We start from the raw sequence: 69023 nt of genomic DNA, 5'->3' as shown, positions 1-69023 counted from the left end.
CTTCTGCAGTCCTGGGATTCTGTGCTGAAGTTGTCCTCCCTGGGGGTGTTCAAAAAGTGTGTGGCCCATGGCAGTCTGGGACTTGGTTTAATGATCTTGGTGGTGTTGGCTCGATGGTTGGACTCAATGACCTTCCATCCATCCATCCACCCATCCATCCATCCATCCACCCATCCATCCATCCACCCATCCATCCATCCCTCCCTCCCTCCTTCCATCCATCCATCCATCCATCCCTTACTCTCTCCTTCCCTCCCTCCTTCCCTCCATCCATCCCTTCCTCCCTCCCTCCATCCCTCCTTCCCTCTCTCCCTCCCTCCATCCATCCATCCTTCCATCCATCCATCCCTTACTCTCTCCTTCCCTCCCTCCCTCCTCCCTCCCTCCCTCTTTCCTTCCATCCATCCCCTCCTTCCTTCCATCCATCCCTTCCTCCCTCCCTCTCTCCCTCCCTCTCTCCATCCACCCCTCCTTCCCTCCCTCCTTCCCTTCCTTCCTCCCTCCCTCTCTCCCTGCCTCCATCCCAGCATGGATTCCAGCCTCACCTCCCCACCACACCGTGGTTCTCAGGCCTCTCACTCCGAGCTGGACCGCGGCCACTGGTGGGGTGGTGTGGGAGCAGTAGCTGAGCTGTGTGTCTCCAGCCACTCTTGGCAGGAGACACAAAGAGTAAGATCATCATCCTTGAGTGAAACTGGGGAGTTTCTGCTGAGTCACAGCCACCAGGGAACGGGGAGAGCAATTACAGAGGAAAACTGGGAAGGCATCCCAAACAAATTGGTTATAATTAACGAGTACAAGAATGACACCAGCAACACCATTAGCAGCCCCCAAAGCCATAATTAGACAGCAGAGAGCAAGAGCCTGGGCTGAGCTGCTTGCCCTGGGCATGCTGAGCAGTGTCCATGGGCCAGCCTCTGGAGGTGGTGAGCACCTGAGAGCTTCCAGGAGCAACCTCGCCCTGGCTCTGATGCCCAGGGGAGGCTGATGAAGGGCCTGGCACAGATCCAGTGCCTAAGGAGGCTGATGAAGGGCTGGCCTCAGCTCTGGTGCCCAGGGAAGGCTGGCAAAGAGCTGGCCTCAGGGTCAGTGCCCAGGCAGGCTGCTGAGAGCTTGGCCTCAACTCTGATGCCCAGGGGAGGCTGCTGAGGGTCTGGCCTCAGCTGCGGTGCCCGGTGGGAGGCTGGTGAAGGGCTGAATTCAGCTCCTGTGCTGGAAGGATCAGGGGTGTGGGCAGGGACTGGGGGATGCAGGAAGGGAACAGGTTGCCCAGGGAGGTTGTGGATGCCCTCTCCCTGGAGGTGTTCAAAGCTAGGCAGGATGAGGCCTTGAGCAGCCTGCTCTAGGGGAAGGCGTCCCTGCCCGTGGCAGAGGGCGTGTAAGGAGATGATCTTTAAGGTCCCTTCCAACCCAAACCATTCTGTGACTCTAACTTGGAAAAGCTCCACCCCAGGGCACGATGGAGCACGGGACCCAAACCCATTCTATGATTCCATGATCCATGGTGCAGGAATTCTCTCCCCCTGCTGCTCAGAGCCCATCCCTCACGGGATGCTCAAAGTCGCTCGGAGCCGCTTTGGGTGTCCCAAACCATACAAGGGGATATTGGATTGGGGGGTTGGGGTGGGGGATATGGAGGCAGGACTGAACTTTTTCCTTACTGTGGGAGGGCTGGAAAAAAAACTCCCTGCCAAGAGGAGATAAAGCCAAGAAAGCAAAATAAACTTGCTGATAGCTCCTCGGGTTCTCGCTGGTGGGTCATTAGAATGCGTCTCGTTGCCTTCCCAGCTCTGAAACCTGTGTTTAGATAAACTTGAAAAGCTGAAGGAAATTTGGCAGGCAAGGTCCTCCTGCCCTGCTCAGAGGGCAGATAGTGTCACCTCAAGTGTAAACACAGGCTATTGACTGGGGCCGGGACCGGCTTGTCAGCGATAAAAGTCACCTCGTGGGCTGGTTGCCGTCACCGGGAGCACTGCCGGGGTGCTGGGTGAGTTCAGCTGGTCACAGAGGTGGGGATGGAGGTGTGTGAGCGTGGGCATGTGTGTGTGTGTGTGCGCACAGAACCAGGGAAGCCTTCAGGGTGGAAAAGATCTCCAAGATCGTGTCCAACCATCCCCCCAGTGCTGCCAGGTCACCACCAAACCGTGGCCCTCAGCAACACCAAACTGTGGCCCTCAGCAACACCAAACTGTGGCCCTCAGCAACAGCAAACTGTGGCCCTCAGCAGCACCAAACTGTGGCCTCAGCAACACCAAACTGTGGCCTCAGCAACACCAAACTGTGGCCCTCAGCACCACATCTCCACAGCTTTGGACCTCCAAGATCGTTGAGTCCAACCATTAACTCAGCACTGCCAGGTCACCACCAAACCAGGGCCCTCAGCACCACATCTCCACAGCTTTGGACCTCCAAGATCACAGAGTCCAACCATCACCTCAGCATTGCCAGGTCACCACCAAACCATGGCCCTCAGCACCACATCTCCACAGCTTTGGACCTCCAAGATCACAGAGTCCAACCATTCCCCCAGCACTGCCAGGTCACCACCAAACCATGGCCCTCAGCACCACATCCCCACAGCTTTGGACCTCCAAGATCGTTGAGTCCAACCATTCCCCCAGCACTGCCAGGTCACCACCAAACCATGGCCCTCAGCACCACATCTCCACAGCTTTGAAACCCCTCCTGGGATGGGGGACTCCACCTTGCTCCAACCTCTTTCCTGTGCCCTGGATGAGGCTGGTTATGGCTTCAAGGGGTCATCAGACCATGTGGACTTGCTCTTAGAGTGCAGAGAAAACGGTGAGGGAAAGAGAAGAAAACTTCTTGCTCATACACAGATGTTGGCCAGCAGGATCGGGGCAGGGATTGCCTCCCCCACCCTGGACTGGCCACACCTTGAATCCCAGGTTCAGTTTTGGGCCCCTCACTCCAAGAAGGGCAGTGAGGTGCTGGAAGAGGTCCAGAGAAAGGCAATGCAGCTGGTGGAGGGTCTGGAGAAGATGTTTGGTCCCATCCGGCTGCAACAAACCTTATCCTGCAGGGTTTTTCTCTCCCCTATATCTTACAGTTGCACCACAGCCCTCAAGGACAGCTGGGACCAGTGGTGTGGGTCTGGTGGCCATGGGAGGATGAAGCTCCTCAGCTCTGCAGAGGCCATTTGGGAAGGGGAAGGGCAGCTCAGATGGTTTCCCCGAAGGGTGGCATCATGGTGGGGACAGGATGGTGTCACAACACCCTGTGCCCAGAAGCTGAGACTGAGATTTCTCCCCAGACAGGATGGATGAGGACATCTCCTGTTTCCTTTCCCCTGGTCATGAGACCTCACAAGGGGCCAGATCTGCCAGCCCACAGCACCCTGGCACCGGGCACACCGTGGCCAAGACCACTCTTGGGACCGATGGCCCCCAGAAGGAGCGACGACCACATCACCCTGAAAGACCCCAATGTGCTCTGCTCACTCTGGGGTGCTCCACTGTCATGTCCCCGTGGGGAGGTGCCCTTTGCATGGGGTTGCTTTACCCTCATCCTCATCCACCTTCGTTGTCAGCTTCATCCTCATCTTCACCTTATGGAATCATAGAATGCTTTGGGTTGGAAGGGACCTCTAGAGGTCATCAAGCCCAACTCTGCTGCAGTAAGCAGGAGCATCCCTAACTGGATCAGGTTGTTCAGAGTGATCTTCATCCTCATCTTCATCCTTATGCACCTTGATCTTCATCCTCATCTTCATCCTTATGCACCTGGTGGGCTCAGCCTGGGCAGCAATGCCTTGGGGAGAAGACAAAGTGACTTCTTCTTCTTCTTCTTCTCTGCCTCCCTCCCACCTCACATCACCCCTGGAGGGATGTGATGCCCCCCAGCCTGCAGTGACAATGACATCTCATGGCTGGCTGGGAGAGAAGCTGGTGGCTTCTCCTGCTGAGGCTTTTTCTGAGATCATTAAGACTTGGGGGGGGGAGGAAAAAACCCAAACCAAAGCAAACCAAAGTAATCCTCAGAAGGAGAAGAAAAAGACCTTCTGGGAAAAGCTGAGAGCTTCTCCTTGGGATGTGCAAAGAGCAAATGGAGAAGATTTCAAATCACAGAGTCAAAGAATTGTCAGGGTTGGAAGGGACCTCAAGGATCAGCCAGTGCCAACCCACCCTGCCATGGGCAGGGACACCTCACACTGCAGCAGCTTGCTCAGAGCCACCTCCAGCCTGGCCTTAAGAACTTCCAGGGATGAGGCTTCCACCACCTCCCTGGGCAACCTGTGCCAGTGTCTCACCACCCTCATGGGGAAGAGCTTCTTCCTAACATCCAAACAGAATCTACCCACTTCTACCATCAAGTCCAACCTTCATTCAACCCAACCCCACCACAACAGCCATTAAACCACGTCCCCAGAGCACCCTGGCCACAGGCTTGTTGAACACCCCCCAGGGCTGGTGAACCACAAGGTTGCTTTTCACCCTTAAAAGTGCTGGGTTTGGGGATTTTGGCCTTTTTTTATCTCCCCTCCCCCCCTTAAACCAGGTGAGTTTGAATAAGGTAAAAATAAACCATCTGCTCTTTCCAGGCAGTCCTGGTGTGAGGAGCATCAGGTAACCAGAAGCGTTGTGAGTTCAGCACAACAGAGAGAGGAATGAGGAGAAAAGTTTCCAACCTCTTTTTTCTTTTAGGGGGGAAACCATTAAAAATCAGAAGCTGTCTCACTGGGAGAGAGAGGTAGCTCCTCTGAGGTGGTCTGCTTGGAGCCATGAAAGGAATTTTCAGTGCAAAACAAACTAGGTTGGGTGTTTTTTTGTTCATCTCAACACATAGAGTCAGAGAGTTGTTAGGGTTGGAAGGGACCTCAAGGATCAGCCAGTTCCAAACCCCCCCCCTGCCATGGGCAGGGACACCTCACACTACAGTAGGTTGCTCACAGCCACCTCCAGCCTGGCTGCAAACACCTCCAGGGATGAGGCTTCCACCACCTCCCTGGGCAACCTGTGCCAGGCTCTCATCACCCTCATGGGGAAGAACTTCTTCCTAACATTCAACCTGAACCTACCCATTTCCATTCTTGTTCCATTCCCCCCAGTCCTATCACTCCCTGACACCCTAAACACATCTCTGCCCATTGGATTAGGTCCTAGAAAGCAGGATTTGGCTCAGTCCCCCTCTGCTGGGATCATCCCAGTTTCCCCCACTTTTCCAGCTCAGGGCAACCCCCAAGCACAAACCCAGGCTGGGTGATGAGTGGATTGAGAGCAGCCTTGCAGAGAAGGACTTGGGGGTGCTGGTTGGTGAGGTGCTAGACATGAGCAGGCAGTGGTCACTGGCAGCCCAAAAAAGCCAAGCATGGCCTGGGCTACATCAAAAGCAGCACAGCCAGGAGGTCAAGGGAAGCGATTCTGCCCCTCTGCTCTGCTCTGCTGAGACTCCATCTGGAGCACTGTGCCCATTTCTGCCACCCCTCCAGCACAATGAACTGAGGGAGCAGGTCCAGAGGAGGCCACAAAGATGATCAGGGCTGGAGCAACCTCTCCTAACGGGGGCAGGATGGGGAAGTTGAGGCTGTTCAGCCTGGAGAGGAAAGGGCTCCAGAGAGCAGCCTTCCAGAACTAGAAGAGGAGAGCTGGAGAGGGACATTTTATGAGGGCTTGTGGTGATAAGATGAGGGGCAAGGGGTTGAAACCAGGGCAGAGGAGATTTGGGTTGGACATTAGGAAGAAATTCTTTACTCTGAGGGTGGTGAGAAGCTGGAACAGGCTGTCCTGAGAATCTGTGGACACCTCATCCCTGGAAATGTTTAAGACAAGGTTGGATGAGCAACCTGCTCTAGGGGAAGGTGTCCCTGCCCATGGCAGGGAGGTGGAACCAAGGGATCTGTAGGGTCCCTTCCAACCCAAACCATGCCACAACTCTCTGATTCTCAGTTATGTGCAAAGTGAGTGCACAGGGTGGGGGTTGCAGGGACTCAGCACCCCGAGGGAGGTGCAGCAGGGTGAGGAAGAGCAGTGCCATGAGAAGGAGCATGATCCACAGAGTGGTTTGGATTGGAAGGGTCCTCAAACATCATCTCATTCCACCCTCCCACTAGAGCAGGGTGCTCAGGGCCTCATCCAGCCTGGCCTTGAGCACCTCCAGGGAGAGGGGGATGATGAGCAAGGTAGTGAGGGAAGGTAGTGTAATGAGAAGCAGTAGTATGGTGAGGAAGAGCAGGATGGTGAGAAGGGGTGAGATGGTGAGGAAGGCTAAAGTGGTGGGGGAGCAGCAGTGTAGTGAAGAAGTGTAGTATGGACTTTGTGATCCTGGGCAAGCTGCTGTGAGTGCCCCTGCTTTAGCAGGGAGGTTGGACTGGATGATTCCCAGGGGTCCCTTCCAATCCTGCCCCATGATGGGATTCTGGGATCATTCAAGTGGGCCCATGAGGAAGATGGGGACAGGCACTCTGAGAAGGGCCTGTTGTGACAGGGCAAGGGCCAATGGGTGGAAACTCAAAGAGGGAGATTCAGACTGGAGAGAAGGGAGAAACGTTTGATAGTGAGGGTGCTGAGAGCCTGACCCAGGCTGCCCAAAGAGGTGGGAGCTGCCCCACCTCTGGAACCATTGCCGGTCCGGTTGCTTGGGGCTCCGAGCACCCTGCTCGGGTTGCAGCTGTCCCTGCTTGCTGCAGGGGGCTGGACGGACCTTTAGAGGTCCCTCCGTGAGAAGCAGCCTCAAAGCTCTAGGCTAGGCTTCCCGCAGACTCCAGCGCAGCGATCTGTGCGGATCCGCTCCACGTTTCCCCTCTCGCCGCGCTCTTAAGCCCGGGCCCCACGTGGGGGACAAGGCGGGGCCGGCGGCGGGGACCAATGAGGGGCACCGAGCCCTTGACACTTCTTATGACGTCATCCTCGGGAACGCGCCCAATTAGTGGCGGTGACGGGGGGAGTTGGGGGGGACGGAGACCGAGATTAAGGCGGTGGTGGTGGGGGGGGGTGTCCCAAAAATTGGATGGCGACCCCCAGGAGCTGCTGTAGGGGGTTACATCGCCCCCGTCAGAAGCAGCTTGGGGGGGATGGAGCGGGGGGGGAGCTGTAATTTGACCATTAAAGGATGAAAAAGCCGAGAGGGGGTTGGGATCCAAAAGCTGGAAGGGGGGGGGGGGTCCTAAAAGCTGGATGGAGCCCCCCAGGAGCAGTTGCAGGGGGGCACATCATTCCCCTCAGAGGTGGCTTGTTTTTTATGGGGGGTGGGGGGACAGAATTGCGTTGTAATTTTGCCTCTGAAGGATGAAAAAGGGATGGGAAGGGGGGGTCCTAAAAGCTCGGTGGGGACCCCCAAGAGCTGGTGTATGGGGTCACATCACCCCCCCTTCAGAGGTGGCTTTTTGTGAGCGGGGGGGGTGGGGGGGTGGGTGTGATGCAATTTTACCACTAAGGGATAAAACAGGGGAGGGGGGTTTAGGACACCCCCCCCCCACCCCCCTCAAATCTCCCTGGGCTGCAGCCGCCCCCGCAGCGGCAGTGACAGATTGTTTGAGCTGGGAGGAAAAAAGCCATTCCGAGCTAATTAAGCCGCCATAGCGGGGCGGGCTGGGCCGGGGAACCGGGGGTTTGTGGCGGGGGGGGTAAAGAGGAACCGGGGAGGGGAAGAGGGGGGGCTCCGCCGCGCCGCCATTTGTCAGCAGCAGTGGCCCCGCGTGGGTTTGATGGACAGCGCCCGCCCCCGCGCCACAAGTCGGCCAATGGGCTGTGAGCAAGCCACAGCGACGTTGGCTGTGATTGGTGGAAGGGCGGGGCTTCGTTAGCCGCGGCCCCACGTGGGGTGGGGAGGCTCCGTGTGACGTCAGAGGGAAGGAGCCATTTTGTGTCGCGGAGACGCGCTCCGTAGGGCCTGGCCCGGCTCGGGAGCGTTCACCGGTGTCTTCTGTCGCCCTATCACCTATCCCGGTGTCCTCCGGTCCCGGGCCTTCCGTATCTCCTGCCAGATGTTCTCCTTGGCCCCCGCATGGCTTCATCACCGGCTGTCCCCCCCGGCGGGGTCCCCTCCTGGTCCCAGCACAGTTCCATCCCCATTGTCCCCCTTCCCACTCCACCACCCCAGGTCCCCGCATGTCTCTTTCCTGGGTGCCGTGTGCGTGTCCTGATTCGCCCACCCCGAACCCTGCATGGCACCATCGCTGGTGTCCCCAGTGTATCCCTGCTCGTCTCCTTCCTGGATGTGTCGTCCCCCCCTCCCATCTTGGACCCCACAGGCTTCATTTCCAGATGTCTCCCATGGTGCCTCTATGGCTTCATCCCGGGCATCCCCGCGTCTGTCCCTGCACATCCCCTTCCTGGATGGTCCCCCATGGCTCTTTCCTGGGCCTCCCCACCCTTGCCCGTCCATGGCTCCTTCCTTGGTGTGTCCCCCAGTCCGGTGTCTGTTCCGTCTCCATCCCCGCCATAGCCAGGCCACCGGACAGCTCGGCGGGAGCGTGTTACGTTAATGACATTACTCGTGTTCCTCATTAAAGCCGCTCAGACTTGAAAGGAGGCGCCGGGAAGGGAAAGGGCCGGTGGGAAGCGCCGATTCCCCCCTCCCCATTCTCGTCCTCGCCGCCAGCACCGGAGCTGCGGCCTCCACTGGGCCCGGCACATCAAAGGGCCCGTTGTGGCTGGGTTGGGAGCCGGGGAAGGGATAGCAGAGGGAGGGCAGTTACGGTGCGGGGCCTCTCCGTTCCCACTCCTCGCCACACCGAGCGTTTAATCGGTACGGCGAAGCGCCAACACCCGGTGTTGCCGGTTGGCTGTGCTTTACAGCCCCTAATTGGGCTGTTGCACCCATTTAACGAGCCGCCGGGCTGGGGCCATCCTTCAGCAGAGACGGCGGAATGAGGCCTTCAACGATGATGGCTTGGAGCTGAAGAGGCTGGGGACAAGCCCCGGAGGCAGCGGCGGGGCGAGGGGGGTTAACCGGGAGGCCGCGGCGGCGGGGACGGGGCGGGCGGGGACTGAGAGGAGGGGGGCGTGGTTTGGCGGCTACACGGGCGTGGTCTAGTGCCATTGAGGGCGTGGTTTGGGGAGGAGGGAGTGGCTTGGTGACAACATGGGCGTGGTTTAGTGTGGAGGGGCGTAGTCTGATTGTGTCTGGGTGTGGTTTATTGGCTGGTGGGTGCGGTATGCAAATTAAGGGGCGTGCCTCCCCACCGCCCCTCTTTCCCCTCCCTTCCACCACACACAAGCTGCCATTGTGACGTCTCCACCGCCAACTCGCCAATCACCGCTCTCTTTTCCTGTCCCCCACGTGGGCTCTTCACGTTCCTATTGGTCAGCGAAGCAAAAAGATCCGCCCTGGGTTTTGTTCGCTCGGTTTCCCCCTCCCCGTCCGTGTCCCACCCCCCCTCCTCCAACCCCGGGCTCCCGAACGCTTCGGCGACGGCAGCAGCAGCGGCGGCGGCGGCGGCAGCAGCAGCGGTGGAGGCAGCGGAGAGCGAACCGATCTTCACCGCGTGTTCCGGGCTCTGCCTCACCCCTGGGGTGGGGGGCTCCGTTTAGAGCCCCCCCTTATTTTTGATACGGGATTGGACCCCCCACGCACCTTAAACCGGAGCACCCAGCACCCATCATGGCTTGTGGAGTTACGGCGAGATCGGTGGAACGGAGCTGAACCGGGGGCAGCAGAGAGAAGAAGAAGAAGAAGCAGCAGCAGGAGGCTTTGGGGGGGGGGTGGGGGGTGGGAAACGGCGGCGGCGGCGGCAGCGAGCAGCAGCAAAGGCGGAGGAACCGTTCGCACTTCGCATGTCCGCGGCGCTCCCGGGAAGTCGGATGTGTACGGCCTTCTCCCCCCCTCCTCCTCTCCTCCATGGCCGTCGTGCTCCGGCGTTAGTTCCTGCCTTTGCTACCCCCCCCCACCCCCAGCCCCCCCCCCACCCCTTTTTTTTTTTTTTCGGTTGTTTTTCTAATTGTTTTTTTTTTTTCCTCCTTTTTTTGTTTTTTTTCCCCCCGCTGCTTCTTCTTCCTGGCAGCAGGAATTACCGCGGGATCCTCCTTCCTTCTCCCCCTCCCATCCCCCTCCCCCCACCCCTCAACCCCCTTATCCCCACTATGGCCCCCCCCGCCCAAACCCCGCCATCCCTCCCCCGAAACCCCTATACCCCTCCTATTCCCCCAAACCTTTCTATACCCTCCTACAACCCCCCCCCAACCTTCCCCCCGCCCCCCCCCCCATCCCCTGTCTGTTTTGGTTGCGTTTTGTTAGTGCTTTTCATTTTATTTTTTTTTTTTTAATGCTCGGTAATTTTTTTTTTCAATTGTTGTTTTGGGGTTTTATTAATTTTTACATTTATTTATAAAATTATTTTTTTGCGTTATTTTCGATTTTATTTTTTTTTTAATTTCACTTTAAAAATCATTTCGCTTTTATTTTTTTTTTCCGAGGCTATTTACATTTTTAAATCTTTTTTTAATTAATTTTTCCCCCCCCCCCCCCCGCCTTTCTCTGAGAACGGAAGAAGCCGGGGGGGGGGGTGTTGGGTATTGGGGGGGTGTGTGTGTGGGGGGGGTGGGGTGTGAGGAAAAAGGAAGCTCAGCAACCGCGCAGCACCGCGGAGCCCCCCATGGAACCCCCATGGAACCGGGGAATCTTGGGGAAGGGGAAGCGGGTGAGGGGTGTGTGTGTGTCGGGGGGGTCCATCTCTTGGCCCCAGCGGTTTTATTTTGCAAGTGGGGACCCTCAGCGCCCTTCCCCGATGGTGGCCGGGTCCGTTTCTCCCCCTCACCTCTCCCCCCCCCCCCCCAACCTTCCCCCCCCCCCCAAAGCCTCCCTTTCTTCCCCGCCACCCCCGCTCCTCCGCCCCCCGCACGGACTTTCCTCTCCTCTCTTTGTTCCAGTTCTCGGTCTCTCCGGGAACGCTCCGTGGCCGGCGGGCACCACCAGCACCACCAGCGATCCCAGTAACGAGGAACGGCGCCACTGGTTCCAGTGACCGCGCCCCACAGCCCTGCCATGTACCCCCAGGGCCGGCACCCGGTGAGTCCCGGTGTCCCGTCCTTCCCCACCCCGCTACCCAACCTTACATCCACAACCCCTTTCATCCGCTTTGCTCCGGTCTCCCCCTCCCCACCCCAACATCCCTCCGTCCCAGTATATCCCAGCTAGTTCCAGTAACCGCACCCCCAGCCCTGCCACCTCCAGGAGTGGCACCCGGTGAACCCCGACACCCTCTTCCCAGTTCATCCCCCGCTGCTGAGCACGGGGAGTCCCAGTAACTGCACCCCCCCGTCCTTGCATGACCCCCCTGGCACCGGTACCTGGTGTTCTCCATCCCCACTGCAACCCCCCCCCTCTGTCCCACTATATCCCAGTGAGCCCATTAACCACACCCCAGCCCTGCAATGACCCCCGCCAGGACCAGCACCCACTTTCCCCTGGTGTCCCCTGACACCCCCTTCCCAGTACATTCCCCGGTGCTGTTGAGCACAGGGAGTCCCAGTAGCTGCACCCCCAGCCCTGCCATGACCCTGGGGGACCAGTCAGTATCCCATGTCCCCCCCCCCCCACCCCAACACCCTGCTGTCCCACTCCATCCCAGCGAGTCCCAGTAACCATACCCCAGTCCTGTCCCGGCCCACCACCCGGTGTCCTCCCTACCCACCCCAGCACCCCTCTGTCCCAGTACATCCCAGTGAGTCCCATTAACTGCCCCCCAGTCCTTCCATGACCCCCTGGGGGCAGGCTGGCACCTGGTGTCCACCCTATGCACCTTCAACGCTCCTCTCTCCCAGTGTATCCCAGTGAGTCCCATTAACCATACCCCTAGCCCTGCCACAGACCCCCTCCCCAGGCCCAGTATTTAGTGGCCCCCCCACCACCACCTCCCTACCCACCCCAGCACCCCTCTCTCCCCCGGTACGTCCCGGTGAGTCCCATTAACCGCACCCCAGCCCCGCTATGACGCCCTGGGGTTGGCACCCAGTGTATCCCAGTGTCCCCCCACCCCCCCCCACCCCGAACCCCCCCCTCCCCCCCCCCAGTGCTAAGCACTTTTCCTCCCCCCCACCCCCCCCCAGGCTCCTCACCAGCCGGGCCAACCGGGCTTCAAATTCACTGTAGCCGAATCCTGCGACCGCATCAAGGACGAGTTCCAGTTCCTACAAGCCCAGTACCACAGGTGAGCCCTGGGGCTGGGGTGGGGAGGGGACAGCGTTGAGGTGTGGCTCACAGGGTCTCACCCCTCTTTTTTCATATATCCTCTTTCCCCCCCCCATTTCCCCTCCCAGTTTGAAAGTGGAGTATGATAAACTGGCCAACGAGAAGACGGAGATGCAGCGCCATTATGTTATGGTGAGAGACTTTAATCAGATTGCAGATCAAGCTCTGAATGTCCTTAACCCAGCTGGAGTAGGGGGGAGGACACACACACACACACAAAGGGACACCCCCATGGAACATCTGGCTGCTAGCCCAAGGACCTTGGCACCCCCATTTTAGGGGTAGAGAGAAGGTTCCCTGCTTGCTCTCTCCTCCCCTGGCTGCCAAGTTTGATCTTAGCCCTTTTGTGTTTTGCTGGTGACTCTGGGATGGGGGGGGTGGGGGTGGGTGATGCATGACAGGGGCAGCATGCAGGGGGGGTGACCCTAGGGGTAGCAGAAGGTGACCCTGGGAGTCCCCTGGAGCGTTTGGTTGGGTCCCCAGAATGTCTTCCTGGAGCATCCCCTCCCATCCTGGGCTCTTTGTTGCCCCAACCTCCCTTTCTTCTGTGCCCAGATTTGGTCCCCAAAGTGGGGTGATTGGTGTTTGTGGTGGCTTAAGGGCTCCCACCACCCCATTTTCCCAGTGGGAAGGAAGGAGCTGGGTTGAAACCCCTCTTTCTTTGTGGCCCAAAGTGGGGTGATTTGTGTTTGTGGTGGGTTAAGGGCTCCCACCACCCAGTTCTTCCAGGGTGAAGGGAGGAACTGAAGGTGATTCCCCGAGCCCTGCTGGACTGGGAAGCAAGGTGTGTGGGGGGTTGTAAATAAATCCACACACCACCCCCTTCCTCCTCCTCCCCTCCCAGTGAGAAACTGGGTTTTTGGCCAGACTTACTGGGCTGTACCTGTTCTGCCAGGGCTGTGCAGACGCCTGTCACCCAGATCTGCACCTCTTTTGTTTTTCTAAGTAGCTTAGGAGGAGAAAAGGGGAGGAAAAAAAAGGAGTGTCCCTCCTGTGTGCACACCAGTTCATCCCCACAGAACATCTGCTTATTAGGAAGGAACCTGATTAGCCTTGTCTGCTCAGTTACTGGAAGCCCAGTTGAGGCCAGGGGGTTGCTTTTTGAGGATGGTTTTACAGTAGAAGGAAAAAAAAAAAACAAACCCCAACAAAAAACCCCAAACCCAACAAATCTGCTGTGAAATGAATTCTGAGCTTTGGTTGATTTGAGGGTTTTGGCTCTCTTTTTTTTTTTCTTCTCTCCCCCACCTCCCAGTACTACGAGATGTCCTATGGGTTGAATATTGAAATGCACAAACAGGTGAGTGAGTTCAAGGAGGGAGCAACTGGGCTGGAATGGATTGGAGTGGATTGATTGATTTAATGTGATTAATTGATTGGTGGGTGGGTGGATGGATGGATGACCTGTTGCCCCTTTTCCCAACCTGGACTAAACCAGACTCTGGCTGCACTAAATGTAAGGAGGAGTGAAGGCAGTGATGTGGCTCCCAGGCTTGTGGCTCAGTGTTGGTATTAGGGGATGGGTTTAATTGCCTTTTTTTTGCCTGTATTTAGGGAAGTTTTGGGGCCCTCACTCCAGGAAGGACGTTGAGGTGCTGGAGCAGGCCCAAAGAAAGGCAGTGAAGCTGGTGAAGGGTCTGGAGGACTTGTGAGGAGCAGCTGAGGCACCTGGGAGTATTCAGGAAGGCTGAGGGGAGACCTTCTGGCTCTCTACAACTCCCTAAAAGCAGCTTGGACCTGGGTGTGGGGCCCATTGGTCTCCTCTCCCAAGGAACAAGTGACAGGAAAAGAGGAAATGTCCTCAAGCTTCACCAAGGGAGGTTTAGGTTGGACATTAGACATTCCTGCACTGCAAGAGTGGTCAGGCATTGGGGACAGGCTGCCCAGGGAGGTGGTGGAGTCACCATCCCTGGAGGTGTTCAAAAAACCTGTGGCCATGGCACTTGGGGAGATGGTTTAGTAGCCAGGGTGGCTTTAGATTGACAGGTGGACTTTTGCCACGTGGTTTAATGGTCATGGTGGTCTTAGGTTGATGCTTGGACTTGGGATTTTAGAGGTCTCTTCCAACCCTAACAATTGTATGGTTCTGTGGTCTAAGAGCTGTGTACAGAGAGAGAGAGAAAGCTTAGGCTATGGTTGGACTGGGTGAGCTTAGAGGTCTTGCTCAACCCAAACCAGTTTGGGATTCCATAGAACACAGACTTTTGAGCAGTGTTGATGAACAGCAAGAGGTGGAAACAACTTTTATCTTCCAGCCTGGAAGCTGGATACCTGGAATAGCCCATTCCCACCACTGGCAGAATGCTTTCTATCTCCTGCTTTTCCTGTTGTTGTTGCTGCTGCTGCTGCTGTTCCTTTGTGGTTTTATTGTTGGTACAAGGAGGCTGTTTCTGAGGTCACAACCCTGCTGTAGCATGAGACCTGGGGAGGGCATTATCTTCAGGGATGCTGCTACCTCGCCGCTGTGTTGCTCAATTTGCCTTTGCATCTGGAAAGAATGAAGCAACGTTCAGTGCTTTTCATTTTGGTTGTGGCTTTGGTTTGGGTTTGTTTTGCTGTTGGTTTGTTTTTGGTTGTGTTTTGTTGTGTGTTGGGTTGGTTTGTTTTTTTTTTTCATGGAGTCTTCTCTTAAGATGTAACTTTGCCTGAAGGGGAAAAATCTAGGAGAGGCCAGAGCAGAATGTGGTGTGCTACCTTGATAAGATTATCGTTAAAGAGCCTAAAGGCTGGGCACATGATGGTAAAACTTAAAGGAATAAAGTTATTATTTGAGATTAGACCTGATTATTTGGGCTGCTGCTGCTGCTTACTGGTTTTAGAAGGAGTTCTCATTAAGAACTTCAGGCAGATGGGAATTGACATCAACTTTGCCAGCTGCAAATCAGCTTCCTTCAGCTCCAAAAGGTTGCTTTGGGGGGGTTAGGTTTTCAGGTTTTGGGGGGTTTAGTTGTCTAGTTACTTTATTTCTTTGGGTCTTAAGAGCAGCATCACTCTTTGTGCCCCTCCTGGATTTGAGCCCCTCCACATTCCAGGGCTCTTTCCCCCTCCTGGATTTGAGCCCCTCCACATTCCAGGGCTCTTTCCCCCTCCTGGATTTGAGCCCCTCCACATCCCAGGGCTCTTTCCCCCTCCTGGATTTGAGCCCCTCCACATCCCAGGGCTCTTTCCCCCTCCTGGATTTGAGCCCCTCCACATCCCAGGGCTCTTTCCCCTTCCAGATTTGAGCCCCTCCACATCCCAGGTCCCCCTTCCAGATCTGCACCCCACCAGGTACCTCTCCCACTTTGTTAGCAGTGTGGCTGTGAGTTTGCTCTTCTCCTCCCTCCTCCCTTCTAGTTTTTGGCTTGGTAATCACAGGGCCACAAAAATAATTCCTGATTAGTCTTCAGTTCTGTGAAAATATCTCCTTCCATGCGGATAATCCCAACTTCTTTCTCTTCAATTGCTCCAGCCTGGACAAAAGAGTCCTTGTGGGAAGCTCCAGGGGTGGCTGTGCAGTAGCTCCAGTCCCTCATGCAAAGGAGGGACCCATGGGGCTAGGCTGTGGCTCCTGGAGACCTCGGCCGTGGTTTGGTGAGGGCAGAAGTGTCCCTGCGTGTAAGATTGGTGCTTGGGACCCTGGTGGCTTCGTGTTGGGGAAGCCCATCACCTCCTGTTTGACCTGCATCCAGAGGAACAAGGAGCCTGCAGAAGAGCCCAAGGGATTTGGAGTAACTGGCTGCCCTTGGGAGAGGGGAACGCTTCTCGCCGCCCACCTGCTCGAACGTCCTTCGCTCTGGGGAGGTGCTGCAAGGATCCAGCAGAAGGTGTGGAGCTTACCCTCTCAGTTGAAGCTTTGGAAGCAGTTGCTTTTGGACCAAGATGTGCAGTGTGTTTGCCACCAGTGCAACCAAACAAAAGTGACCTGAGGGAGGCTTTTGCATCGCGGGATGGTCGGTTGGCTGCGCGCCGCGGGACGGTTCTGCGCCGCGGGACGGTCGGCTGCGCCCCGCGGGATGGTTCTCCGCCACGGGCTGAAGGCTTTGGCACTGCAGGATGGTTTGGCACCACAGGAGGAGCGTTGGGGCTGGAGGGGGGGGGGGGGCGGGGGCCGAGACCCCCATCCCAGGCTTTGTCTTCATCGAGGCGCAAAGGGAGCCTTCCACCATCTGCTCTTTCCCCGGGACCGCGCGAGGTCCCGTCCCCTGCGGCGCCCGACCCTCGGTGACGGTTTTGAGGGTGACCGAGGGAGGAAGCTCGGGGCGATTTGTTTTGCCCGTGGGGCTGGGCCCGGGCTGAGCCATCTCGGCCCTTTCTTTGACCCGGGATTTGGCAGGGTTGCTCGTTTCCCACGGGGTGGCGTGGTCGGTGTGACTCGCCTGGGGACCATCCCCGCCGGCACCGCCTCGCACATCGGTCAAAACCTTCTCCAGTTGATTCCAACCCCCCCGCCTCGCCTGGGCTTGGAAGTTGTTCCTGGGGACGTAACGCTGCGTGTCTGCTGCTGGGAGGTGGTGTGGAGAGAGGGAAGGGTGGTGGTGGGAGGGGACGGAGGAGAGGGGGGAGGGTTGAAGTTTGAGGAGGTGAAGCTGTCTGGCGGTTTAATTGCCGCGGTGGGATGCTGGAGGAGCATCCTTCAGGAGGAGCCTTGAAAGGGGGGGATGAGGGCTGGGCTTAAATGGATGCTTGGGAGGGTTTTCTCCTTTTTTTGAGGAGGGGGGGGAGGGCTGAAAATGACGAGCCTTTTACAGAAGGAAGGTGGTGGGGGGGGGAAGAGGAGGGGAGGGGGAAAAAAAAACCCCAACAAACCCACAACCAGGCATCTGGGTGGTAATTGCAGCTGGTTGAGGGTGGCTGGTCCTGAACAAACAAGTTTTCTCAGCTGACCTGTTTAGCGGTTGACTTGTGTTTATCTGCACACAATCGAGGGAGAGACTGAAGTGCTTGAATTATTCATGCGGTGTCCTGCCCTCCAGACTTGACTGCTTGTGATTACATCTGCTTGAGACAAACATTGATGGATACTTCATCTCAGAAGCTCAGAAGAGGAGGGAGGGAGGGAAGGGAAGGGGGGGGGGGGGGAAACAGAGAGAGAGAGAGAAAGAAAAGGGATTGTCTGGCTCTGGGCTTATATAACAGATTATCTCCTCCACGCTGCATATTAAGCATCTGCATATGTTTGGGGTGGGTTTGGTTGGTGGGGGCTTGGTGGTTGGGTTGGCTTTTTTTTTTTCCCCTTACCCTCCTTCCTCTTTCTCTCTCTCTCTCTCTTCTTTTTTTTTTCCTCACTTGGTTTCTTTTTTTCCCCCCTCTCCTTTGAGGGGGGAAAGAAATATAAATAAGGAGTCTCATAAACAATTCCATATGCAAGGAAATATTTAGGAAGTGACTACCCAGCTTGGTTGGATATATGAAGGCAACAAATAGCTCCTTGCATCAGCACACTCTGCATCCTGGGAGCAGCTTTCCCAAATCTTCAGGAATTTTTCTTTTCTTTTCTTTTCTTTTTTAACCTGGATAATTCAGTTCTTTTTGTAAAGGTCAGTTTGATTCTTAACCTCCAGGATTTTGCCTTTTCCTGGTGTGGGTGTGTTGGGTTTTTTTTTTGGTTTGCACTGGTTTTGCTTGGATCTTTAGATCATAGCTGGATGTGGTCAAAGGAAGGGTCTCGGGATCATCACTGGATGTGACCAGGGGAAGGAAAGACCTCTGGATCATCACTGGGTGTGACAAGAGGAAGGAAGGCCCTCTGGACCATCACTGGATGTGACAAGAGGAAGGAAGGCCCTCTGGACCATCACTGGGTGTGACAAGAGGAAGGAAGGCCCTCTGGACCATCACTGGATGTGACAAGAGGAAGGAAGGACCTCTGGACCATCACTGGCTGTGACCAGGGGCAGGAAGGCTCTCTGGACCATCACTGGATGTGACCAGGGGCAGGAAGGCTCTCTGGACCATCACTGGATGTGACCAGGGGCAGGAAGGCTCTCTGGACCATCACTGGGTGTGACCAGGGGCAGGAAGGCTCTCTGGACCATCACTGGGTGTGACCAGGGGCAGGAAGGCTCTCTGGACCATCACTGGGTGTGACCAGGGGCAGGAAGGCTCTCTGGACCAGCACTGGCTGTGACCAGGGGCAGGAAGGCTCTCTGGACCAGCACTGGCTGTGACCAGGGGCAGGAAGGCTCTCTGGACCAGCACTGGCTGTGACCAGGGGCAGGAAGGCTCTCTGGACCATCACTGGCTGTGACCAGGGGCAGGAAGGCTCTCTGGACCATCACTGGGTGTGACCAGGGGAAGGAAGGCTCTCTGGACCAGCACTGGCTGTGACCAGGGGCAGGAAGGCTCTCTGGACCAGCACTGGCTGTGACCAGGGGCAGGAAGGCTCTCTGGACCAGCACTGGCTGTGACCAGGGGCAGGAAGGCTCTCTGGACCAGCACTGGCTGTGACCAGGGGCAGGAAGGAAAGAATCCAAAAGGAAATCTTCATTATTTCATGGTTTTATTTGGTGGTTTGGTTTTGTTTGGGTGTATTTTGGGGAGGGCTTTTGTGTTCTTTTATCTCCACGAGGAAATGGACACTTGGAGAGGACAACCTTGGTGTCAGATGGTGGTGGTGGTTTTTTTTTCTCACTGAGAGCTCTCCACATCTTGGTTTGGTGCTCAAACATTTAAAGCTTGGAGTGGCTTTTTGGGGCTCCTGGTTGGAGTTTGAGGGGTCCTGTGTGGATTCTTGGAGGCCCTGGCTGGAGTTTGGGGTGTCCTGTGTGGGTTTTGGTGGTCCTCTGTGGTGTTTGAAGGATCCTTTGTGGATTGTTGGGGTTTGAGGGAGGGGTGTGTGTGTGTCTGTGGATTTTGGGGATGCCTGTGTGGGGTTTGAGGGCTCCTGGCTGGGGTTTTGATTGTCCTTTGTGGAGTTTGAAGGATCCTGGCCGGGTTTGGAGGGGTTGTGTGTGGCTTTTTGGAGGTCTTGTGCTGGCTTTTGAGGGCTCCTGGGTCGATTGTAGGGTGTCCTGTGGATTGCAGTGTTCCTGGGTCGATTTTGAGGGCCCCCTGTGTGAAGCTGTAGGCAGTCCTGGGTGGGTTTTGGAGGACTCCTGCTTGGGTTCTGGCTTGTGAGGGCTCCCAGCTGGCTTTTGAGAGCCCTGTGTGCTTTCTGAGAACCTTGGTTGGGTTTGGGGGGGAGGAGGGGTGGGGGTGGTTCTGAGTGGGCTCTGCACCCCCTCAACCTTGGTTCTGGTGCTAATTCTGTAATGAGGGGTTGTGACCCAGCCCTCCAGCAGCCTCCCCCCCACCCCCCCTTCCCGAATTGAATTCTCATCAGTGAAGCTCTCCACTTTGCTAATAACGATAGCAGCCACAAATAGCTTTCAACATGCCATTGACAGCCTGGTTGGAGAGAGCACTTGAAATGGTGGTAGACAGCTGAAAGTACCCATAATTGTGTGCTGGGAGTGAGAACCACACTGCTCAAGGGCCTTATTTTCATGTCCTTAAAGAGACAATATCCTGGTTTCAACAAATGCTTCTGGTGCTTCACTGCTGGTGTGATTTACTCCTCCTCCTCCTCCTTCCTCCTCTGCCACCAAACCTCTCTTCCAAGGGGTGAGGAGGTGGGGGAAGGGGGAGAGGGGGCACTAGGACGCCTGAGGTGGGTTGTGGTGGTCTGGATCCATCTCAATTATTGGTGGGGGTGGGGGTGGTGGAAGGAGTTGTGCTATTGGGGGTCAGGTGCTTCTTCCCTGGACTCTTCTGTGCCTGGTTGCTTCTCCTTGGGAGCCTGAAGTGAACCCTGGGAGGATGCTGATGCCACATTCCTGCATCCCAAGGACCATCACCTTTGGCAGCTTTTGCAGTTGCATTGCTCCAGGGCTGGTGGGGGAAGATCTTGATAAGGCTTTGGTGTGTTTTCAAGAGGAGAAAGGGCTGAATGGGCCATGCTGTGTGCTCAACACCTTGTCTCCACCGTTTAAAATCAATGAGCAAGAGGAGGTGGGAGCTGGAATCTGCTGGGGCCCAAAATCTCTTCTGGGATGTGCTTTGAAACCAATTTGCTTTCCTCCCTGGGGGGAGGGGGTGTTCAAGAACTGTGTGGAGGTGGCACTTCAGGCCATGGTGGCCTTAGGTGGGTGGTTGGACTCCATGATCTTAGAGGTCTTTTCCAACTGAAACAATTCTGTGATTCCATGAAACCATCTAGGTTCCATGCACGTGGTTGAGCTGCTTTCTGCAGCTTGCTCTGGAAGAAACTGCCATGGGGCTGGGTCCTACAAACTGCTCCAGCCTCAGAATGTGGCTGAGTGCTGGTTCCAAAGCCTCCCACGTGTTGAAGGGGTTTGGGTCTGGTCCTCTGTCATGGGGTCCTGCCCGAGGGTGGTGGGAAAAACCCAGGGATGGGCAGGGTCAGGAGCAGGGAGGTCATTCTGCCCCTGTGCTCAGCACTGCTCAGGCCACACCTGGAGTCCTGTGTCCAGTTCTGGGCCCCTCAGTTTAGGAAAGATGTTGAGGTGCTGGAAGGTGTCCAGAGAAGGGCAACAAAGCTGGGGAGGGGTCTGGAGCACAGCCCTGTGAGGAGAGGCTGAGGGAGCTGGGGTTGCTTAGCCTGGAGAAGAGGAGGCTCAGGGGAGACCTCACTGCTGTCTACAGCTACCTGAAGGGAGGCTGCAGCCAAGTGGGGGTTGGTCTCTTCTCCCAGGCAAGCAGCACCAGAACAAGAGGACACAGTCTCAAGCTGTGCCAGGGGAGGTTTAGGCTGGATGTTGGGAAGAAGTTCTTCATCGAGAGAGATTGCCCATTGGAATGTGCTGCCCAGGGAGGTGGTGCAGTCACCATCCCTGGAGGTGTTTAGGAGGAGACTTGATAGGGTGCTTGGTGCCATGGTTTAGCTGATTAGATGGTGTTGGGTGATAGGTTGGACTTGATGATCTTGAAGGTCTCTCCTAACCTGGTTTATTCTATCCTATTCTATCCCTTGCAGCTCTCTTTCCCTTGTGACCAAGGTTCATGTCTGTCATAACAAACCTCTCCATTGCCCAGAGCATCCTCTGCAGGGTGTCACATGGGGGTGCAGGCTCCCCCCACCCCCCATCCCCTCACCCTGCTTCATAGAATCACAGAATGGTTTGGGCTGGAAGGGAATTGGAAGATAATCCAGTTCCACCCCCCCTGCCCCAGGAGGCAGGGACACCTCCCACCGGAGCAGGTCGCTGGGGGCCTCATCCAACCTGGCCTTGAGCACCTCCGGGGAGAGAGTGGGGGGCAGCAGGTTGCCCAGGAAGGTCGTGGCAGCTCGGGGGGGGTCGCTCCTTTCAGCCCTGCTCTTCGTCTCCCGTCGCTGCCAGGAGTTATTTTGGAGCTTCCCTCCGCCACGGCCAGGTGTAAAGACCAGAGGGGCGCGGAGCCGGAGCCGCCGGGGAGAGCCAGCCCGCGGGGGTTTAGCACCATGCCAGCGCTCTGCAGCTCCTGCCCAGCTCTTGACTCGGCTCCAGCAGCTGCTCTTCGTGCCCTGAAGTGCTTTTGGGTGCTGGTGGCAGCCCTGGGCCGCTTTAAGAGCGGGTGCCGGGGACAGCCAGCCCCGTGGCCAAGCGCTCTGCCGCTGGTGATTTATCGCCGCTGCAGATGTTTCCTCTGCTGTGTGGGGGTTTTTTTTTCCCTTCCCCGAAACACCACCCTAGAAGTGCTTCTTGTCCAGCAGCAGGTCAGATTCTTGGCAGGGATGGGGAGGGCTGGAGGAGGGGGGGGATTAATTGGGATTTCAGGTTGTCCTGACTGGTTGCCCTTTTTAACGAGCCACCGTCAGCATCCCGGCGTGGCTGGGGTTGGAAGGGGCCTCTGGAGATCATCCGGTGCAGCCCTCCTGCTCCAGCAGGGGCACCCACAGCAGCTTGCCCAGCATCACAAGGGCCAGGGGGTGGTTAGAGGTTCTCCAGGGGAGACTCCACAACCTCTCTGGGCAGCCTGCTCCAGGGCTCCAGCACCCTCACGCCAAACAAGCTTCTCCTGCTGTTCAGGTGGAAACTCCTGGGTTCCAGTTTGTGCTCATTGCTCCTTGTCCTGTCCCTGGGCACCACTGACAAGAGTCTGGCCCCATTCTCTTGCCCCCCACCCTTTGGCTCTTGCTGAGCACTGAGCAGACCCCCTCTCAGGCTGCTCTCCTCCAGGCTCAGCAGCCCCAGGGCTCTCAGCCTTTCCTCCTCACAGAGATGCTCCTGGCCCCTCAGCACCTTCCCAGCCTCTGCTGGACTCTCTCCAGTAGCTCCTTGTTTTTTCTCTTGACCTGGGAAGCTCAGAGCTGGACCCAATCCCCAACCCCCCTGACTGAACAAACACCAGCAGTACCCCAAGGATGCAGCTGCTCTTTTCCAGCAGGACCATCCAGGACATCAGGATGGTGTTCTTGTGTCAAGAAGGGGCCAGACTCTTGTCAGTGGTGCCCAGGGACAGGACAAGTGGCAGTGAGCACAAACTGGAACCCAGGAGGCTCCATCTGAAGAGGAGGAGAAATTTCTTTGGTGTGAGGGTGCTGGAGCCCAGGAGCAGGCTGCCCAGAGAGGTTGTGGAGTCTCCTCTGGAGACTTTCTGTGGTGTCCTGTGAATAGGACAAGGGGCAATGGACACAAACTGAATCCCAGGAAGTTCCACCTCAACATGAGGGGGAACTTCCAGGGCTGCTGGATCCCTGGAGCAGGCTTCCCAGAGAGGTGGTGGAGTCTCCTTCTCTGGAAGTGTTTCACAACCCCTCTGGCTGTGTGTTCCTGTGTGACCTGCCCTAGGTGATCCTGCTTTGGTGGTGGGGGTTGGCCTCAACAATCTCCAGAGGTCCCTCCAGTCACCTACCATTCTATGGTGGTAGGGACTGGAAAGAGAGATCAGGATGGGAGCAAGGAGGTCACTGCAGAAGCTCTTCTCACACCTGAGAATGCTGCTTTTTTTCTCCCCCTTTCTTTGTATTTTGCTTTTCTTTTTCAATATCCTCAAGGGGAGCATCCCAGGAGGTGTTCCCATCAGGGGGTGCCTCCCTTGGGGTGCCCTTTGCAGCTCTCCCACCCCTACCCCCACCCCTCCCCACGCCAGGTCGTTTCTCTGTGGCTGGTTTTGCAGCCCCCATCTCGGGTCCAGCTGGGATGTGGAGGAGGCTGGGATTGCCATGGCAACCTGCAGTGGAAAGGAGGTTTTCCTTGGCAGGAGCAGCTCATGGGGGCTCTGTTGCTCTGGGGCTTGGTGATGAATGAGCCCTTTTTTTTTATGGGGAAGGTGTTGGGCATGAAACCCTCCTCTGTTCCTGTCGGGCTGGAGTGATCCTGTTTTGCCCCTCATTAAACTTTTAATGGGGACAACTGGAGTTTAAGAAGCTGGGGACTGGGAGAAGTGGAAGCCAAGAAATAGTTGAGGGTTCTTGAATCCTGTATTAACAGGAAGCCTTGTGGTTGTCACCTTAATATGTTGGACATCTTAACATCTCCTTGCTCAGAGTCCACCCCGTGGGAAGGTCTCTCTTTGCAGAGCAAGGAGTTTTCCTTTGGACCCATGGAAGCTGGAGCAGGATTGGACTGAAGCATGGAAGCCATGCAGGGAAAGCTCAACACTGTGCTTGGAAAAGACCTTTTAAGATCATCAAGTCCAGCCACTTGATGCCATCAACCTGGCACTGCCCATCCCTCTTCCACCAAGGTGGCCTCTGGATGCTGCTTTTATTTCCTCCTAAAGGACCTCTGTGACACACAGCTGGAGGGACCCCTCGTGCTGGCACCACTGTCTCCACCTCCAGAAAGGATTGAATCTGAGCTAGAATTTATGGGGACTGACAAGGAGCATCCATGCTGGAGGAACAATGTGTCCAGTGCTTTTTGCATCCCAAATCCACAGAACCACAGAATGGCTTTGATGGGAGAAGACCCTTTGAGATCAGCCAGTCCAAACATTGCCTCACTCTGCCAAGGCTGGTGCTACACCATGTCCCTCAGCACCACATCTCTGCCTCTTTCAAACACCACCAGGAATGGGGATTCAACCACCTCCCTGGGCAGCCTGTTCCAGTCTTGGAGAGAGCCCTTTCAGTCAAGAAGTACCTTCTAATCTCCAACCAAATCCATCTGAAGGAATAAATCTTTAATGGAGCTGCTGCTTATCTAGAGCCCAGTCAGTGCTTCCGTGCCTGGAATCCCCACTGCTGGGCCTGGGATGCTCCATCTCCCGTCCTCCTCCTTTGGTCTAGGATGATCCAGCCCTGCACCCTTGCCCTTGGCTTGGTGATGATCCAGCTCCCTCATCCTCACTGCTGGATCTGTGGTGATCCTTTCTGCATCCTCTCTTTTGGGGTCTCTGATGACCTGGCTTCTCACCCTTGCTTTTGGATCCATCACGATCCAGCCTCCCACCACTGCTGTCAGGTTGGTGATGACCCAGCCTGGCATCCTCACTTTTGGATCCAGGATGATCCATTCCACAGCCTTGCTGTCAGATCTGTGAGGATCCATTTTTCACCTTTTCACCATGGGTCCAGGATGATCCAACCCTGCATCCTCACCATCAGGTTCAGGATGATCCAACCCTGCATCCTCACCATCAGGTCCAGGATGATCCAACCCTGCATCTGAACCATCGGGTCCAGGATGATCCATCCTTCATCCTTGCTTTTTAGGTCCATGATGATCCAATCCTGCATCCTAACCATCAGGTCTAGGATGATCCATCCTTCATCCTTGCTTTTTAGGTCCCTGATGATCCAATCTCTCACCTGCTCTGTCCAGTCCAGGATGATCCAGCTCCACAACCTCGCTTGCAGGTCCATGATGATCCAACCCTGCATCCTCACTGTTGGATCCATGATGATCCAGCCTCCCATCCTGACTTTCATGTCCATGATGATCCAGGCCTGCACCCTTGGAGATGTGGGTGATCCATCCCACACCTTTACTTTGGGTCCATGATGGTCTGGCCCTGCCTGTTGGGTCCATGATGATCCTGGTGGCCACAGCACTCATCTAGCTGTAGCTGAGGAGCCTGAGTCCAAACTGTTCATCACTTCCAGATGCCTCTGTCTGGACTCAGCACCACCCCCCCTGCTCAGCATGTCTTCTGTCTCCTGGAAGAGAGAAGTTTTGGGATACTGGGATCACTGGGATGCTTTCTGTAAAGATGATGGCCAGGAATGTCCCTCTTGCTGTGTAATGTCCCCATCACTTTGGTGATGCTCCTGTGAAGGTGCTGCAGGAGCAGCAAGTGGGTGGCTTGCAGGACCCCTTGCAGCAGGTCCCTGAGTGTTGGGGGATTTGGGCTTTCTGGAGGGTGGTTGCCTTTGTGGGGGTGAGTCTAGACTGGGGGGTGATTGAGCTTCTCCAAGCATCATCTTGCTTGTGGTCATCTTGGAGCATGTTGGTTGTGCTTGTTGAGCTTGTCTTGTAGTAACACCAGTGTGCCCCAGCCCCACTGTCCAGCTCCTCAGAGTCTCTTGGGTGCTTTTCCCCCCCCCTCCAAACTGTGATATTTAGGTATTTCTTCTTGGAGTATATAAGAGCAGATGGAGCTGAGAGCTTCTTGTGGAGTCTCTCTACCTGCACTGGGGCTGGGATCCAACATCAGAGCTGCTGCAGGGCTGCTTTGGGCTGAGCAGCGAGGATCCTTGGGCTGGGGTTGGGGATTCCTTGAGCAGTGAATCCTTGGGGTTGAGTGGATGGATGCTGAGAGGAACATAAGGAAGGCTCTGAGTGGGAAACCATCTGCTGGCCATCAGGGGAGGAGGCACCTAGCTGATGGAGAAGCTGGAGCAGGACCTGGTTAATCGCTTGTGTTATTGATAAGGAGCCGCTGGGGCTGGCGGAAGGAATTTGCTGGGTGTTTGATTCCCTGCCAGGGCTCAGCTCTGGCCATTGTTGTGGCTCTGAATCCTCATGGCTGTGTTTGAGTTGGACCAAAGAGATGTTTTCACAGCTGTCCAGGCTGGGAGCAGCTGAACTTAACTCCTGGGATCCCAGCGGCTCCACTTGTGCCGTCTGGGGGTCGGGGTGTGGGGTAGGATGGAACCTCCTGGTACCAGGCTGTTGGCTCATCCCATGCCAGGAGGTTTGCTCTTTGCATGGCTCAGGCAAGCTCCTGGTATCAACACAGGCTGTGGGTGAAGGGATGGAGAGAAGAAGGACTTGGGGGTGCAGAGCTGGAGATGAGTTGTCACTGAGTGCTCCCAGCCATGTCCTGGGCTGATCCCCAGCAGTGTGGGCAGCAGAGGGAGGGAGGAAGGGAATTCTACCCCTCTGCTGAGACCCCACCTGCAGGGCTGGGGCCAGCTCTGGAGTCCTCAGCACACAGGGACCTGTTGGAGCAGGGCCAGAGGAGGCCACAGCAATGCTGGGAGGGCTGGAAGCCCTCTGCTGTGAGGCCAGGCTGAGAGAGTTGGGGCTGTTCAGCCTGGAGAAGAGAAGGCTCCAGGGAGAGCACCTGGTGACACTTCAGTGGCGGGGAAGAGACTTCTCATCAGGGAGTTTGGTGACAAGATGAGCAGTGATGGCTTTAAAAGAGGGAGATTCAGGTTAGAAGACACTTGTGACCCTGAGGGTGGTGAGACCCTCAGGTTGCTCAGAGGTGGGACATGTCCCATCCTTGGAACCACTGCGGGTCGGGTTTGGGGCTCCGAGCAACCTGCTCCGGTTGCAGCTGTCCCAGCTGACTGCAGGGGGTTGGAGTGGATGAGCTTGCAAGGTCCCTTCCCACCCAAAGCACTTTGGGGTTCCATGTGCTGGGGTTGTCACTGGAGGAAGCTGCTCTTCCCAGCTCATGGAGATGCTGTGGAAACCACAGCTTGCCGTTGGTGGTTTGTGGCTGAGCTGCTGGGGCTTGCTGGGGGTGGCTGCCACATGAAGACACTAAACTGGTCTGACATGATCCAGCCTCTGTCAGGGAGCAGCAGCAGCTGATGGGATAGGGATGGAGGTGGGGGGGATGGATGGATGGATGGGGATATGGTGCTGCTGCTGCTGGGAAGCCCCCTGCAGACCCTGGGAGGTTGCTGGGTGCTGACTGTTGCTTTTTCTTCTTCCTCTTTTCTTTCAGACAGAAATTGCTAAAAGACTGAATACCATTTTAGCCCAGATCATGCCTTTTCTGTCACAAGAGGTAAGGATGGAAGATGCTGCTTCTCCTGGGGGGCTCCCAGAGGTTCCCTGCTCCTGCCAAGCCAACCTTTGGGGGATGTGAGGTTGCTTTGGGATGCCCTATGATAGATGAGGCTCAGATCTCATGAGTGTGTTTTGCAACACCCTTGGAGTGGGGAGAACTGGACCCCACAAGGGTTTTGGCCATGGTTGGGTGAGGCTTTGAGCAACCTGCTCTAGCAGCAAATGCTGGGGAGCTGTTCAAGGCTGGGTTGGACAGGGCCTTGAGCAACCTGGTCCAGTGGAAGCTGACCCTGCCCATGGCAGATGGACTGGAACTAGATGATCTTTAAGGTCCTTTCCAACCCAAACCATTCTATGGTTCTATATCTCTGCTGACTGCAGGGGGAGTGGATTGGATGACCTCTCAAGGTTCCTTCCCACCCAAACCAGTCTGGGATGCTATAAGGGGCTGTGCTGGAAGCTGGGGAGCAAAAAGGGCTGCTGGAGCTCCAAGGAGCAGGGAGATGCAGCTGGGTTTGTAGTCCCGAGGGCAAAAGATAGATCACAACTAAGGGACCACCAGCTCTGGAGGGGGGTGAGGAGGGGGAGTTAGGGCTCAGCTTGATATCCCCATGCCCACCTCTGAGCTGCCTGTTGCCCCTCTGTCCCCACAGCACCAACAGCAAGTGGCACAAGCTGTTGAGCGTGCCAAGCAAGTGACAATGACGGAGTTGAATGCTATCATCGGGGTACGTGGACTTCCCAATCTGCCTCTCACCGTGTGTATACCCCTTTTATTCCTATCATTTACCATGACCAGAGACAATCTTGGGCTCAGGAGGGGTTGAGGGGATGGCTCACAACTCCCTCCCCCACACCAAAAGCCCACCAGAACCACCCTCACCGCCCAAATACTTCCCCCTACGCCAGCAGTGAAGGAGGCGATGGGTGGCAGCCCCCCCAGCAGCTTCCCCCAGTTAAATTGGTTGGTGGCCCCCTCCCTGGAGGTGTTCAAGGCCAGGCTGGATGAGGCTTTGAGCACCCCTGCTCTAGTGGAAGGTGTTCCTGCCCGTGGCAAGGCAGGGGTGGGGGGAGGTTGGAATTAGATGATCTTCAGGTTCCCTTCCAGCCCAACCCATTCAATGAATGTGCAGATCTCGTGCTCTCTGTCTGCAAACCTCTGCTCTCCATCACACTGAGGAGTGGTTGGGGGAGGGAGAGGAGGGGAGGGGAGGGGTGATCCACATGCCCACCAGCTCCCCACCTTCCCCCACCCCCCAACCAGAGCCCCCTGAGCCCAGGCATGTCTCTGTGTGTGCTGTTGATGTGAAATGTGCTGTAGACTTGCCAGAGTTGTTGTTCCATGCATTGACTTTACCCACTCCTGTCTTACTGGGTTCTTCCTCTTCCTCTTTCACAGGTCTTGGGAGGGTAGGGGGGGGTTTGGTTGTTAAGGTTGCACCATTTCTTTTGGGGGTTTTCTTTTATTTTGGGGTGGGGGGGGAAGGATTTCTTTGTGTTTTTTGACTTGCTGTACTGACCTCACTCCTGCAACATCCCTCCTCTGTGGTGAGGCTGCCTCAGCCCTGGGCTATCAGCATCCCCGAACAGTGTCCTGAAGGAGGTGGCCCTGGAGCTCCTCTGGGGTTTGGTGTTTCCCATGCTGATGTTTGGGGTGGTTTTTTTAGTGGGTTTTGAGTAACTCTTTGCACTTCTTCCTCAAGGATCTTTGTGATTCTCTGCTCTTCACTTGCTTTTAGCTTCCCTCTCCTGGTTGTAGGGGTGGCACTAAGTGGAAGTGGAGGGGCTGAGGAAATCCACGGAGCCAGCTGCATCCCCTCATAGAATCACAGAACTGTTGGGGTTGGAAAAGACCTCTTAAGATCATTGAGCCCAACCCTCAGGCCTCCTGGTGGGATTTGTGTGGTGGTGGCTTTAGAGGAGGAGTCATAGAACTGTTGAGGCTGGAAGAGACCTCTTGAGATCATCAAGTCCAGCCTCTCACCTAGAGCTCACCACCTCACCACACACCTCAGCACCACAGCCATGTGGCTTTTAAACATCTCCAGGGATGCTGACTCTACCACCTCCCTGGGCATCCTGTCTCAGGTCTTGACAATGCACTTGGGGAAGAAATTGCTCCTCCTGTGCAGCCTCAGGCTCTCCTGGGGTAACTTGAAGCAGTTTCCTCTTGTGCCATTGCTTGTTCCTGGGGAGAAGAGACCAACCCCCACCTGGCTCCAAGCCCATTTGAGGGAGCTGTAGAGACCAGTGAGGAGTCTCTCCTCAAATGCAGCCATGGGTCTGTCCTAGGGGTGGCAGGTAGTGAAGTGTCTGCAGCTCTGCTGCCTGCAGCTCAAATGCAGCCATGGGAGCATGTCTTGGTGGGTCTGTCCTGGGGGTAGTGAAGTGTCTCCCAGCTCTGCTGCCTGCAGCTGAAATGCAGCCATGGGAGCATGTCTTGGTGGGTCTGTCCTGGGGGTGGTGAAGTGTCTGCAGCTCTGCTGCCTGCACCTCAAATGCAGCCATGGGAGCATGTCTTGGTGGGTCTGTCCTGGGGGTAGTGAAGTGTCTCCCAGCTCTGCTGCCTGCAGCTGAAATGCAGCCATGGGAGCATGTCTTGGTGGGTCTGTCCTGGGGGTAGTGAAGTGTCTGCAGCTCTGCTGCCTGCAGCTGAAATGCAGCCATGGGAGCATGTCTTGGTGGGTCTGTCCTGGGGGTAGTGAAGTGTCTCCCAGCTCTGCTGCCTGCCCCTCAGCCCTTCCCAGCAGCCTCGGGAGGCAGACTTTGTGGCGGAGCCCAACGAGGTGCTTGGCTTTGATGAGCAGCTTGAAGTGGCAGGCAGGAGCAGCTGGAGGCAGATATTGGAATTCAATTAAGGTAACGAGCAGGGCCCATGACCCCCATTTTCAAGGTAATTGCTTCCTGGGCTCAGAGTGAGCCCGGTCCCATCATCAAGCAGCCAGGCGTTTAATCGCTCTGCCTGCCGAGCTTCCAGGAGATGGGAGCTGAGCTGGGGGAGCTCTGGGGTGGGGTTGGCAGCAGGGAGCAGCTTGGCACGGCGTCAAGGGATGGGCCCAAGAGGGTGGCAAGTGGGGCCCTGGGCTCTGCTGGGAGATGAGGATGGGTAGAGCTTGCCTCTGGGATGCGCTGATGCCTTTGAGGTGCTGTGCCGAGGATGCTGAGCTGGGCGGTGGGGCCGTGCCCTTGGGTGCCTGGTGCGCCCCCAAGACGTGAAACCATGGGGGATTTGGGGTGGGTTTTTTGTTCCATCAAGGCAGGACTTCTCCTGTTTGTGTTTGGGGGTTGCTCAGGTAGGGCTGATCAGCTCCTATCTTCTGCAAGCCCATCAGACAGCATGAGCTGGGGGAGCTCTGGGGTGGGGTTGGCAGCAGGGGAGCATTTTGGCATCGCATCCAAGGATGGACCCAGAGTGGCAGGAGGGTGGCAAGCCCTGCTCTTTGATGGGTGGAGCTTGTCTCTGGGATGTGTTGATGTCCTTGGGATGCACTGATGCCTTTGAGATGCTCTGCTGAGGATGCTGAGCTGGTGTGGGCAGTGGGGCCATGCTCTTGGGTGCCTGGTGCACCCCCAAGACACAAACCCAAGAGAGATTTGGGGGTCTTTTTCAGGTTCCATCAGGCAGGACTTCTCCTGTTTGTGTTTGGGGGTTACTCAGCTAGGGCTGATCATGCTATCTGGTGGGCTTCCAGGAGGGCAGGGGATAGGAGCTGAGCTGGGGGAACCCTGGGGTGGGGCTGGCAGCAGGGGAGCATTTTGGCATCGCATCCAAGGATGGACCCAGAGTGGCAGGAGGGTGGCAAGTGATGCCCTGCTCTTCAGTGGGTGGAGCTTGTCTTTGGGATGCACTGATGCCTTTGAGATGCTCTGCTGAGGATTCTGAGCTGGTGTGGGCAGTGGGTCCATGCCCTTGGGTGCCTGGTGCACCCCCAAGACACAAAACCAAGGGAGATTTGGGGTTGGTTTGTTCCACCAGGCAAACTTCTCCTGTTTGGGGGTTTGCTCACGTAGGGCTGATGGTTTTGCTTCCTCTCAAGTGGACTCAACCAGCACTCTGAGACCCCTACCTGTCCCACAGTGACAAGCCACCAACAGGGGTGTTCTGAGTGGCTTTGCTGTCCCCTGCCATCCCTCCCAAGCCAGGCAAGGCCACTGTTTGTCCACCACACCGTGCCTCCACGTGCAGGTGCTGCCAACCCAACCCAACCCATGGCCCCTAAGCCCCACACTGATTCTTTAAACCCTTCCATGGGGTTGGGTTTTTTTTTGGGGTGGTTTTTCTGGGTGGGTTTTTTTTGTTGTTGGTTCCTTGCCTCTTTTTGAGGTCAAGAAGTGTTAATTTTATGCATCTAGGTCATTGTCTCCTCAGGCTTGTGTGAAATTGAGCCCTTGATTTGGTCAGAGCTCTGGAAATGATTAGACTACTTTACTAAATTTAACGCCAGTGGTGAACTTAAGTGGTGAACCATTAAATCTGTGAACAAAGGCATGAAGCATGATGGACATAATCCAATTAAAACCACTCTGCATACCAGATATCTCCTTGCCAGCCTTCCCCCCACTCCCTTGGAACCTCCTTCGTATCCTCCTTCATCTCCTCTCCCTCCCCATCCGTATTTGCCTGGCACGTAACGGAGGCATCCCCAGAGGAAAACATCTCCCATGTCTGCTCAGAGAGCATGGAAGGGCCTGGTTGGAAGAGATCCTTAAGATCATTAAGACCTTTAGGTCATTAAGGTCTTTCCAGTGAGGGTGGTGAGGCACTGGGACACAGAATCACCGAGGTTGGAAGATACGTCAGAGATCATTGAGTCCAACCTGTCACCCAACACCTCGTGACTGCTAAACCATGGCACCAAGGGCCACATCCACTCCCCTCTTGAACACCTCCAGGGATGGGGAGACTCCACCACCTTCCTGGGCAGCACATCCCAATGGCTAACAACTCTCTCTGTGAAGAAGAGGGAGAGGAGAGGGAGATGCCTCCTCCCTGGGAGTGTTCAAGGCCAGGTTGGATGAAGCCTTAAGCAACCTGGGGCCTGGGGGTTGGGACTGGATGGTCTTTCAAGTCCCTTCCAACCCAAACCATTCTATGAATCTGTGATTTATTGAGTTCAGCCATAACCTAACAGCTCCCTGTACACAAGTCACAGACCTTCTCCCTAAGCTCCTCACCAAACATCTTTTAAACACCTCCAGGGATAGTGACTCCACCACCTGCCTGGGCAGCCTGGGCTCTTGCCCAGTGACCCTTTTGGTGAAGAAATGTTTCCTACTATCTATCCTAAACCTCCCCTGGTGCAGCTTGAGGCCATCTCCAACCAGGCATGGAGGCTGGGTGATGCTGATGGCCCCACTGCACCTTGGAATCATAGAATGATGGAGATTGAGTCCAACCCCCCTGCCAAAGCAGGGCAGCCACAGCAGCCTGCCCAGCATCACAAGGGCCAGGGGGGGTTGGAGGCTCTCCAGAGGAGACTCCACAACCTCTCTGGGCAGCCTGCTCCAGGGCTCCAGCACCCTCACACCAAACAAGCTTCTCCTGCTGTTCAGGTGGAACCTCCTGAATGCCAGTTTGTGCCCATTGCCCCTTGTCCTGTCACTGGGCACCACTGACAAGACCCCAGCCCCATCCTCTTCCCCCTCACCCTTTAGCTCTTGCTGAGCACTGAGCAGATCCCCTCTGGGGCTGCTCTTCTCCAGGCTCAACAGCCCCAGGGCTCTCAGCCTTTCCCCCTCACAGAGATGCTCCTGGCCCCTCAGCACCTTCCCAGCCTCTGCTGGACTCTCTCCAGTAGCACCTTGTTTTTTTTCTCTTGACCTGGGGAGCTCAGAACTGGACCCAATCCCCAACCCCCCTGACTGAACAGACACCAGCAGTACCCCAAGGCTGCAGCTGCTCTGCTCCAGCAGGACCATCCAGCTCCGGGCTGATGTTTTGGGCTGTGCAGGGAACTCGGTCCAGTTTGGGGTCCTGCCAGCACAAGAGAAGCCCCAGTGCAGCATCCTGAGCAGCTCTGAGCTTGTCCTTCAGCTCAGGCATGCTGGGGAGATGGTGGGAGAGCCTCTGATCCTGGTAGACCAGTCCAAGTCTTCCCAAGGACCACCAACCTGCTTCAACTCGAGCACCCCATCTTGTCCCTGCCATCAGCTGAGGTTGGGGGGGTGGGGGGGATTGCAGGGGTGGATTTTTTGAGTGGTGCAGGTGGCCATAGAGGTCCTGCAGCCTCTTCTCCCCCAACATGATGTTTGTTTCTTTTTGAATCCCCCCTTTTTGGGGGTAGGGCTCAAGGGTTGTGGGGGGGGAGGTGGGTTTGCCAGCGGAGAAGATACCAAGCCAGCAGCATCGCTGCGTCCACGGAGTCCCAGCTGGATTTTTATCCCCTTCCATGGAGCTTCCAGGATGTGATTCCTGAGCTCTGTGCAGGATGGGTGAGCATCAACCCCCCGACACACACACCCCTCCTTGGATTGCTGCAGCTGGGAAGGATGGTGGAGATGTCTACAGGGAGCCAAGAGTGGAGCCTGGGAACCTTCCAGCGCTGTTGCCCACAGCGGCGATGTGCGATGGGACCGTCGGCTTGTCATCTCCTTCTCCTGGCAATGTCCTGACTGGGACATGGGGCTCCTCTCAGCAGTGTCTGGATAGAGTTCTGCAGCCCTGAGGTTGGATCTTCACTACCCCATGGAGCTGTGGGCAGCTGGGCAAGGAGGGGTGAGGCTTCAGCTCAGAGTTACGCGGCGAGGAGACGTTCCGAACGGATTCTGCTCCTGGGTTCCTGCCTGCCAAAGAGGAGACAACCACCTGGAAACCTTGCCACAGTGGAATGTTGTGTCTGGATGTTGCTTTCCAAGCCCTGCCCTGGAGCTGAGGGGGGTGCTGCAGGGGCAGGGGATCAGCCCCTGTGGGACCAGCCCCCTTGGGTGGATGTATTTACTGGCAGCTTCGAAGGAAAGAGGAAGCCAACAATTTTCTGCTCCGGTGGGGACCTTTCCTGTCTCCTGCAGCTGCTTGTGGTGGAGCTATGTTGTCTTCTGGGGTCATGGCCAAGGCTGTGACCTCCCCCATTAACATCAGCAGGCTGGAGTGTTGCTGCCTGGACCAGGGGTGCCTGTGAGACCACGTCCTCCTTTGGAGGCTGCTGCTGCTGCGGGTTCGTCGCCTCGGGGAGGAGCATTTCGGTGGAGATGTTTCTGCCCACCACGGAAGTTGGAGCTTATTGAGGGTAAAATGTTGGATCTTGGCCTATTCCAGCCCTGTGGAGATGGGCACTGCTGGAAAGCTTGCAGGAAAAGGAGTGCACCACGCTTGGGAAGAGCCGTCAGGGGATGTTCTCCAGGGAGCTGTGGTGGTGGTCAGTCCTCCTCCTCGCTTAAATGGGTGGAAGTCTCGTGAGGTTGGGGCCTGTGAGGAGCCTCCTGGATTTCTGCAAGAGCCAAGGCTTCATTCCTGCTGCTTTGCTGTTGGAGGGATTGAGTTTTGTGGGGGTTTTGTTTTGATGCCTGGGGAGGAAGCAGAGGCCACGCTCAGCGTTCTGGAGGGATGCATCAGCACCATGCTGGCACCGCCTGGCAGAGCCCTTTGCCGCTTGGGAGCAGCCCCTGGCTCTTGAGGCCACCTCATGGACCTTGGGACCACTCCATGGGGCTGAGAACTGCCCTCCTGGAGCTCTCAGCAAGCTCTCCTTCTCCTGCTGCCTTACGTCTCATGATTTGAAGACATCTCCTCCGCAGCTGGAGGTGCTGAGGATGCTTCCTTCCCTCTGCCCTGTGGATGGGACAATCCAGCAGAAACCAAGGAGCTCTTCCTTCTGAGGACAGGGTGATTTCTGCACTGCAGAAGCTCTAATTGTCTTCTCCAGGTGGCTTCTGCCAGTGCTGCCCAGAAGAGCCTGCAGCTCCACACCATGGAGCCTTGCATCTGCAGCTCCTGCCTCCCAGCCCTGAGCTTGGTGGGGGTGGAATTTCCCTCTTCCCCTGAACCCAAAGCTGGGTTTGGGACACCAACCCAAGAGGCTGCTGGGTCCTGCTGTGCTTGGCAGCATGTGGCAGCAAGGCATCCCTTCCTGTCACCCCCTAAAAATAGGTCCTGGAAGTGGGGGGGAACTTGGGCTTCACCTGAAGAAGTGACCTGAGTGTGGGGGTGTCCCCAGAAGCTGCCTCCTGGCTCCTGCAGCTGGCTTCTGGGGGTTATTTGTAGGGTGCTAGGGGGGTGCAGAGTGCACCAAGGGCTGTGTAGGGTGTCAGGGGTGCTTGCAAGGTGGCAGAGGGGTGCAGGATGCACCAGAGGGGATGTGAAGGCTGCAAGGGATGTGTAGGGTGCCAGGGGTGTTTGCAAGGTGGCAGAGGGGTGCAGGATGCACCAGAGGGGATGTGAAGGCTGCAAGGGATGTGTAGGGTGCCAGGGGTGCTTGCAAGGTGGCAGAGGGGTGCAGGATGCACCAGAGGGGATGTGAAGGCTGCAAGGGATGTGTAGGGTGCCAGGGGTGCTTGCAAGGTGGCAGAGGGGTGCAGGATGCACCAGAGGGGATGTGAAGGCTGCAAGGGATGTGTAGGGTGCCCCAAGGGTTGTTCTCAAGGTGCCCTCAGCCTTGCTGGAGCTGTGGGTCTGCCTGCAGAGCCTTGCAGCAGAGCTGATGGCTGCACCATGGGGCATGTGGAGGTCTGGTGGCACATGGTGGGCACTGGTCTCGCTGGGAGGTGGGGAGAAAACTCTTTAGTGCTGCTTGATGGGGTTGAGATGTGCCCTGTGTGAAGCTGAAGGCAGGACCCCTCTGTTGGGCCCCATTTATTATCTCCTGCTTTCCCGGTGTGTTTTGGGAGCTGTGGAGCAGCAACTGGTGCTGCCTGGTTGGGCTGTGCTGGGCTGTCCACCCCCTCACCTCTCTTGGGGGTGAGCTGGGGTCTCCCCAAGTGCTGTGCCTTGGGGATATCCAGGTGGTTCTCCTTGCAGAGCTGGGGGAGATGTGCTGGGTAGTTCTTTGGGAGTGCTGGAAGTTTTGGATCCCTCATACTGGCAGGTGGCACTGGTGCCCTGGTGGCCTAGCAGCAGCTCTGCCCCTCTGAACCTGGCAGGAAAGGACCCTTGGTGGCTTTGGGGATGCATGGATGGCATGGGGATGCAGGGGTGTGGGTTGGTGGTGGTGTCCCATCACCATGCCACAGGAGCCTGGCTGGTGGTCATCTTTCTGGTGACCACTTGTGCCGTGTTGGTGGCATCAGGGTGGAGGAAGACCTGGTCCAAGCTGAGCTGGAGGTGGTGTGGGGAGCTCTGCTGCAGCTCAGATGTCCCCCTCCAGCACAAATCCCTGCTGGAGGAGGCCAGTTGGCCAAGAGCAGCTAATTGGGTGCTGCTGGAGGTGGCTGTGGGTGCAGGTAGGAGGATTGGGAAGGTGAGCACCAATCTCTGAGACCCTTCTGGCTGCATTGTTGGTGTCCTTGGCACGAAGGAGCCTCAGGAACAGTGGGCTGGGGCTCTTGGAAGTGCCACCACCCAGGACAGACCAAAAGGAACTGGGAATTCAGCTTCTTTGCCAGTTTGTGTCTGAAATGGAAACACAGGGAGGTGTTTGGGCTTTCCTTTCTCCACCCCCAAGCTGTAGTTCAGCTTTTCCAGTCTCAAAACAAGCTGGCAGTGCCCTGGGAGGGCTGTAGCTCCCACTTCCCCAAAGCCACGGAGAGCTGGAGACCAGCCATGGGTCCCTGCACCCTCCTACCCAGCCTGCAGCCACCCATGTGGGGGCTGGGGGCTGTTGGTGGTGATGCCCAGCACCCATGGCTCCTCCCCTGGAGATGTTCAAGGCCAGGTTGGATGAGGCTTCTGAGCAAGCTGGTCTGGTGGAAGGTGTCCCTGCCCGTGGCAGGGGGGTTGGAGCTGGATGATCTCTAAGGTTCTTGCAAGCCCAAACCATTCTGTGACTCTGATGCTGGAGGGGACAGGGTGACAGGATGGGAGTGAGGTGGGGTGGCTTTCTTCTCCCCATGGAGCTCCTCAGAGCTGGTCTGGGGCAAAGAAGTCAAGTTTTCCCTAACTGAGGTGGCCTGAGGAGGTCCTGGATGCTCTGTGGTCTTGTGCAGCAGCTGGTGCTCCAGCCCAGAGCCGCTTTGCAGTGTCCTGGGTGGGTTTCCTTCTGGGTGTGTTTTTGACTTACTCTCTCCTGAAAAGCCAAGTCTGCAGTGATGATGTTGAATTGCTTTGGGTGAAGGATAACCTCAAAAGCCTCCAATGATGCTGTTGACCTGTTCAGAATGGCCTTCTGCTCTGGTGGGGGGCTCTGTGTGTGCCATGCCCGCCCTCGTGCCACCAGGCCAGGGTGGGCATCATCTGATGGGTGCATGGAGCACCTTCTAGCCCTCCTGCTGATGGGGCTTCTGCTAATGGGGCTTCTCCTTCCAGGCAGCAGAGCAGGGCATCTCCTTGCTGGTGGTGGCACTAGCTGTGTGACCCTTGCTGTCACTGCTCTTGATGACTTGCTGTGCGCTCCTTCTTGGCTTATTGGTCCTTTTATTGCAGCAGCAGCAGCTCCAGGCCCAGCACCTCTCCCATGCTGCTCATGGGCCCCCAGTCCAGCTGCCACCACATCCCTCTGGTCTCCAGCCACCAGGCATCCCACCAGTCACTGGCAGCAGCTCAGGGCTGCTGGCTCTGGGAGCCCTGGGGAGCCAGGCACACCTCGCTGTCAAGGACGAGAAGAACCATCACGACCTGGACCACAGAGGTGAGAGAGAGAGGTTGGGTTGGTGGTGCCTCCAGGGACTACTCATTGCTGGAAGCCCTGATGCTAGAAATGCCCTGGCCCAGTTGTTTTTACTGCTCCCACCCCCCCATCCTTTGGGAGAGTGCTTGGGTTGGTGCTTTTAGGCTCGCAGCTTTCCCGTGTATGATGCTCAAGCTCCTAAATCCATCCTCGGTGGCCAGGGCAGATGATGTCACTGTTGCAGGATAGTCACAGAATCAGTTTGGTTGATCACTGAGTCCAACCATTGGCTTCCCCAGTGAGAGCTTCCAAAGCTTTCCCTGCTTTGCTTGTTCCCTGAGGAGCCTGGGAGAAGCTCAGGAGGATGGAGGTGGGGAAGCTCTGGGAGGTGGCAGGAGGAAGCTTGCCTTCAGACTGCTCCTTCCTGTGCTCATTTAGGGCAGGGAGTGAAAATTGCCCCAGGAAAGGAGGTGGCCAGATTGCCCTTGGGTGAATTGTTTGTGTGCCCCTTGAGCTCTCAGAGGGGTTTGAGTACTCACAGGCTTTGCTTCAGCCATGTCTTCATGGCAAAGCATCCTTCCATCCTTCTCTGGAAGGCAGCTGGATCATCCAGCTGTGAGCCAAGCTTGACATGACCCCCTGGGTGATTTTTGGAATCATTTTGGTTGGAAGAGGCCTTTAAGGTCATTGGGGGTCCAACCATTAACCCAGCACTGCCAGGTCACCACATATCCATGGCTCTGAAACCCCTCCTTGCCTTGGGCAGCGTGGGCCAAGCCTTGACACCCCTCAGTGGGGGAGAAACTGTTCTAAACCTCCCCTTAGGGCATGAGTTGGTTGCAGACTCACTGGTTTTGGTGTTGGTTGTTGTTCATGAGCCCATGAAGATCTTTCCCCTCAACACACCCCATTTCCAGGGCACTTTTCCAACAGCTCCATGAAGCTCTTGGGGCTCTTCAGGTAGTTTTTGGGGTGGTTTTCCCTTCCCCATGAAAACCAGTGAGGGGGGAAAAAGAAAACCTTGGTGGCAATTAATCCAATTACCTTCATTTTCCTGTGTGTTGGAAGACCCTGGGGGTAAAAGGAGGCTGCTGTGGGGGCAATGTGATGGCTAAAGCCACATCCTGCTGATGAGGCCTTGGAAAGGAGCACTTGGGATCTTCTCATTGGGTACAAGGGCCTCAGGATGAGGCCATCCAGGGCAGTTCCATCTTTCCTCTGCTTCACCTAATTGTGTTGACACACAGAACTGGGCAGGAGAAGACAGGAGATGGCAGGATGGAGATGGGGGTTGTGCAGCAAAGCCAAAGGGGTTGTGGGTTAAAGCAGGAGCTCTTGCTTAGGAGGAGCTTCTAGGTTTGTCTGTCTGCTCTAGGCCTGACTCTAACTTGTTGTATTTTTCTGCCTTCTCTTTGTTTTGGCTGTGACCTCACCTCTGGTGCTGCTGGCTGCCTCTCCCAGAGCGAGACTCCAGTGCAGTAAGTCCTATTAACCTCCCCCTTTTGCACTGCTGGCTTCATGGGTTTTGGTTCCTCTCTTGTCTCTCTTTAAAACCAAGGGCTCCTGGATCTGAGCTCCAGGGATGCCTTTTGCCGCAGGTCTCGTTTAATCCTTGACTTGTTTGGGTTGGAAAAGACCTTCAAGATCAAGTCCAACCCACTCTCTTAACTCTGCCAAGGCTGGTGCTAAACCCTGGCCCTCAGCACCACATCTCTGTGGTCTTTGAAAGCCCTCCAGGGATGGGGATCCAACCACCTCCTTGGGGAGCCTGTTCCAGGCTTTGAGAACCTTTCCAGTGAAGAAAAAGCAATAGAAATGCAGCAATCAAGGGGGGAAAACAGCAGCAGCAGCAAAACAACCTGCACCTTGGCTGGGGCAAGGAGATTGGGTTCAAACCTGTCTGATAGCCCCAGACCTTGGAGCATTGGTTCTGAGTGACTGAGCCTCATGAAGGAGCAGAGTCAGGTCCACCCAGCTCCTAACCTCATTGGTGATTAGCAAAGCTATTTCATTCCTGATCACTCCTCTGTTCTCTTGGGTCATCTAATCTGGGGGGATGGGGTTGGAGGGAGGGGGGAGGGGTTGCTTCTTAACGCTGCATTAAGTGAGAGCTGGAAGGTCAAGCAATTAACCAACCAGCTAAATAACTCTGGTGGAGGGCAACCATCACCTCCCACCACGGGCTGGGTCTTGGTTTTGGCTGCCTGAACATGGATGGAGAGGGCTGTGGATAGTATTTTGGGGGGGGTTGGAGGAGAAGGGGTTAGGAGACCCAGTGTGGCTGCTTTGTATCTGTGGTCCTGCCACCGTGGGCTGGGTCTTGGTTTTGGCTGCCTGAGCATGGATGGAGAGGGCTGTGGATAGTATTTTGGGGGGGTTGGAGGAGAAGGGGTTAGGAGACCCAGTGTGGCTGCTTTGTATCTGTGGTCCTGCCACCGTGGGCTGGGTCTTGGTTTTGGCTGCCTGAGCATGGATGGAGAGGGCTGTGGATAGTATTTTGGGGGGGGTTGGAGGAGAAGGGGTTAGGAGACCCAGTGTGGCTGCTTTGTATCTGTGGTCCTGCCACCGTGGGCTGGGTCTTGGTTTTGGCTGGCTGAGCATGGATGGAGAGGGCTGTGGATAATATTTTGGGGGTGGGGAGGAGAAGGGGTTAGGAGACCCAGTGTGGCTGCTTTGTATCTGTGGTCCTGCCACCGTGGGCTGGGTCTTGGTTTTGGCTGGCTGAGCATGGATGGAGAAGGCTATTCTGGGAAGGGGAAAAGAAAAAAAAGGAGGTGGTAGAAGCTTCATGGGGGGGCTCAGCTCACACAATGCTGCTGTCTGAGGACAAACTGGCAGGACAAAGCTTGGCTGATCCATGGGGATGGCAGGAAATTGCTGCAGAGCTGAGCCCACAAATGGCCCTTTTGAGAGCTGGGGTGGGGGGGAGGATGGGGAAGGAAAAATGCTATTTAATGAGGGGGGGGTGGGGTGGTGGTGGTGTGTAGAGAGAGGAGAATTGGGCATCATTAACCTGCCTCTTCAGCAAGGGAGGGGAGGGGGGTGGGGGTCGGAGATGGGAAGGCTCCTGATGGATGAACTAAAGCCCAGGGGTGTTCCCTGGGGGTGGTTTTAATGCTGTAGGATAATCAGGGTTAGTCATTCATTATTTTTTTTTTCCTTTTCCATGCCTTTTTGTATTTTTTTTTTCCTTCCCCCTTCTTTTGCCTGGGTAATAAAAAAAAAAACCCCAGAAAAGCCCCAGCCTCATCATGTTGAGTTGCTTGGCTGTGGGCCAGCCGGCGGGGTGGGGATGGATCGATGCCTCTAAATGCTTGACATGATTCTTGGGTAGCTGCGAGGGGTTTTCAGCTTCACTGGCTGAGAAGAAAGACCCCGGTGTTAGCCAAAGCTGCTTATTTGGGGAGAGAGGAGAAACATGAACTGCTTTAGTTCTCCCTTTCAGCCGGGGGAGAAGAAAAGCCGGGGGAAGAAGGGGAGCTGAAGGGGAAGGGTTTGGGCTTAGCCGAAGGGGTGGGAGGGCCTGGCTGTGTGGGATGGGACTTGGAGAATCCCAGCCTGCTGGGGGTTGGAAGGGAGGGACCTCTGGGAATTACTCAGTCCAAAACCTCCCCTTGCTACAGCAGGGGCACCCACAGCAGCTTGCCCAGCATCACAGTGGCCAGGCGGGGGTTGGAAGCTCTCCAGAGAAAGGAGACTCCACGACCTCTCTGGGCAGCCTGCTCCAGGGATCCAGCACCCTCACACCAAAGAACTTTCTCCTCCTCTTCAGATGGAGCCTCCTGGGTTCCAGTTTGTGCTCACTGCCACTTGTTCTGTCCCTGGGCACCACTGACAAGAGTCTGGCCCCAGCCTCTTGCCTTCCACCCTTCAGCTCTTGCTGAGCCTTGAGCAGCAGATCCCCTCTGGGGCTGCTCTTCTCCAGGCTCAACAGCCCCAGGGCTCTCAGCCTTTCTTCTTCTCACAGAGATGCTCCAGGCCCTTCAGCATCTTTGTAGCCTCCACTGGACTCTCTCCAGTAGTTCCTTGTCTGTCTGGAACTAGGGAGCCCAGAACTGGATCCAGTCCTCCAGCTGTGGCCTCATTAGGGGAGAGTAGAGGGGGAGGAGAACTTCCCTTGACCTGCTGGCCACACTCTTCATACACCCCAGGAGACCATTTGCCCTCTTGGCCACAAGGGCAGATTACTGGCTCATGGTGACTGTTGTTCACCAGCACTTCCAGGATGCTGCCCAGCAGCTCAACTCCTCACCTGTGCTGGTGCTGGGGGTTGTTCTTCCCCAGGTGCAGGACCCTACACTTGGCCTTGGTGACCTTCATGAGGTTCCTTGGGGAACTTCATGAGGATGATGGAGGTGGGGCTGGTTTACAGGATCACAGCTTTTTCCCTCTCTGCTTCACCAGTACCCACTGTGGTAGATCCCAGAAGCCACTGTCATCAAGCACAACTTCTTCCCAGGGTTTACCTCTTCAACCAACACCCTGCCCCTCCCTTTTCTCTTCTGTGGATGAGGCACCCACAGGTAGCTTTGCTGGCATGGAGAAGACCCAACAGCATCCCTGTATCTCCAAGCAATGCTCAGTTCAGGCTGGATGTGGGTCTGAGCAGCCTGATCAAGTGTGAGGTGTCCCTGCCCGTGGCAGGGGGGTTGGAACTGGATGATCCTTGAGGTCCCTTCCAACCCTAACAATTCTATGACCATCATTCAGCCCAGCCTGAATCCTGGCACAACATGGAATCATAGAATGGATTGGGTTGGAAGGCACCTTAAAGATCATCTCTCTTCCAAGCCCCTACCCTGGGCAGGGACATCTCCTCCTAGACCAGGCTGCTCAGGCCCCCATCCATCCTGGCTTGGAACACCATGGTGGGAGTCTCGCTCCCCCACTGGGGTTATGCAGTCTCTGGGACAGGGCTGGATCGGGAGCATGTTGCTGGCTGGAGGGTGGGTTGTGACATCATCTCAGCTGATGCTCCTGAAGGTCCTGTTGCCAACTTGAAAGCCTCTTTTGTCGTTGCAGAACAACTCGGTTTCGCCCTCGGAGAGCCTGAGGGCCAGCGAGAAGCACCGGAGCTCCACAGACTACAGCATTGACTCCAAGAAGAGGAAAGCAGAGGAGAAGGACAGCATGAGCCGATATGTGAGGGACAAGTGTGGTTGGGGCTGTCCAGCCTGGGGAAGAGAAGGCTCTGGGAAGACCTTCTGGTGGCCTCTCAGTGCTTGAAGTGGCCAATCGGAAAGCTGGGGACAGGCTCATGAGCAGGGCCTGTAGTGACAGGACAAGGGGGGATGGTTTGAACTGAAAGAGGGAGATGCACACTGCAGAGAAGGGACAAATGTTTGACCCTGAGGGTGGTGAGAGCCTGGCCCAGGCTGCCAAGAGAGGTGGGAGATGCTCCATTCCTGGACCCACTGTGGGGGGGCCCTGAGCAACCTGCTCTAGTTCCAGCTGTCCCTGCTGACTGCAGGGGGTTGGACAAGATGACCTTTAGTGGTCTCTTCCCACCCAAACCATTCCATGATTCTAATGGTTTCCAAAGGTGCTTTGGGTGACCTGTGTCCTGCTGGGGCTGGGATTCAGGGGACTCTTTCTCACCCCAGGGTTTGGCAGCTTTCTGATGTGACTCGCTTTGTGTTGCAGGACAGTGATGGTGACAAGAGTGATGACCTGGTGGTTGATGTCTCCAACGAGGTGAGCCATGGTGGGGGGGAGGGTTGGAGGGTTCTGCTCCTCCCCTCAGAACCTGGTGAGGTTTTGAGGTTTGGGGGTGATGCCTTAGAGCCATCCCCCCACCAACCCAACTCCACCCTGCAAAAGAGCCCTGGTGAGAACCTTCCCTCCTTCTGGTGGTGCCAACGCTTTCTCCTGTCCCACAGGACCCTGCCACCCCCCGGGTCAGCCCAGCCCACTCCCCACCAGAGAATGGCATAGACAAAGCCCGTGGGCTGAAGAAGGGGGATGCACCCAACAGCCCAGCCTCGGTGGCCTCCTCCAGCAGCACTCCCTCCTCCAAGACTAAGGACCTGGGACACGTACGTCCTTCCCTTTCCTTGGGGCGGGGGCTCCCCAGCCGTGGCTGCTCGCTGGGTCTGGGAGGCTGCTGATCAGACCCCAGTGGTGGAACCTCATCCTTTGTGGTGTCTCTCTCCTCTCCATGCAGAATGACAAGTCCTCAACCCCCGGGCTCAAGTCCAACACTCCGACGCCGAGGAACGATGCTCCCACCCCTGGGACCAGCAGCACCCCGGGGCTGCGGCCGATGCCCGGCAAGCCAACGGGCATGGACCCTCTGGGTGGGTAACTGTCCCCTGCTGCTGCACCCAGTGTGGCTTCAGCCTGTGTTTGCCTTTGGGGGGCACAGGAGCTTTGAGAGAAGTCTCCAGGTTTATTGGGGGCTTAATCCAGATCGGGACTGGCTTGTCAGTAGTTTAGGTGGTCCCTGTGCCAGGGATGGGGTGAGGATGGAGGTTCAGCCATTTCAGCTGGCTTGGATCAGCAATGGTGGGGCCAGCAGGACCAGGGCAGTGATTGTCCCCCTTGACTAGGGGTGGGGAGTGAAGCCTCAAATCCCTGGGTTCAGTTTTGGGTCCCTTCACTACAAAAAGGACATATTAGGAGCTGGAGCAGAGCCAGAGAAGATGGCGAAGGGTTGGGAGAGGAGGTCTGGTGAGAAGGGAGCTGGGGTTGTTCAGCCCAGAGGAGAAGAGGCTGAAGAGAGACCTTCTGGCTCACTACAGCTCACTGAGAGGAGGTTAGAGCCAGGTGGGGTCTCTTGGTCTCTTCTCCCAAGGAGCAAGTGACAGGGCAAGAGGAAATGGCCTCAAATTGCCCCAGGAGAGCTCAGGTTGGACATGAGGAACAATTTCTTCATGGAAGGGGTTGTCAAGGCCTGGCCCAGCCTGCCTGGGGCAGTGGTGGGAGTCCCCATCCCTGGAGGATGCCGAAGCTGTGCAGCTGAGGTTTAGTGGTGACCTGGCAGCGCTGGGCTAGCACTTGGGCTCTGAAAGGTCTTTCCCGTTCGAAAACGATTCTCTTGCTCGGCGGCGGGAGGGCTGGTGGGCTCCGTCCCCCCCTGACCGTCTCCCCACCCCTCCTACAGCCTCAGCCCTACGGACACCCATCTCCCTCACTGGTTCCTACGCAGCTCCCTTCGCCATGATGGGCCACCACGAGATGAATGGGTCCCTCACCAGCCCCGGGGCCTACGCCGGGCTCCACAACATCCCCCCGCAGATGAGCGCCGCTGCCGCCGCCGCCGCCGCCTATGGCCGGTCGCCAATGGTGAGCTTTGGAGCTGTACGTAGCACTTTTAGCTCCTTCTTGGCGTGCCCGGTGGGGTGGAGGGCCTGGGGAGGGGGTGGGTGGTGGTAGGGGCCTGGGGGCAGGGTTGGGGGGGAGGTCCCCTTGGTGCCAGCTGTGAAACGGAGGCTCTTCAGCGGTTGGGGGTTTGGGTTGGCTGCTGCCAAAGGGTGCTGGGAATCACAGAAGCAGCCAGGTTGGAAGAGACCTCCCCAGAGCAGATTGCCCAGGGAGGTGGTTGGGGCCCCCATCCTTGGAGATACTCAAGGTGAGGCTCTACAGGACTCTGGGCAACCTGATCTAGTCAAGGATGCCCCTGCTGACTGCAAGGGGGGGTTGGACTAGATGACCTTAGGAGGTCCCTTCCAACCCAGACCATTCTATGATTCTATAAGATGATTAAGTCCAACCAGTCAACACCCACAGGGTGATGGCCATGTGCCACCCTTTTCCATGCTCCAAGCTCCCTCTGTTTTCCCTTTGCCCCAGGAGCGTGGGGACACCACAGGGAAGGTGAGCATGGTCCTACCTATCCCTGTGTCCACTCTTGCCTAATTGCTCCCTTCACACCCCTTTTACTTTGGCCAGGGAATAAATAATGAGGAGTTTTGGAGCAGGGAGGGAGAAGCTCTTGACTGTGAGGAGAGTGGAACCCTGGCCCAGGTTGCCCAGGGAGGTGGGAGATGCCCCATCCCCCTGGAATGATTCCAGGTCAGGTCATTTGGGGCTCTGAGCAACCTGCCCTGGCTGCAGATGTCCCTGCTGACTTGCACAGGGGGGCAGACTGAATGACCTTTAAAGGTCCCTTCCCACCCAAACCAGTCTTAGACCCTATGAAGAGGGCGTCACTGTGTCTCCCCACGAGGCTGGCAGATGGGGAAGATGTTTGCTCGTGTGTCCAGCACACGTCCAACCTCACCCACACCCACGTGTCTCTTGGCAGGTTGGTTTTGACCCACATCCACCCATGAGAGCCCCTGGCCTGCCCTCCAGCCTGGCCTCCATCCCTGGAGGGAAACCGTAAGCTCCTCTTGGTCTTTATTTTGGTGTGGTGGGTGGTGATGAACTTGGGGCTTCACCAGGGGGGGTTGGGTCCCCCCAAGCTCTCAAAGAGCAGCGATGGCCTCCTGACCCGGCAGTGGGGTCACAACAGCAGCCAGCCTCCCCTTCTGCTGGAGGAGCCCCAGAGCTCTGTGTGTGTGTCTGACCAGGCTGTTGGGCTCGTTGGCAGAGCCTATTCCTTCCTGTCCTGGCCTCCTTCCCTGGAGGGAAACCATAAGCTCCTCCTGGTCTCTTTTTGGCGTGCTGGGTGGTGATGAACTTGGGGCTTCACCAGGGGGGGTTGGGTCCCCCCAAGCTCTCAAAGAGCAGCGATGGCCTCCTGACCCGGCAGTGGGGTCACAACAGCAGCCAGCCTCCCCTTCTGCTGGAGGAGCCCCAGAGCTGTGTGTGTGTGGCTGACCAGGCTGTTGGGCTCGTTGGCAGGGCCTACTCCTTCCACGTGAGCGCGGACGGGCAGATGCAGCCGGTGCCCTTCCCCCACGACGCCCTGGCCGGCCCCGGCATCCCGCGGCACGCCCGGCAGATCAACACCCTGAGCCACGGGGAGGTGGTCTGTGCTGTCACCATCAGCAACCCCACCAGGCACGTCTACACCGGGGGCAAGGGCTGCGTGAAGATCTGGGACATCAGCCAGCCGGGCAGCAAGAGCCCCATCTCCCAGCTGGACTGCCTGGTAAGGGCGCCGTGAAGGAGCTGCAGCATCCCTCGCGGGCGTGCGAGTCATGGTGGTCCCCCAAGCGCCTCTCCCTCCTGGCATTCCTCCCCCGCCGTGCTAACCTGCTAGGAACCTCATGAAGTTGCACAGGGGGTAATTGTAGGTCCTGGCCCTGGGGAGGAATAATGCCCTACAGGTGAGAAGGTGACCTGCTGGGAATCTGTTAGGGGTGGAAGGGACCTCAAGGGTCATCTAGTTCCAGCCCCCCTGCCATGGGCAGGGACACCTCACACTACAGCAGGCTGCTCAGAGCCACATCCAGCCTGGCCTTCAAAACCTCCAGGGATGAGGCTTCTACCACCTCCCTGGGAAGCAGCTCTAAGGGGAAGGACCTGGGAGTGCTGGTGGACAGCAAGGGCACTGTGAGCCAGCGGTGTGGCCTCGGGGCCAAGAAGGCCAATGGTGTCCTAAGTGCCCAAAGAAGAGTGTGGCCAGCAGGTCGAGGGAGGTTCTCCCTCCCCACTACTGGGCTCTGGTGAGGCCACACCTGGAGGCCTAGGTCCAGTTCTGGGCTTCCCAGCTCAGGAGAGACAGGGAACTACTGGGGACAAAGATGCTGGGGGGCCTGGAGCATCTCTGTGAGGAGAGGAAAGGCTGAGAGCCCTGGGGCTGTTGAGCCTGGAGAAGAGCAGCCCCAGAGGGGATCTGCTCAGTGCTCAGCAAGAGCTAAAGGATGGGAGGCAGGAGGATGGAGCCAGACTCTTGTCAGTGGTGCCCAGGGACAGGACAAGGGGCAGTGAGCACAAACTGGAGCCCAGGAGGTTCCATCTGAAGAGGAGGAGAAATTTCTTCGGTGTGAGAGTGCTGGAGCCCTGGAGCAGGCTGCCCAAAGAGGTTGTGGAGTCTTCTTTTGTGGAGAGCTTCCAAACCCATGGGGCCATTGTGATGCTGGGCAGCAAGCTGCCCAGAGAAGTTGTGGAGTCATCTTTTGTGGAGAGCTTCCAACCCCCCCTGGCTACTGTGATGCTGGGCAAGCTGCTGTAGCAAGGGGGGTTGGACTGGATGATCTCCCTTCCACCTCCACCATGCTGTGCATCATTCTTTGCCCCCCTAATGACACCTCTTTCCCCTCCAGAACAGGGACAACTACATCCGCTCCTGCAAACTCCTCCCTGACGGCCGCACGCTGATCGTGGGAGGAGAAGCCAGCACCCTCACCATCTGGGACCTGGCTTCCCCCACCCCTCGCATCAAAGCCGAGCTGACCTCCTCTGCCCCCGCTTGCTACGCCCTGGCCATCAGCCCCGACGCCAAAGTCTGCTTCTCCTGCTGCAGCGACGGCAACATCGCCGTCTGGGACCTGCACAACCAGACGCTCGTCAGGTGAGCAGCCTCCAGCCGTGCCAGGGAGGTTGGGGGCTCCAAGTCTTTGTCTTCTCCGTTGGCTGGGTCTTTCTGGCCATGTTTTGGTATGTTTTGGGTTGGTTTATTTCTGAGCCCCTTGGGGATGGTGACAGGAGCCCTATCTCGTGATGCTTCCTTTATAACTGAGTGCGGCCAGGCTGGTGAACCTCAGCACAGGACGCTCCGTGAGTGGGTTTCCCATGGGGTGGGCAAGCTTCAGAGGTGTTTCTTGAGCTCCAGCTCTTTTGAGGTGTGTGTTTCCCCCTTGAAGATTTGCCTTGTTTTGGGTTGTTTGAAGGCAATTCCAAGGCCACACAGACGGCGCCAGCTGCATAGACATCTCCCACGACGGTACGAAGTTGTGGACGGGGGGTCTGGACAACACGGTGCGTTCCTGGGACCTGCGGGAAGGCAGACAGCTCCAGCAGCATGATTTCACCTCCCAGGTAAGCAAGAGCTGACCTTGGAGGAAGGGAACATTCTGGTTTTGTAGCTCCTGGTTTTGTAGTTCCTCATGGAGACTCCCCCCACAGCTTTATCCCTCCAGCTCAGCTGCTTGTTTGTGCATGGCCGTGGTCGTGCCTTCCACGTGGGATGGGTCCTGCAGATCCTCCCAGAGCCCTCGTCTAGAACCTGGGGCACTGTGTCCTCTTGGCAAGTGCAGAAGTCTTTGTGGGGCTGGAGCTGTCCTGGTGTTCCTGTGGCTTCTCTGAAAACATGGATATGCCTGCAGTGGCTCCAGGGATGGGGCATCCCCCACCTCTCTGGGCAACCCGGGCCAGGGTCTCACCACCCTCAGGGTCAAACATTTCTCCCTTCTCTCCAGTGCGAATCTTCCTCTTTGAGTTCAAACCATCACCCCTTGTCCTGTCACAACAGGCCCTGCTCAAAAGATTATCCCCATGGAGCTGAGCATTTAGAAGCTGGGCCACTGTAGTTTCCAGCCCACAAGTACCCTGTGGCTTAGAGCTTACTCAGTCTCACTGCTTTCTGCACTGATCTTCCTCTTCTGGAGGATGCCAGGAAGGTGCTTTCTGTCCACAGACAGAAGAACTGTCTCTGGAAGTGGCTGCATTCCATGTGGGGTGCCCTGGGCAGAGCAGGACTTCTGAGGAAAAGCTAGTGAAGGGTCCAGAGCATGAATCTTGTGAGGAGCAGCTGAAGGACCTGGGGTTGTTCAGCCTGGAGGGAAGGAGGAGGCTAAGGAGAGATGTTCTGGCTCTCTACAGCTCCCTGAAAGGAGTTTGGAGCCAGGTGGGAGTTGGTCTCTTCTCCAAGGAACATAAGACAAGAGGAAATGGCCTAAAGTTGCCCCAGGTTTAGGTTGGACAGGAGGAGCAATTTCTTCCCCTTAAGGGCTGTCAAGGCCTGGCTTGAAAAGCTGCCCAGGGCAGTGGTGGAGTCCCCATCCCTGGAGGGGCTTCAAAGCCATGGAGATGTGGTGCTGAGGGGAGGGCTTTAGCAGTGACCTGACAGTGCTGGGGTAATGTCCTGGACTTGATGTTCTTAAAGGTCTCTTCCAACTAAAATCAGCAAGAAGTCACCTCCACTTTGGCTCATGCCCATGTTATTGGGATCTCTCTCTGATGGAGAATGGTTTGTGGTCACAGAGGTGGTGGCTTCTCCAGGCACAGCCTGGCCAGGGGGCTGCAGGCACAGCTGGTGTGGGGACAAACTCCATCGCTGACCGTGTCTGTGTCCCCACCACAGATCTTCTCCTTGGGCTACTGCCCGACGGGCGAGTGGCTGGCGGTGGGCATGGAGAGCAGCAACGTGGAAGTTCTGCACCACACCAAACCTGACAAGTACCAGCTGCACCTCCATGAGAGCTGTGTCCTCTCCCTCAAGTTCGCCTACTGCGGTAAGTGGCTCTGCTGGCCCTAAGTTCTGCTCCTGTCCTGACCGCCAAAGACCGTGGCAGGAAGGGACGATGCCTGGGGCATGGTGATAGGTTGGGTGTGGAGGTGAGGATTATCCCCCTAAAAGCATCCCATGGTGGTTGCAATTTGCCCTCTGGCACTGCAGGAGGTGAGCCAGTGCTGGCTGGTGGTGGGACATGTCCCACCAAGAGAGGACTTAAGGGGGACATCTCTGGAACATCTCCAGATTCCCCATTTTCTCCAAAATCTCCAGTTGCTGAGGGTGGCAACAGGCAGAAGCCTCTGGGGAACAGGGAAAGCCTGGCCCTGGGGTCCAAGCGGTGGCCTCAGTGCTATTGGCCCTGGGATCCGAGCGGTGGCCTCAGTGCTATTGGCCCTGGGATCCGAGCGGTGGCCTCAGTGCTATTGGCCCTGGGATCCGAGCGGTGGCCTCAGTGCTATTGGCCCTGGGGTCTGAGCGGTGGCCTCAGTGCTATTGGCCCTGGGGTCCGAGCGGTGGCCTCAGTGCTATTGGCCCTGGGGTCCGAGCGGTGGCCTCAGTGCTATTGGCCCTGGGGTCCGAGCGGTGGCCTCAGTGCTATTGGCCCTGGGGTCCGAGCGGTGGCCTCAGTGCTATTGGCCCTGGGATCCGAGCGGTGGCCTCAGTGCTATTGGCCCTGGGGTCCGAGCGGTGGCTTCAGTGCTATTGGCCATGGGTTGGAGGTCCAGCAGCAGCACTTTGTTGGCTACTGACATCGTTTTCCCTGGCCCCAGGTAAATGGTTTGTGAGTACTGGAAAAGACAACCTGCTCAACGCCTGGAGGACGCCCTACGGAGCGAGCATCTTCCAGGTAGGACACTTCTTCCATGGAGCATGAGGATGGCTGGGCAGCATCTAGACCCTCCTGTTGGCATCATCCTGGGGTGGAAGGCTATGGATGGGGGGGTTGTGGTGGGGGGTGGAAATCCATCCTTTTGGGGTGGTGGGGTTGGTCCCAAGTATGTGGCGATGCTACCAGCAGCACATGGCTGTGGCTGTGCTGTTGAGGAAACCAATCCAGAATCATAGAGTAGAATTGGAGAAGTCACCCTGGAGGTATGGATGTTAGGAAGAAGTTCTTCACAGAGAGACTGGCCATTGGAATGTGCTGCCCAGGGAGGTGGTGGAGTCCCCATCCCTGGAGGTGAATGGAATGGAATGGAATGGAATGGAATGGCATGGAATGGCATGGAATGGCATGGAATAAACCAGGTTGGAAGAGACCTTCAAGATCATTGTGTCCAACCTATCACCCAGCCCCACCTAATCAACTAAACCATGGCACCAAGCACCCCATCAAGCCTCCTCCTAAACACCTCCAGGGATGGTGACTCCACCACCTCCCCGGTCAGCCCATTCCAATGTTTATGCCATGGGTTTAGTTGACTAGATGGTGTTGGATGATGGGCTGGAAGTGATGATGTCGAAGGTCTCTTCCAACCTGGTTTATTCCATTCCATTCCATTCCATTCCATTCCATTCCATTCCATTCCATGCCATTCCATGCCATTCCATGCCATTCCATGCCATTCCATGCCATTCCATTCCATTCCATTCCACTCATGACCGCCGCCCTGGGCAGCCTATTCCAAAGCCTCGACCGCTCCCGCAGTCCAACGCGAACCCCCGAACCGACCCCCCCGGGCCGTCCCTCGCGCCCAAGCCCAACCCTGACGCCTTCCCCCTTGTTTCCTCTCCCCAGTCCAAGGAATCCTCGTCCGTCTTAAGCTGCGACATATCGGCGGACGACAAGTACATCGTCACGGGCTCTGGGGACAAGAAGGCCACAGTCTACGAGGTCATCTACTAGCGGCGGACGCGCCTTCTCCTGCCGAGCCGGGAGCGCGCCCCCGCGCGCGCCGAGCCCGCCGCCGACCTGCCGGCGGCCAGAACTCGGGGTGGCCACGGTGTGGGGGGGGGAGGCCGAGAAACCTCTTGGGGTGTGATTTTTTTTTTTGTTTGTTTGTTTGTTTGTTTGTTTCCTTCCCCCTTCACCCCCTCTTTACCCCCCACCCAACAAAAGGATTTTTTACCCACACGGACCGGCGTCGCTCTGGGAGAGCCCAACCTCCGCCCGACCCCGCGCGGATTGAGGAGGAGGTCTGCAACTATGGCACACATTGAAGCCCTGAACGAAGATTTATTTTGGGGGGGTTGTTTGGTGGTTTGTTTTTTTTGTTTTTTTTTTATGGGGTTGGTTTTAGGGGGTTGATTTGAAAAGGTTTTTTTTTTGTTGTTGTTGTTTCGGTGGGTTTTTTTTTGTTGGGGGAGGGAGGGAAGGGCTGGGGCTTGGGTTCGGTTTGGTTGCTTTTTTGTTTTCCTTTGGAAGGGTGGGATGGGGGAGGAGGAAAAGGAGGAGGAAGAGGAAAGTGGGGGGTGGGGGGGGAGGTGGGGGTGGGGGAGGTGTGTGTGTGTTTATTTGGTTCTTTTGTTCTTTTTTTGGGTTTTTTTTTTGTTGTTGTTTTTGTTTTTTTGGTTGTTGTTTTGGTTGTTTCCAGTTCTTTCCATCTGCTCTTTTTGGTGGCACTATAAAGGACTTATTTTTTATTGTGACTTCTAATTTTTATCGATTTTTTGTTGTTGTTGTTGTTGTTGTTGGGTTGTTTGTTTTCTTTCTCCTATATATTTTTTTTTGTTGTTGTTTCCTGGTGGGGGTGCATCCTTGTGGACGACAACAACAACAACACAAAACAAAACAAAATGTAAATATTTGGACTAGTAAATAGAGTTGGAAGGGTTGGGGGGGAGGGAGGACACACACCCTCCACCCTCCCCCCCCTCCCCAGTTACACTAGTTGTGTATTTTTCGTCTGCTGTAATTGTAATTTTCCACTGATGGTTTGGTTTTGGCTTTTGGCTTTGGGGTTGTTTGGGCTGGGGGTTTTTTTTTTTGGTGGTGGCAAACTTCATCCTTTTCCCTTTCCTTTTCTTTTTGGGTTTGTTCTCTTTTTCTCCCCACCCCACCCCACCCACCCTTTCATCCTGGAGCATCCTTCAGGCTCCGTGGAACTTTTTCTCTCTCCGCTCCTCCCCTCCTCTCCCCGCCCCGGCTTCCAGCAGCACTTCGACCACCGTAGGGCAGAGCTCGAAAGGTTGAGCTCCTGCTCTGTCTGTTGCCCTGTTGGTTTGTGAGTGATGGGTGAGGAAAGGCTGCTGAGCTTTGGCTCCTCAGCTAACTGGATGGGACATCAAGCAACACAAATCACCTGGTTTTTTGTTTCAGGTTTATTTAGGGCTTGTTTCGATGATTTTCTTTTTATATCTATGGACGTTTTGGGGTTGTGTTTTTGTTCTGTTTGTTTTGGTTCTGGACCTCTGTTTCGTTTTCTTTTTTTCCTGTGCTTGGATGTTTGGAGCCAAGGGGAAGCCCCACTGCTGTGCAAAAAAAAAAAAACCAACCCCAAACCCCAACAACAAACAACAACCCAACAAAACAACCAGAGCCCTTCTGGGTCTTCGGACAGAAGAGAGAGAGAGAGAGAGAGAAAGAGATGAGGAGTTGATTTCCAAGAAAGTTTTAAAAGTCAATTCAGCTCAGGGAGCCATGAAAGAGGAAAAAAGAAACAAAACAAAACAAAAAAAAGAGAAACAAACAAACAAAAAAAAAAACAGAAAAAAAGGGGAAAAAAAAAAAAGAAAAAGAGGGGAAAAAAAACAAACCTATAAATAGCAACTTCTGTGTTTTGTATTCAAATGAAAGTAAAGAATTAGAATGGATAACCTTTCAAACAAACAAACAAAGAAATACAGTTTTTTTTTTGGTTTTTTTAAGAGCAAAAGCTTGCTAACCAGCAAGGGGTTTGTGTGTGGTTGGGGGATGGGGTGGGGTGGCCCAAATAAAAACCCCCACCCCCAGTAACCCAAGGGGCTGTACAAGGGTCTCGTTGGCCTCTCTGGTCTTGAGGTTGGAGGAAAGCTTCTCCCCTTTTCCTGTTCCCTCCCAACCCCTGCCCTAGTTCCCTGCTTTCAGCCTTTTCTACTTTAAAAAACAAAGTGGGAGGTGGGGAGGGGGGGTGGGTGAAAATCATCTCCCCCCCCCCCCCCCGCCCCTCTCCCCTAAAAAAACCCAAAAGGAGCTCAAAGTTATTTGTGGAGCAGAAGAGCTCACCCTGGAGGGGAGCAGATGGAAGAGAGGATTTTTTTTGATACCACCTTTTGTTTTTTTTAATGGATCCTTTTTTAATGGTTGGAGTTGAAGCTGGGCAGAAGGAAGAGGAAAAAGAAGAAGGGAAGTGATGGGTTGGGGGGGGTGGGGGTGTTGTTTTGTTTGTTTTCCTTTCAGGGGCCAGGGGAGAGGTTTGGCCAAGGGGCAGCCGGGCAGCCAAGCCCCGGCTCTTTGGGCTGTGTGGCTGGCAGCAAGGAGGAGTGGAAGCAGGATTTAAGGGGAAATGGTGGGGGTTTCCCATAAACATTAAAAGGTTTTTGAGATTTTATCCTTCCCCCCCCAACTTTTTCAAGAAGAGAATAAGGTTGGGGATGTTGATGTCATCTCCAGGTGGCTTCTCCTCCCCGGGGGGAGGAGACGGGATGGAGCTTGTGTGCTAATCAAAACCCAACCTGCATTGAGGGAGGAGTGGTTCTGAGGGTGGTTGCACTCCAAGAAGTGACTCTGAAGAAGCCCCCAGACCCATGCTGGTACTCACTGATGGGTTCAGCCAGGCCCTGACTGTGCTTTGGGACTGTTCTTCAGCCCCTGCAGCCCAAGTCCCTGGCGCTGCGTCCAACCCCCATGGTGCTTGGAGCATCCATCCCCTCATCCTCTTTGGATTGATGGAAACGTTGGGAAAAGGGCTGGGGGAGGGGGGGTGAAGTTTGGAGCTGCCTCTGCCAGCAAACTGGTTTGAAAGTCAGGGCTCTTGTTTTCCTCCCCACAATCAAGGGAAGAAAGGGACATGAAAGGAAAAGAAGTGCAGGGGCCAGAGCTGGGGGGTGGGGGGTGGGGGGGAGAGAGGGTCCTAGATCAGACTTCTCAACTTTACACCAAAGTATGTAGCAGAATCTGTACAGCTGTTAATAACTGCAACTGGTTTTTGTAATAAAAATTAAAGGAAAAAAAAAAAAAAACAACAAAAAAAGGGGGGAAAAAAAGGGAGAGGAAAAAAAGGACAAAAAAAAAAGAGGAAAAGAAAAAAAAAAAGAAAGAAAAAAATTAATAAAAGTTAAATGTAATGAAGCTGAACTTGAAAGCAAAGTTGTCTCCAAAGTGTTTGCTCTCTCTGAAAGCCTGCCCTGAATTGGTCCTAAAAGCAAGAGAGGGGTTGCTGCAGGGTGGGGCTGGGAGGAACAGCACACCCACACACCCCCCTTCCCCAGCCAGAGATGGCATTCCCAATGGGAATGATGGTGGAGAGCAGCTGGAGGATGAAGCAAGGGTGCTGTGATGGGAGCAGCCCGTTCCAGCCACCAGCTTTTCCCTGTTCCCAGGTGGCTGCTGGATCCCCCTCACCTAGGGTTCTCCCTTCGACCCTGTTCCCAATGGGAATGATGGTGGAGAGCAGCTGGAGGATGAAGCAAGGGTGCTGTGATGGGAGCAGCCCATTCCAGCCATCAGCTTTTCCCTGTTCCCAGGTGGCTGCTGGATCCCCCTCACCTAGGGTTCTCCCTTCGACCCTGTTCCCAATGGGAATGATGGTGGAGAGCAGCTGGTGGATGAAGCAAGGGTGCTGTGATGGGAGCAGCCCATTCCAGCCATCAGCTTTTCCCTGTTCCCAGGTGGCTGCTGGATCCCCCTCACCTAGGGTTCTCCCTTCGACCCTGTTCCCAATGGGAATGATGGTGGAGAGCAGCTGGAGGATGAAGCAAGGGTGCTGTGATGGGAGCAGCCCGTTCCAGCCATCAGCTTTTTCCCTGTTCCCAGGTGGCTGCTGGATCCCCCTCACCTAGGGTTCTCCCTTCGACCCTATTCCTTGTAGGAAGGAGGGTGGAGAGCAGCTGGAGGATGAAGCAAGAGTGGGGTGGTTGTTGGAGACAGCTCCAGCCCTCAGCCTTTTCCCTGTTCCCAGGATTCTGGTGGCTGCTGGACCTCCTCACCCAGGGATTCCCCTTGTTCAGAGACTGTTCCTGATGGGAATGATGGTGAAGAGCAGCTGGAGGATGAATCCAGTGAGCAGCCACTGCCAGCCCTGTTTCTCCTCCCTCCATCCCAGGATGCACTGCTGGGAGATGTTCTCCTTACTCCGTGGCCATCTCATCCATTGCCCTTGGGGGGATCCCACAGGAACCCCAACCTCCCTAATTTCTTCTTCCCCAAAACATCACCCAGCTGCTGGAATCCTACTGCAAGGAAGGGTTCAGGGATGCAGGAAAGGGCTTCTAGCGGGGTACCTTGTCTGGGTGGGATGGCACTCTTGGGGTGCCCATGGCTGGTGGGGGGATGTAGGGGGATGGGATCAGGCATTGAACAGATTGCCCAGGGAGGTGGTGGCGTCACCATCCCTGGAGGTGCTCAAGAAAGGTGTGGACAGGGCACTCTGGGACATGGTTTAATGGCCATGGTGCTCTTAGGTTGATGGTTGGACTTGATCTTAGAGGTGTTTTCCAACCCAAATGATTCTATCCTATGATTTTTAGTTTGCTTTACTCAACAAGGTGGCCACAGCCCTGTGCCACCGGCGGCATCACCCCGCGTGCTTGGGACCAATCCCACCATCCCAAAAAGATGGAGTCTCTCCCCCCACACCTCCCAGTCATTATCCTTTCCACCCCAGGATGATGCCAAGAGGAGGCTCCAGACACTGCCCACCCCCTTGGCACTTGGGGCCACGGCCTAGCAGTCGTGGAGGTGTTGGGTAGAAGGCTGGGCTCGATGATCTGCGAGGTCTTTATCCGACCCTAACGATTCCTCTGATGATGTGAGCACCTACGTTCCAGAGCATCCGGCTTGGATGCCCCTGGACAGAGACAAAGCACTTTCCTTCAACTAGGACATATGTAGATGTCCTCTGGGAGCTTCTCTGTGATGGATTGAACATGACAGGGCCTGCTGCGAGGGAGAAATAAAAAGCAGCAGCGAGCTCGGGAGCCTCCCGATAATGTGTGGCCGTAACTGGTGCTGAGTGCACTGAAAGCAGGGTGGGAATGGGGAGGGTCAGGGGTGGGAGCTTCCCCAAGGGACCATTAAAAGGTAAAAACCAGCAAGAAATCCTTTGGTGAAAGATTTGACACAGGCTGGCGCGGGGGGGGGGTGTGGAAGGGTTTGGGTGGAGCTCAGTATCTTTCCAGGGAGGGCGGAACAGGTTGCCCAGGGAGGCTGTGGATGCCCCCTCCCTGGAGGTGTTCAAGGTCAGGTTGGATGAGGCCTTGAGCAGCCTCCTCTAAGTGGGAGGTGTTGAGACTAGATGGTCATTGAGGTTCCTTCCACCCAAACCATTCTGTGGTTCTATGATCTTCTTCCCCCTCAACCCCAATCCTCGATGTTGATTCTTTGGGTGTTTGACCTACTGTGGATTCTGCTGTCAGCAGTTCCCAGGTGAGGGGTCTGGAGCACAGCCCTGTGAGGAGAGGCTGAGGGAGCTGGGGTTGCTTAGTCTGGAGAAGAGGAGGCTCAGGGGAGACCTTATTGCTGTCTACAGATTCCTGAAGGGAGCCAGGTGGGGGCTGGTCTCTTCTCCCAGGCAACCAGCACCAGAACAAGAGGACACAGTCTCAAGCTGCACCAGGGGAGGTTTAGGCTGGAGGTTAGGAGGAAGTTTTACACAGAGAGAGTGATTGCCCATTGGAATGTGCTGCCCAAGGAGGTGGTGGAGTCAGCATCCCTGGAGGTGTTTAGGAAGAGACTGGATGGGGTGCTTGGTGCCATGGGTTAGTTGATTAGATGGTGTTGGGTGATAGGTTGGACTTGATCTCCTCAAAGGTCTTTTCCCACCTGGTTAATTCTATTCTATTCTATTCTATTCTATTCTATTCTATTCTATTCTATTCTATTCTATTCTCTATTCTATTCTACTCTATTCTACCCTACCCTACCCTACCCTACCCTATCCTATCCTATCCTACCCTACCCTACCCATGTGGCAGGAGGAGGCCATGGGCACCACCGGCTGTTGTTATCTCACTCTCTGGGGCACAAGACCCCCGGGAGGGCACCCTGAGCCCTTTCCCCACCCTGTTTCCATCCAGCACCCTCTTGCTTGCTGTGCCACCTCGTGCCATCCCTAGCTGGCTGCTCAGGGAACAGATGGCAGGAGGAGGCTGTGGGCACCATCAGCTGTTGTCATCGCTGGCGGATGACACGGAGTGTAAATTCTGTTGGCACCGCTCCCTTCGTCTGCTCTGCCTCTGCAGCCCACCAGGTTTAATTACTGTAATTGAGTTATAATGAATGATTCTGCCTTTCCATTGTCTGGAACGTGGTGGGGAGGCTGCTCCTGGCATAGACATTTCAGCTACCAAAATGTGTGTGCCCCTGCCTCCTCCTCCTCCTCCCCACGCTGGGTACCCGCTGGAAGGGTGGCAGCCTCCCTTCACGTGGCAGAGAGAAAGCAGCTCTCAGAGCAGTGGCAAGGTGCTGGTGGTCACAGAATGTTTGGGGCTGGAAGGGACCTCAAGAGATCATTCCAGTCCAACACCCACCCCCCCCCCCAGCCAGAGCAGGATCACCTAGGGCAGATCACCCAGGAGCGCATCCAGGCAGGTCTTGAGTGTCTCCAGAGAGGGAGAGAGAAGGGCAACAAGGTTGGGGAGGGGTTTGGAGCACAGCCCTGTGAGGAGAGGCTGAGGGAGCTGGGGTTGCTTAGCCTGGAGAAGAGGAGACTCAGGGGTGACCTTATTGCTCTCTACAGCTACCTGAAGGGAGGTTGTAGACAGGCAGAGGCTGGTCTCTTCTCCCAGGCAATCAGCACCAGGACAAGAGGACACAGTCTCAGGCTGCACCAGGGGAGGTTTAGGCTGGAGGTTAGGAGGAAGTTTTACACAGAGAGAGTGATTGGCCATTGGAATGGGCTGCCTGAGGAGGTGGTGGAGTCACCATCACTGGAGGTGTTCAGAAGGAGACTTGATGGGGTGCTTGGTGCCATGGGTTAGTTGATTAGGTGGGGTTGGATGATAGGTTGGACTCGATGATCTTGAAGGTCTCTTCCAGCCTGGTTAATTCTATTCTATTCTATTCTATTCTATTCTATTCTATTCTATTCCATTCTATTCTATTCTATTCTATTCTATTCTATTCTATTCCATTCCATTCCATTCCATTCCATTCCATTCCATTCCATTCCATTCCATTCCATTCCATTCTCTCCTTCTGCTCTTCCCAGTGGGGGTGCTTCAGCTAAATCCCAGGGGAAAAGTGTGGGAATAGAGAAAAACTAATCTGGCTTCATGCCTCTTGAAATCACACACACACACACACACACACACACCCAGCCCCCCAGCCCAAACTCAACACCAAATAACATGGCCAAAAAAGAAAACCAGACCAAGAAGCCAAGCCTCCAGAGGTTTCAGCCACTGCAGAAATCAGAAAGTCCTGGCTTCCTGATGGTTGGAAAGGTCTAGCCATCAACACACACCACCAGTCTGCTTGGCACTGTTGAGTCAATGTCTGGAATCCTGGGTTGAGTTTTGGGCCTCTCACTCCAAGAAGGACACTGAAGGGCTGGAGCACACCCAAAGAAGGGCAAGGAAACCAGTGGAAGGGCCTGGAGCAGCTGAGGCACCTGGGGTTGTTTAGTCTGGAAAAAAAAGGAAGCTGGAGGGAGACCTTCTGGCTCTCTGCTACTCCCTGCAAGGAAGTTGGAGGTAGGTGGGGGACAGTCTCTTCTCCCACAGAGCAAGAACAGGACAAGAGAAAGTGGCCCCAAGTTTCCCCAGGGGAGGTTTAGGTTGGATGTCAGAAGAAACTTCTTCACTGAGAGGCTTCTCAAATGCTGGAACAGGCTGCCCAGGGAGGTGGTTGAATCCCCATCCCTGGAGGGCTTTCAAAACCATGTAGACATGGTGCTGAGGGACATCATTAGTGGTGACCTGGCAGGGCTGGGTTAATGGTTGGACTCAATGATCTTGAATCCTGACCCAAACAACTCTCTGATGCTCTGGTTCCAAGACATTTATATACTCAAGTACTTGGGTGAGCCCAACCCTCCACCCCCAGGGAACTTCCCTGCCAGCTGGAGGCTCTCAAGCCATGACCAAGTGGCACACTGCCCCAAGGAGGCACAGGAGCAGCAGTAAGAGTGAAAACATGGTGTTGAGTACCAGAATCCCCAAATCCCATCATGGTGGGGGTTGGAAAGCACCTCTGGAGATCATCCAGTCCAACCCCCCTCCCTAAAGCTAAAGCAGGAGCCCTCACAGCAGCTTGCCCAGCATCACAGTGGCCAGGTGGGTTTGGAAACTCTCCAGAGAAGGAGCTGCCACAACCTCTCTGGGCAGCCTCCAGGGCTCCAGCACCCTCACCCCAAAGAGACTTCTCCTTCTCATTAGACAGAAGGAAGCCCTTCTGAGTTTTGAGGCAGAGGCCAAGCTGCTGAGAGTTTTCAACAGCAGAGCTGTGCATGATGGTCCTCCTTGACAGCTGGGAAGAAAACAGCACAGCCTCATAGACTCATAAAGGTTGGAAAAGACCTTTAAGATCACCAAGCCCAACCACAACCCAACCACCATGACCAGTAAACTATGCCCTGAATATGCCAGGGGCACAGGTTGCTTGAACACCTCCAGGGCTGGTGACTCCACCACCTCCCTGGGCAGCCTGTCCCAATGGCCTGACCACTCTTGCAGGAAAGAAATCGTTCCTAACCTCCAACCTAAACCTCCCCTGACCACCTCCTCTTTCTTTCAGGCTGTGGTTGGCTTAGAAGCATCTTGTGTGAGTATTTTGTGTGGAGCCCTGGGCTCCTTCAGTGCTCTATCAATAAATGGTTGACACCCCACCCCCCTAAGAAGTTGTTGGGGAGAGTAGCATTTGATAATTGAAACCTTTGCTTCTTGCTTAATTTTCCCCTTTTTTCTTCCTTCCCTTCCCACTTTTAACCCAAGGTAAATTCCTGTGGGATCAACACTACAGAGGAATTGCCCTGGAGGAACGTTGGCTGCTCCCCAATTCATCTTGTTAAAAAAAAAGCAAGCAAGCAAGCAAGAAAGCTTCATTATGAGCACTGAGCTGAGATGAAACAAGCCTCTGGAATTAACAAGTCCCATTTTCACCAGCCAGGGGTCTGCTGCAATGAAAGTCTGGGGTTTATGGTCACACTTAAAAGTCAAAGCTTCTCCCCATCCCCGCTCCAGCCCCCCCCGGGGGGAAGATGGGTGAAATGATGGAGGGAGCTGCATGCACAGGAGCACGTGTGCACGCACTGCAGCCCAGCCCTGGGCACTGAGCCCCTTCCTGAGCCCTGGAATGGGCTCTGCCCCGTGTTTCACAGCAATCCCAGGATCACAACAGGGTGGGGGTGGGAAGGCACCTCTGGAGATCACCCAGTCCAAATCCCCTGCTAAAGCAGGGGCACCCCCAGCAGCTTGCCCAGCATCACAATGGCCAGGGGGGGGGTTGGGAGCTCTCCAGAGAAGGAGACTCCACAGCCTCTCTGGGCAGCCTGCTCCAGGGCTCCAGCACCCTCACACCAAAGAAGCTTCTCCCTCTCTTCAGATGGAACCTCCTGGGTTGCAGTTTGTGCTCATTGCCCCTTGTCTTTTCACTGGGCACCACTGAGAAGAGTCTGGCCCCATCCTCTTGCCCCCCACCCTTTATCTCTTGCTGAGCCTTGAGCAGATCCCCTCTCAGGCTGCTCTTCCCCAGGCTCAACAGGGCTGAGGAAATCTACCACCTCTCTGGGCATCCAGCAGCAGGGTGTTGGGACCAAAGCTCACAGGAGCAGGAACACCAGGGACAGGGCATCTGCCACCCCTCAGAACAGCCCTCAGCAGGACCTTGGGACCCCCAGTTCCCAGGAGCAGGCACATCAGGGCTGATTCATCAGATGCCAGAGCCCACGGCTGCATTCAGAGACTCCCTCTGAAACACCCAAACAACCCAGCGGATCTCAGCAGCTTCCTGGCAGCAGGGAGCAGCTGTGATGCCCTCACTGAGGTGGATTGAAGCTGTTTAATTACATTTTGACACTAAGAGCTGGTTTATGATCCCCGTTTCTGTTGTGTAACGGGAACGCGCCGCGGATCGCCCAGGCGTAATCCATTAATACTCACTTGTGAGGATTTGGAGCTTTGGGCTTGTGGCCTCCTACCTTCCTTGCAGATCAAGATATTATCCAGCAGCAGAGCCTGTCTGGGGGAGCTGATGAGCCCATGACATGCTAAGAGGTTATGAACCTTCATTACCCTGATCCCAGCACGGTGGCAGCACAGGCTCGGTGCCCTCCGCTGAGGATCGCTCAGTCTTGGGTTACCACAGGGAGATGAAGGAGCTGGGCATGGACACAGGGGCTGCTCCCTGATCCTGCAATGAACCCTGCAAAGGGTCTCCTTTGCAAACCCACTCATGTTGGAGATCCAGCACCTCTAAGCCCTCAGCCCTGCTGCCAGGCGGGATGGAGGAGGAGATGATGGTCCGGGGCAGGCTTCCACTGCTGCTGCTCCTTGCTTTGGTGGTTCAGCTATTAGAAATGAATGCAAAGATGCAACACTTCAAAGCAGGGATGGGTCCATCTGCTTGACCAAGTCAGCAGGAGAAGGGGTCTTGTAAGAAGGGTGATGCTCCATCAGCTGCACTGAGAGGTGGGCTTCAAGGCCAGCAATATTGGTATGGCACTGCATGGCCTGGTGGCATTGGTTGTGCCCTCCTGACCACTGCTGGACAAGCCACAGTGTCACCAGCTGCCTTCAGCTTGCTCTTCTGCAGGAGGAGTTGGAAAAACTCAGGATGTTTCTGAAAACCTGAAGTTTCAAAGAAGGATAAAGATCAAAGCCAGCAAGGTCCAGCTGCAGCATCACAGCCTGGACAGCCATGAGGGGCCCACCAGCAGCTCCAGCTCCTGGCGTGGCTCATGTAGTGGTGGGTGGCCATCCCATGGCTGTCACAAAGGGCTGGAGGGAGGTAGCTTGCTCTGGGGGGTGTCACTGAGGGCTCCTCAGCATCAAAGCCCTCATGAGGGGTGACTCCATCCCACCCACAACTCTTCGCTCTGTGCAGGAGCCCAGAGTTCAAAACATCTCTGGAAGCAACATCCAGAGCAGTCCCAGCTGCATGGTCCCTCTCTTGCCCTTATTGAACTAGAGGAGTTCCCCTCCACTCAGCTCCCTCCAGCCTGTCCAGGTCTTGCTAGGAAGGTCTTCTCCAGGAAGATCTTTATCCCCTGCTGCTGCTCTGCCTGCTGAGTCTCCAAGGCCACATCCAGACAGTGGGGTGGGAGCAGCCCTGGTGCTGCTCTGCAGGTCTGCCCCTCGTGTCCCTCCTCAACTCAACACCCACTGACATCCTGCAACCCCTGAAGCCTCTCCCAAACTCCTCAAAGCAAGGCCAGAACTTTGCCTGTGGATGGGAGAGCAGCAAGGATTAGCTTCATCCCACCCCCTGAGCAGCTCCCTGGCCCAGAACCCCTGGCAGATAGCAGGACCTCAGCCTCCTCCATGCTGAAACAATTCCATTTCCCTTCCCCCTTCCCAACACTTAACCTCCTGATCCTTGCTCTGTGAGCACACATGATCTTGGCACACAGCTCCATGGACCACCCTCAAGAAGCAAAGCCCTTTCATTTCTGGAGAGCCTCAACTCAAAACACTCAGGGGTGGGAGAGATTTTTTTTCTCTCCCCCCTCCCTCTTTTTTTTTCTCTTTGGGTTTTGTCCCTGCCTATAAATTTTTAACAACAGTTTGGAAAACACCAGCAAATCATCAGTGACATCTTTACAACCCCCACTACTACCCCAAATAAAAGGTTCTCCAGATATCTCCACTGCTGATGGGGCTGCTCAGCAAGGGGCAGGAACATCTCTGGTGGGGTGGGAGGCTAGCTGAGGACTATAGAATCCCAGCATGGTGGGGGGGGTGGAAGGGACCTCTGGAGAGCATCCAGTCCACCCCTCCCTGCTCAAGCAGAGACACCCCCAGCAGCTTGCCCAGCATCACAATGGCCAGGGGGGGTTGGAAGCTCCATGACAAGGAGACTCCACAACCTCTCTGGGCAGCCTGCTCCAGGGCTCCAGCACCCTCGCACCAAAGAAGTTTCTTCTCCTCTTCAGATGGAACCTCCTGGGTTCCAGTTTGTGCCCATTGCTCCCTGTCCTGTCACTAGGCACCACTGGCCTCATCCTCTTTCCCTCCCACCCTTTATCTCTTGCTGAGCATTGAGCAGAGCCCCTCTGGGGCTGCTCTTCTCCAGGCTCAACAGCCCCAGGGCTCTCAGCCTTTCCTCCTCACAGAGATGCTCCGGGTCCCTAAGCATCTTTGTAATCTCTACTGGGCTCTCTCCAGTAGTTCCCTGTCTCTCTTGAACTGGGGAGCCCAGGACTGGACCCAGTCTTCCACCTGTGGCCTCTTAAGGGCACAGTAAATGCCATCCAAGTTCCACCTTCCATGTGCTCTGCGCCTTCACCTTATTGGGGTTCCCACCACACGGGTGCCATGGGGCAGCACCAAACCTATCACTTCTACACTGATGATTGCCCACCAACATTGCAGTCTCCTCAAGAAGGTATCAGGAGAGCTTGACACAGGTCCTTTCCCATAAATCCCTGCTGACTGGCATTAATTGCAGTGTCCTCCTCTGGCTCTCCATTAATTGAGTCCCGAATCAGCTGCTCCATTATTCAGCCTGGGATCGATGGCAGCCTGTCAGGGCTGTAATTACCTGGGGTCATCTTGGTTGCCCTGCTGAAAACACACAGCACAATGTTTAGCTTTCTCCCAGCACTTCTGGAACCACCCTGCTCTTCAAAGACTTAGTGAAAGCAAAACCAAAAACCCCACCAACACTCATCATAGGATCACGGAATGGTCCAGGCTGGAAGGGACCTGCATCCAGTCCGACCTCCCCGCAGTCAGCAGGGACAGCCCCAGCTGGATCAGGCTGCCCAGGGCTTCACAGAGCCTCACCTTGCATGTCTGCAGGGAAGGGGCCTCAACCACCTCCCTGAGCAACCTGTTCCAGTGTTCCACCACCCTCATGGTGAAGAGCTTCCTCCTGCTATCCCATCTAAATCTGCTCTTCTCTAGTCGCCCCTCGACCTGTCACCACAGGCCCTCATGAACAGCCTCTCCCCATCCGTCCTGCAACACCCCTTCAGGTACTGGAAGGCTGCCATCAGGTCTCCCCAGAGCCTCCTCTTCTCCAGGCTGAACCACCACAGCTCCCTCAGCCTCTCCTCATAGCAGGTGGATCACAGAATTGTCAGGGTTGGAAGGGACCTCAAGGATCAGCCAGTTCCAACCCCCCTGCCATGGCCAGGGACACCTCACACTGCAGCAGGTTGCTCAGAGCCACCTGGCCTTCAAAACCTCCAGGGATGAGGCTTCCACCACCTCCCTGGGCAACCTGTGCCAGTGTCTCACCACCCTCGTGGGGAAGAACTTCTTCCTAACATCCAATCTGAATCTACCCACTTCTAGTTTTGTTCCACTCCCCCTAGTCCTATCACTTCCTGACACCCTAAAAAGTCCCTCTCCAGCTTTCTTGTAGCCACCTTTAGATACTGGAAGGTCACAATGAGGTCTCCTCAGAGCCTTTTCTTCTCCAGACTGAACAGTCCCAACTCCCTCAGTCTCTCATAGAGCCATAGAATCAGTCAGGGTTGGAAGGGACCACAAGGATCATCCAGTTCCAACCCCCCTGCCATGGGCAGGGACACCTCACACTAGATCAGGCTGGCCAGAGCCTCATCCAGCCTGGTCTTAAACACCTCCAGGGATGTGACCTCAACCACCTGTCCTCCTGGAAGAGGAGCTGCAGGCTTCTGCTCATCCTCATGGCCCTTCTCTGGACACCTTCCAGCACCTCCAGATCCTTCCTGTAACAGGGGCTCCAGAACTGAATGCAGTACTCCAGGTGGGGTCTGAGCAGAGCAGAGCAGAGGGGGAGAATCACCTCCCTCAACCTGCTGGCTGTGCTTCTCTTGATGACCCAACTCTTCCCCTTGGCCAAGTGCATCTAAAGCTCCCTGGCTGCAGCTGAAGCTGACCTGCCCATTTCCACAAGCCCCTGGGGTTTAACAACTGCCCAACGTTCATGTGAGGTGCTGTGGGGCTGGGAAGTCTTTCATCACCAACCCTTTGGCTTCCTCCCAACCACCCCACCAACAGCTATGGGGCATCTCTGCCCTTTCCACATCCTTCTCCTGCAGATCAAGGACACTACTGTCAACGTGGTCTGCTCCAAAAAGTCTTTAACAGCGTCAGCTTGAAGGGACCTTAAAGATCAACTGGTTCCAACCCTCCAGCTCTCCATCCTACTCCTCCTCCAAACAGGCTGCCCAGGGAGGTGGTGGAGTCACCATCCCTGGAGGTGTTCACAGAGAGTGTGGCCAAGGCACTCTGGGGCATGGTTTAATGGCCATGGTGGTGTTGGGTTGATGGTTGGGCTCAATGATCTTGGAGGTCTTTTCCAAGCCAAACACTTCTCTGACTCTCTCACAACCCAAACAGCACTGAGCTCTGAATCCAGCCCTGTGGAACCCCAGTGGTGGGGACTCCATGGGCACCATGGTGGTCAAAAACAGGTTGGATGAGGCCTGGAGCAAGAAGGTTTAGTAGGAAGCCTCCCTGCCCATGGCACGGGGGCCGGAACTAGATGGCCTTTGAGGTCCCTTCCAACCCAAACCATTCTAGGATTCTTCTCATCTGTATCTGGCACCTTTCCCCCTCCATTGGGGTTAAACTAATTGTGCGTGTGGGATTCACACCTTTCCCACCCCTCCTGATGTGTGGAGTGGCCTTTGCTGTCCTCTTGCCAAGGCTCAAATGGCTCTTCTGGTCTGCAGCGCACCACCTGCCCTAGGAGGCAGAACTCAGCTGAAGCTCCAGCCTTCCAGCAAAGTCTACAAGGAAACCAAGAGCAGTCATCCCATCAGCAAGAGGGCAGAGCCCTGATCATGGTGCAAAGAGCCAAGAAACCCCCAGGAGCTCCCACTGGGGACCTCCAGCTGGCTTCTGATGCACCAGCGTGGGCAGAGCAGCAAGCAAAGGGTTACTGAGCATCCTCCCAGCGCTGGTTAGAACCAGGAATTGCTGGAGCAGGTTCTGATAACCTTCATTTGTCTTCATCAGCAGCAGGAAACATGGGAAGCAGTGGTGGTGTGGCCCAACAAGGGGCCCTTTACAAGGATCATTGTGCCTTTCTTGCAGGTAATAGAGACAAATGGCTCTGACCCTGTGAGAAGTCACCCTGAGTGGGGATCTGCTCTGCAGCCTACTGCCTGCAGGCAGCACTGGGGAGACCTGCTTGGGAAGGAGCTGTTTCCACAACAAGGTTTTGTTGACATCAATAACAGCAGGAGGAGAGGCTGTGCCCAGGACCTGGCAGGGGCTTCACTCTGATGGCTGCTGAGCATCACAGAAACCCTGATGGCCACCAGGGCTTGGAATCTCCACAACGAGGAGGCTCCACAACCTCTCTGGGCAGCCTGCTCCAGGCCTCCAGCACCCTCACACCAAAGAAGTTTCTCCTCCTCTTCAGGTGGAACCTCCTGGGTTCCAGTTTGTGGCTGTTGCCCCTTGTCCTGTTGCTGGGCACCACTGAGAGGAGTCTGGCTCCATCCTCCGTCCTCTTGCCCCCCACCCTTTAGGTCTTACTGAGATCCCCTTTCAGGCTGCTCTTCTCCAGGCTCAACAGCCCCAGGGCTCTCAGCCTTTCCTCCTCACAGAGATGCTCCAGGCCCCTCTGTCTGCTGGACTCTCTCCAGCTCCTTGTCCCTCTTGAACTGGGGAGTCCAGAACCAGACCCAGTACTGCAGATGTGGCCTCACCAGGGCAGAGCAGAGGGGCAGGAGGACATCCCTCAGCCCCCGTGCAGAGGTGGCATCACCATGCCAGGGTCTCCTAGCCCCGGTGGGATGGGCACAGAGCTTCTCCTCCCTCCCAGGTCACTGCAAACCTCTGTCCTCCCTGGCAGCTGTTTGCTCATGCCACTGGGCCATGGTGACACCATAAATCCCAGCCAAGGCAGGAAACACAATGAGCAATTGTTGCTGGAGGACGTCAGCTGCTTTGGAACTGTCACCAGCAGGCAATCTTCTGTGGTGAGAAGTCAGGGCTGTAACCCACCCCCTGTCCCCCACCCCCTGCTCAGAGCTCCCTTTATGGCCTGGCTGTAATTACACCCAACCACAGCTCCTCTTAATTGGCTGTCATGGATGGTCACCTGGGGTGTGTGTGTGTGGGTGTGTGTGTGTGTGTGTGAAGAGATTAATTGGTGTGGTCTGGCTGTGTGGTGGGATCCTTCTGAGGCTGTCCCAGCACCTGGAGAGCATGAGGAACACCCCAAACTGAGGATGCTTCAAGAGGGACCTCACAGCTGCTGCTGCTGCTGCCATGGTAGTTTGCTGTCCTCAGAGAGGTGGTCTCCAACGTTCCACACCTCCAGTGACCCTGGTGTTAGTTGAGCTGCTGGTGGGAGCTCATGGAATCCCAGAATGGTTTGGGTGGGAAGGTGACCTTTCAAGGTCATCCCATCATAGAAACATAGAATCAATGAGGTTGGAAAAGACCTCAAAGACCATCCAGACCAACCTGACACCCAGCACCTCGTGACTGCTAAACCATGGCACCAAGTGCCACCTCCAGTCCCTTCTTGAACACCTCCAGGGATGGGGACTCCACCACCTCCCTGGGCAGCACATTCCAATGGTTAACAACTCTCTCTGGGAAGAACTTTCTCCTCACCTC

The 69023-nt window shown here is 55.8% G+C and overlaps 1 protein-coding gene across 5 annotated transcripts; it reads left to right on the top strand.

Moving 5' to 3' along the window:
• Positions 1-10832: 10832 nt before the first annotated feature.
• TLE3 (TLE family member 3, transcriptional corepressor) lies at positions 10833-52072 on the top strand. 5 transcript variants are annotated; one of them, XM_054168802.1, is made up of 20 exons: positions 10833-10965; positions 12006-12106; positions 12216-12279; positions 13403-13447; positions 27172-27234; positions 27890-27964; positions 37753-37954; positions 39395-39411; positions 42956-43075; positions 43577-43627; positions 43813-43968; positions 44097-44229; positions 45036-45232; positions 46179-46255; positions 46721-46970; positions 48088-48335; positions 48655-48802; positions 50067-50217; positions 50990-51066; positions 51958-52072. In XM_054168802.1, the coding sequence occupies exons 1-20, from the start codon at positions 10942-10944 to the stop codon at positions 52063-52065; spliced, it is 2307 nt and encodes a 768-aa protein (XP_054024777.1). In that variant the 5' UTR covers positions 10833-10941; the 3' UTR covers positions 52066-52072. The 5 variants fall into 5 exon arrangements, with proteins under 5 accessions (XP_054024777.1, XP_054024776.1, XP_054024775.1 ...); XM_054168801.1 differs by having other exon boundaries at positions 37750-37954; XM_054168800.1 differs by having other exon boundaries at positions 27890-27994.
• Positions 52073-69023: the final 16951 nt, after the last annotated feature.

Source organism: Dryobates pubescens, chromosome 17 (genome assembly GCF_014839835.1).
Source record: "Dryobates pubescens isolate bDryPub1 chromosome 17, bDryPub1.pri, whole genome shotgun sequence".
NCBI classification, from domain to species: domain Eukaryota; kingdom Metazoa; phylum Chordata; class Aves; order Piciformes; family Picidae; genus Dryobates; species Dryobates pubescens.
This window is presented reverse-complemented; position numbering and strand designations above follow the sequence as displayed.

Bases quoted from the DNA above. Each gene is read 5' to 3' on its own strand.
- TLE3 (XM_054168799.1), top strand. From the start codon at position 10,942: ATGTACCCCCAGGGCCGGCACCCG. The intron at 12,280-13,402 runs GTGAGAGACTTT...CCCACCTCCCAG, and splicing joins TGCAGCGCCATTATGTTATG to TACTACGAGATGTCCTATGG. The intron at 48,336-48,654 runs GTGAGCAGCCTC...GGTTGTTTGAAG, and splicing joins CACAACCAGACGCTCGTCAG to GCAATTCCAAGGCCACACAG.